This window comes from Capsicum annuum, chromosome 8, assembly GCF_002878395.1.
Source record: "Capsicum annuum cultivar UCD-10X-F1 chromosome 8, UCD10Xv1.1, whole genome shotgun sequence".
NCBI lineage: Eukaryota > Viridiplantae > Streptophyta > Magnoliopsida > Solanales > Solanaceae > Capsicum > Capsicum annuum.
In genome coordinates this window covers 23,126,920-23,187,867 of record NC_061118.1, presented here as the reverse complement: position 1 = coordinate 23,187,867, position 60,948 = coordinate 23,126,920, and the positions used below count along the sequence as shown (strand labels likewise).

General features: G+C 36.8%; 1 long non-coding RNA gene across 1 annotated transcript; it reads left to right on the top strand.

The window, feature by feature from the left end:
• Positions 1-1,649: 1,649 nt before the first annotated feature.
• On the top strand, positions 1,650-4,742 carry LOC107879667. Its single transcript, XR_001677054.2, has 3 exons — positions 1,650-2,158; positions 2,590-2,656; positions 4,441-4,742. It is a non-coding gene; the product is annotated as an uncharacterized LOC107879667 (long non-coding RNA).
• The last annotated feature ends 56,206 nt before the right edge of the window (positions 4,743-60,948 follow it).

Here is a 60,948-nt window from a genome sequence, read left to right as displayed (position 1 = left end):
ACACCTTTTCTGCACCTTAGGAATAGCAGTAAGAATAATTGATATTCCTGCAGTACGTATTTTTAAGATATTATTCGTTTCTATACCTAAAATCATGATGTGGTCTCTTCTAGAGATGAACTTTTTTATTTTTCTTTTTTCTAATTTAGGGAAACAAAGTAATGGCAGAATTAGGATTTTGCTGTACAAGTTCCTCCTAATTGTGTAAGGATTTAGCAATCATAGAAAATATTAATTTTTGTGTTAAGTTTTAGGTTATGATGATGACTGCCTGTTGATAGTAATATGTCTCCCATCTTTTTCTTAATAAGTAAATAGTATTTGAAATCATCTAAAGTACATGATTTCTTAGAGAGTTTTATTGGTTATGGAATGCTTTTGTAAGTTTTCAAGATTTCCAGTTTGCTTATGTTGTTTTAATATATTATGTTTATTGTTATAATTTTTACATCTTGGATGGTAATACCAGGTGGCTTGCCATTGATGTATGATTTCATGATCTGTTCATGAACCTTTCAGCTACTTTCTTGTTTGCAAGAAATGTTTATTATGGTCTAAATACTACTTCTAAGGTATTGATCATGACTTATATGCTTAAGTTTCAAATCAAGTACAAAGTTTCATATTATCTTCTTTATAAGTTTTTTCCTTTTTGGACTGTGCCTTTCAATTTTTCTTTCCAGGTTCATAAAAAAATTTTATTCTCAAAAACAGATCAAGGAGACTTGAACAACTTATTTTTGTTTATGGCGAAGGCATCCCTATCGACTTCTACTCATTATGAATTACACTTAGATGCCTTAAAATTTTATCAAATTCTTCTAGAGCTAATTGTCTTATCAATTATAGGTTCTAAAATTCAGATTTTACGCAATTAGGTTTCTCTTACATCCTTACCGTAACAAGTTCAAAAATGTCATTCTACAACTTTGTTCAAAATATACATAATATGGAGTATGTTATGTTAGTAATTTCTTTAATCATATTTTTTTTTATTTTGATCTCATTAGTACAACAATCTTTGAAAAATGCCTGTGTTAGGTCATCTAGTAAGATAATATAATATCAAAAACTCGGGTCATAGTAGTGAAAAGGAACAATGAGAAGATAATAGAAGAATCTAACTGCTAAATTTTTTTTTGGAGAACTGCAACCTCCAATTTTTAAAATTATTTTTCTAAATTTAAATTCTTTTTCATGTGAAGAAAGAATTTGGGTACATGAATATGTCGTAAAGCACTGCATGAAATAAATTTTCATAGACAATTTCTTTATGAAATAAGACTTAAGTTTTTTCTCTCCCATATGATACTAGTAGTGAATAAATCCTCTCAAATATATATTATTCTTAGTAGGAATTTTTTTAGTTTATAATGACTCATAGTACAATATATATATATATATATATATATATATTTTTGTGGTACAACCAATGGCATAACTGTAAATTAAATAAACAATAAATTCATAGTTAATTGACATGTAGCAAATTCAATTTACATGTGGTATGATACAGTGAAAGGACAATACCAATTGTTCTAATATTGGATATACTCCTTTCAGAATGTTACTTTACCAAACAAGAAAAGGTACTAAATTTTTTTCATCCATTATTGATTAAATGTTCTTCTTATTCTTTTATCTTTGTCTCGGGTGGAATTTATTTATTTTTCCTCTTCTTTTTGTTGAAGGATTTCACTAATTGTTTTTGGGCTTTATCGCTAAAAATAGATATGTAAATCGATATTTTTTATTTCATTTTATCTATATGTGTTCAGAGTAAAATTTAGGAGTTTCATCTTCTAATATTTTTGAATGTTCTATCTAGCATATGGTTGCTAATTGGCTAAGGCTTGAGCTTTGACATAAATGGCGAAATTAATTTACCACATTTGAAACTTGCTAATTGAGGCTTTGTTTCTCCTATTTCAAAATAAAATTTAAGAAATCTTCAGCTTTTTTAGCAATTGTATGTTGGACTTTCCAAGGTTACTGTTGCTGCCTGATTGTTCTTTTTTCTCACATTGTTGTCCTTCTTTATTTATCTCTACCTTGCTGAATTTTTTCTTAAAAATTTCTTCTAACAGATGTTCAAATAGTGCGCTATCGAAAAGCTGAATCTGATTGAGAAACGATGCTTGAACAATTACAGTTGAAGGTAAGTTCTTGTTTTAATGTTTTCGTTGTGTTGGCTATATGCATGTGTTAAATCTCAACATATGGCATCGAAGCTAGACTTTAGCCAATTATTCAGTATTTAGAATAACTCATACTTGTAATAATAGTTAGTCAATCACTTTAGAACCAATACCAAAGACGTATCTTTTGCAGTCATGTTTATTCCTCCCAACCATTCCTTTCGAGAGGATCCTATTAGAAAAGCTTAAGGCATGCATCTATTTTATCCTTCCTAATGTTGTAGAGGGAACAAGTATTATCAGTTCTATAAGTCATGAACTCCAATTTTAATTAAAATTTATCCGATCTCTCAATATATTATTTATACTTTAGGAGAGTTTCGGTAACACTTGTATCAAATTTGTGAGTGAAATTCTAATTTGAACATTTATGTTGTTTAATATCCTTTAGAACAAAATGGAGCATGAAGACAGCTACAGGCGAGTTTCGAAGCCAAAATACGAGTGTCTTCTCTTTGGTAAGGCTATATGTCTGTTATTAGTTCTCCTTATAAAGAAAGATTGCGTTGTGTATTTATTTCTAAAAATATTTCTACCTCAATTTGCATATGTTGATGATACACTTTATCCTCAGAGCTCTGATATTTCATCACAATGCACGTAGAATATCATTAGTAATATAGTAGTTCTCTTTAATTTGATATTTTATTGTATAATTGATTCCTAGATAAATATTTGCTGGATCGAATAATCAGTAATCTTCCCATTTAAATGTTTGTTTAGATTATATGATGATTGAAAAACTTGGCATTGATGAGACTAAAGTTCCATAAATATGCATAATTTTATATAAGAAGTACGAAACAACCATGGATGGTCTCAGGATAAGATTGCAAGTACGAGTTTCGCAAAGAGGACAGTATCCTCCGCAGACATATTAAAAGCCTTCCAGGTCAGAGGCAAGTTCAACTTCAACTTAATGCATTACTATAACTATGTACACATTTTAAAAAAAACTGAACATGCACTATCAATAAATTTACCTACATTCTGAACCTACTTAGCACTGACTTTAGGCCCTTAATTCTCATTTTTTTAGATGTATGTTATAGCATGCCCATTTAGAAAGATATCAAACATATTTACTAGCAATCCAATTGGGATGCTGATAAGATAAACAACAAGTATACACATAATTGATTTTGGTATTTCGTATGGTTTTCAATGGCCATATTTCATTTAGGAAATTTCCTTTTGTCCATCAGGACCTCCACAACTTCAAATTACAGAAATAGATTTTCCAAAACCTGGATTTAGACCAGTAGAGAGAGTTGAGGAGATAAGGCATCGACTAGAAAAGTATTGCAAAAGATGTAATGTCCCTTTTCAGTATAATGCTATAGGTAAGAAATGGAATTCTGTCCAGCTGGATGATCACAAGATAAATAAAGGTGAGATACTTATTAGTAATTGCTTATACAGGCTCGTGAATGTTCCATATGAAATAGCACATGAAAATAGTCCAAGGGTTGATGTTTTAAGATTAATTAAGCAAATAAACCTTGATGTTTTCCTTTATGGAATCATTAACGGAGCATATAACTCAAGTTTATTTGAAATTTGATTTAAAGAGGCACTGTTCCACTACTGTTCCACTACTCTTCTTTGTTTGACATGATGGAGGCAACTGGTTACTCCATAAAAAAGGTAATTTTCTACTCATTTTGCTTGACGCGTAGGTGTGCTAATTTTGACGAGAGAGAGACAGAGAGATTGTATTTTGCCTTTTCTTTGATATCATGGTTTATAACTCAATGGTCTGGTAAAAAAAATTTCTATATTCACATCATACGAAGCAGGTACTAGGCTTGATGAGTTTGGTCGGACAATAATTTTATCATATGGCTTGATGTATTTGGCTTTGGAATATTTTAGGAAACAACCTGCAGGTTTTCAAATATTTGTGTTAGTTATATTTTGTAAATTTGTCTACTAGATGATGTTATCTGGAATCAATAGTTTGAATAGTAATTAATCTGCGTTGGTATTAAAATATCATGAAACAATGAAACAGCCCAACAACTACTATGACCAGATATCAGAAGATTAAATTAAACTTCTACATGTTTTCTATTTTTTTTTGCCTTCAAGTGGAGTTCCAATAAAGTGGAGCTTCTGCAGTCTCTACAAAAAATATTTAACGCCAAAAGGAGAATGTGGCTTTAGCTCTTTTCTTAGTTAATTGATTCTTCCTATGTATATTATTGAATATTTATTTTTAATTTATTTTTATTATCCGTAGATATAATGAAGAACCCTGTCTATGAAGTGATGGAAAGGAGATTCTGTAGAGGCGGGTATTGTGTGTGGCTGAGATAACTTGTGGTTTTAGAAGTGACTTTTATTGCATTGGTTGTGCCCAATTTGTTGATTTCTTGTCACTTGTGGGGAGCAGTGTGTGCATTATTTTGGGGTTTGTGTTGCCTGCTTTATTTTTCACTTCTTCCTTCAAGGTTTTACCCAGTGTTATCCAGATCAAGTGTGTTATACTGAAACTGTTATTCAATTGTAGCACCGTCTTTTCTATTAGTTTCTCTCTTTGTAGCAAGCTAAAAGATGTAACTATGTAACTTTGTTGCTCAAATGAATATATATAATATGTAGTATATTATAAAGAAACAATGGAATTACCTTTATTAGTGTTAGATCTCTTTTTCATGATAGTGTTACAGACATGCCCGTGCATAGCACGGGCACGGGCTATCTAGTATATATATAAATTACTCATCAAATATTCATTCTATAGATATAATTAAAATTTTTAGAGTTGTATTAACTTTTCTATAGCAATTAATTTGCTATAACCAATAAATATTACTAAAATTTACATAAATATACATCTTAAGATATAGTTATTACATAATATCTCATTTAACATAAATAATTACAAATATACCAAAATAATTATAAATACCCCATCCTTTATACTTTCTCTCTCTAAAATTCTCATACAGATCAAAATATCCTATATAGATCGACTAATGCTCCTTATTGTATGCCTAAAATCAAGCAACAATTATCTGACAATTTTAAGATTATAAAATTCAAACTTAAACTGATCAAATTGCTCAACTTTATCGTCTTTCTCCATTTACTTTTGAGGTTTGTCAAATTTTTTAAATCCTTTCAATATTATCAAATTAAAATTTAACGGTTTCCATTGTTGCTAGTTCTCAAAATCTCAGCATTGTAATGACATTTTGGTCTAAGATTTATTTAATTTCTTAACTTTTTCAACTTTAACAAATCATAGATTTTTGGGATGCTTTATTACATGTTTCTCATTCTCAAAATTCAAGCATTGAAATGGAGCGTGGTCTGAGCTTTATTTTGAGAATTAGTCAATTATATCTTGATGAACAAATATGAACCGTAGCCTAGTCGTGTCGGGTATCTCAAGTCCAACCAGAACTACAGACTACCCCTAATACCCAATTGTAACCGCCCTACTCTATCTGTCGGAAGAATTCTGAGCATATAACAAGATAAAACAATAGTAATTTTAAAGACATAAGATGAAGTCTTTAACCATAACCAAATAGTCACAGCCACGTGTCCAACCAATACCAATACCAATTCTAACACCAATACCAACCTGCCCATGCCTATAGTAGTCTGACAAAGCCTCTAACCAGAGTGAACGAATATCCGATCGGGACATGCCCTCGGCCATAGACAAAACCAAAACCAAATAAACGACAATAATGAAAAGAAGTCCATATCATGAAATGGAGTCTTCCATAGTATAGAAGTTCACCACTTTAATCTAAATCAAAGCTATCCCCAAATCCAAGTTATTGAGCAGAAGAATGGTAGTATGGCCGGTTCATGCATCGCGTGGGGGTACAATATTCGAAGATGGTTAGCGGAGTGAATGCTAGCATATAATTCAGGAATAAAGGTAGAATAATGCCATCATTCAAAACCAAATCAAGTAACCATATCCAATCACAAATATACATATATATCATGTCGGGATAGGGAACAAGGTTTAGCATGCATTTAAAATCTTAACCTAGGTTGTGTAGCTCTGTCGTCCTAAATATCTACCCATGGGCTATATAGGTTCAACTCCCCTACTGAAAGGGCCTCGGTACGTGTTAGCTGTATGAACCAGAGAAAAGAACCTTAGATGATGTGTACATCCCAAAATATAAAGTGTGACATCATGCACAACCGTACAAACTAAAGAAAATAACCTGAGTTGACTAGTACATCCCAAAATATAAAGTGTGATATCATGCACACAGTCAACAAAACCACCCTCACATCGACAAACATTAGTTTTCGGTGGTGGTCCCCCCAGGACTCCCACCCTCAACAGCATTGCTACTCAACCTTCTTTAAGCCCATATTAAATTATTTACACATTTCTAACCATTTAACAAAGAGTCTTTTAATTAGGCATTAATCATTGGTATCATCATACCAATATTAGAGCTTGCAAGTCCATTACCTTATGCCATATAAACCATTAAACCAAATTATACTCCATCATATAAACCATTTATAATCAAACCATGGCCACCAAGGCCTTTTCAAAATCATATGAAACTAACCAAAATCAATTCATGTTCCTGATGAGTCATCAATTTGACGACTTGCTAGCACTTTTTAAGCCTAAATTATCATGCTTTTCCATTAATTTGATGGTACTTTCTTACGTAATACCCATTTATATAGGTAAAAGTAAAAAGAGAAGATTGGGCAAGTCATTCAAGTCATCAAGAGGCCAAATGTGAAGGAAATGAGTCATTCACTTTGTATTCATTTTGCATCCGCTTCATATCTGCTTTTGAGCTGCTAGCTATTTGCTCTCTATCTGCTCCCAATCTGCTTTAGATCCGCTCAAGCAGATCAAGAATAAGGTGTCTGTTTTATAATTTCCATCAAATGTAGAGTGGAGTTTAAAAGGAGGGTTTTAGCTCATTTTTTAAGACCTAGTTTTCATCTTTTGAAGATAGCCTCTTTTTTAGATTTTTAGCTTCTTTCTTCTCTTTTAGCATCTACCTTCTCATCTTTTGTGAATTTTGTACTAAGCTTGAATGAAAAATATATGTTAGTGATTTTCCATTGAAGAATTATTAAAACTCCAAGTGTGGAACTACATTGCATCTATTTCTCATGGATGAAGTTAATGATAACTTTGGTATATTCTCATCCATTTTATCTATTAGTAGCTAATTTCCAATCTTGGGGTTATGCTTGCTTAGGTAGTGGTAGTGCATGGGTTTTAGCTAATTTTTTTCTTATTAGTTAGTTATGATGGGTGTTGTATTTATTTCATAAATTAATTGAGAGTTGAGGGTTGCAAACTCTAACTACCCTAGAACTCATGTCATTCTTGAAAAAGAGGGCATACGTAAGGAATAAATACAACCAATAACTTGATTTATTTTATTTAATGATATCTCTTAGACATAAGGATGTCAATTAAGGCAATAGTTATGGGAAATTATCATACTTGTGAGGTGTTCGAAAGAAACCATTTGTGAAATTTTGTGTTGTAATTTAAAGATTAACACCAATATATTGACATCTAGCCTACCCATGACTTTTAGCTAAAAGTTGAATAAATGGCCAAATACCCATGCATGATCCCATACCTATAATTGCATAACCCCAAGGCTTATTCTCAATTGAAATTCACTCTTAACATTCTTCAATGTCAAGGTAGTGCACTAAAATGGAAGTAGTTGTCATTTATAAACACATTCAAACTAAATCTCCTAGTTTACATTTATGCTTGATTTATTCACACTATGGGTCATCTTAGTAGACTATCAATACTCTTAGTTTTGAATTCTATGCTTTCACTTCTTGTGGATTCGACCCCAACCTATGTTGGGTTATTATATTGACAACAATATCTTACACCCATTCAAGAGTTTAATTTTAGCGTTATCAAAAATAGCACCATTGCTGGGGATTGAAACAAAGTTTTCACTCTTGTAGTGTTTTTAGTTACTTTGGGTTAGCTGTAGTATTTTATTTTACATTGTTTGGTGTTTTTGTTCTTTATCAGGTGTGCATAATAGTATACACGATAATATGAGTCAACATGGTAGTCATACCGGGTTGATTGATGGGTATCATGAGGATAAGGATCACCTGGGTGATGCGGGTCAAGCTAGTGCTATTCGTATTCCACCGACGGAAGGAATTGGAGTATTTAATGTTACTAGCATGATGATTCACTTTCTTTAAGTGAAAGGGTTATTTGGAGGCCAAGCACATAAGGATGCTAATCTACACTTGACAAATTTTATTGAGGTGTGTTCTCCATTTGACATGCCCTTCATATCTTAAGAGTCGATCCAATTGTGTCTTTTCCCATTCTCTTTAAAAGAGAGAAGCGGTCTTATGGTTGCGGTCTTTTCCCGTGGGGTCTATCACTTTATGGGTTGGGCTCATGGAGGCATTCTTAGAAAAATACTCTCCCCCTTCTCGGATGTTGCAACTAAGGGATACAATCATTAACTTTTGCCAACTTAATAGTGAACCATTATATGAGGCTTGGAAATAATTAAATAATAAGTTAATACAATGTCCAAATCATGAGGTTTCGGATAAAATGCTCCTTCAAATTTTCTATAGGGCATTGGATCAATTGAACAAGACGGTAGTCGACAATGTGGCTGGGGGTTCCTTTGTTAGATTATCATATAGTATTACATCAACTTTATTAGATCAATTAGCCTAGAAAAGTAGAGGGTGGCACACAAGAGATATCGAGGTGGCCATGGGGGCTCTATCCACATCTTTTATGAGTCAAGAGCAAATGAAAAAAGATGAAGAAAGAGAGGTAAATATGGCTAAAGTGATGACACAACTTGATCTTCTCACCAAGCACGTGATGGGAGCTCCTCCTAAGGCGGTTAATATCGTTGCTTCTAAGAGTGCTAAAGCTTATGATGATGAGGAAATAGAGTTCCTTGATGAAGAAATTCAATTCTTGTAGAACTAATCGGGGGGTTCCTGCCCTACCTATCAAAGGTAAGGTGCGAATCAAGGTTAGAATAAAAGAGATCATCATAGATATTGGCGTGATAGAGATCAGGACTGGAGAGATAAGGAGAGAAATTATGATCGGTGTGTACCTCCGCATAATCGGGCAAAGGGTAAAAAGTCAAGTTCCATTGACCTAGATAAGCTCAAGAATGAAGACACCTTTGCTCAAATTCTAATGAGTGTTGAAGGGACTGATAAGATGGTGAGAGAAATAAAAGGTGACTTCTCACAACTAAGTCAAATGGTGACATATCACTCAGACTCTATCAAGCAACTTAAAACTCAATTGGGCTAAATCTCGGCATAACTTAATGCAAGACAAAAGGGTGGATTACCTAGTGACACATTTGTCAATCCTAAAAATGATGCTCACATCATGGCTATTGTCACTAGGAGTGGTCGGACTCTTGGTAAAAATGTTGTTGATCTTAGTGAAGACACCAAGGAAAAAGCAAATAAAGAACAAGCTAATGCATAGATAAAGCGGCTAGAAGAATCAATTGATAATGATTTAAAGTCTAATGAGACAAGTGTTGAACGACCAATGGTAGTTGAAGAAAATGTTGAAAGTGAGAAAACTCCGAAGGTGATTGATAATGATATTCCAAAAGTGGATGAAACTCCAATTGTTCCATTGCCACAAATCAAATTCCTCTCCTATTCTCACAAAGACTTATGAAGAAGGATTATGATACCAAGTTCAAGAAGTTTCTTACAAAGTTTAGCAATTTATTGGTGAATATACCTTTGCTAGAAGCCTTACAAGAAATGCTCGGTTATGCTAAATTTATGAAGGACTTGGTTAAAAAGAAGTGAGTCATGGATTTTGAAACCATTGAGGTAACCCACAATTGTAGTGGTATAATGTCTAGCACAATGATGGTGAAGGAAGAAGAACCGGGCACATTCACTATTCCTTGCACTATCGGGGTTTATAAATTTTGAAAATGTTGTATGATCTTGGGGAAAGTATTAATTTGATGCCCTATGCCATGTTTTGAAAGTTAGGCTTGGGTGCTCCTAAGCCTACTACTATGAAGTTTCTTATGGCCGATCGTTCAGTTAAAAAACCCGTTGGTATGTTGTATGATCTTTTGGTGAAAGTTGACCGATTTATCTTTCTGGATGACTTCATGATTCTCGATCGTGAGGTTGATCATAAGGTCCCAATCATTCTTGGTAGGCCATTCTTGGCTACCAGAAGGGCCTTAGTCAATGTGGAATGTGGGGAGATGAAATTTTGGGTGAACAATGAGGAAGTATCCTTCAATGTGTGTAATTCCATGAAGCAACCTATGTACTTGCATATTATTTCGGTGATTAATGTGGTTGATGATGAGGTAGCTAACACTGTTGAAATGGATCTTGTGAATGACCCCTTGGTGGGTATATTGTGGAACTTTGGAAGTGAGGTGGTTGAAGAATATGATGAGGTGGTAGCTTTATTAATAGGTCATGGATTTTACACCAAGAACCTATTCAAATTAAATCTTGATTTGAAAAATCACGAGAGTCTACCCGCCAAGCCGTTATTATTGAACCACCTCAAGTCAAACTTAAGCCGTTACCATCCCATCTCTAATATGTTTTCATAGGTAAGGATAAAACATTTCCAATCATTGTAGTGGGTGATCGTGAACCTTATCAAGTGGATGCCTTGAAATCAATTGTGAAAAAGTTCATTCATTCTATTGGATGGACTATCGCCGAAATTATAGGCATTTCTCTCAAAATTTGTTCTAATAAAATAAAGCTAAATGTTGATTATGTTCCAAGTGTGGAATACCAAAGGAATCTAAATCAACCAATGCAAGAGGTAGTCAAGAAGGAAATCAGTAAGTGGCTTGATACGGGAGTTGTCTACCTAATTTTAAATAGCACGTGGGTGAGTTCGATCCAATGTGTTCCTAATAAGGGCGGCATGATGGTGGTCCCAAATGAGAATAATGATTTTGTACCAATGCGCCCAGTCATGGGGTGGAGAGTGTGTATGGATTATCGCAAATTGAACTCGTGGACTGAGAAAGACCACTTTTCCATGCTATTTATGTATCAAATATAGGATAGACTAGCCGGTCGAGGTTGGTATTGCTTCCTTGATGGTTACTCAGGGTACAATAAAATTTGTATCGCCTCGAAAAACCATGAGAAAACCACTTTCACTTGTCCCTATGGTACATTTGCTTTCAAGCGCATGCCTTTTGGGTTATGCAATGTGTCAGCCATGTTCAAACGATGCATGTTGTCCATTTTGCCGATGTGGTAGAGGATACAATGGAGGTTTTCATGGATGACTTCTCCGTGGTTGGGGATTCATTTAAATCTTTCCTTGCTCACTTAAGTAAAGTCCTTGAACGATGTGTGGAGACTAATCTTATTTGAGTTTGAAAAAATGTCACTTCATGGTCAAGGAAGGCATTGTTCTAGGCCACAGAATTTTGGCAAAGGGCATCTAAGTGGACCAAGCAAAAATTTAGGTGATTACTAAGTTACCTCCATCGATCTCCGTGAAGGGTGTTGAAGTTTTCTTTTTCATTCTGGGTTCTATCGGCGCTTCATTAAAGATTTTTCAAAGATTGCTCACCCTTTGTGCAAACTCCTTGATGTAGAGTCAAAATTTAAGTTTGATGGTGATTGTGTAAAAGCTTTCAATTGTCTTAGGGAAATCCTTGTGTCGGCTCCTATTATAGTAGCCCCGGATTAATCATCGCCCTTTGAATTAATATGTGATGCAAATGGTGTTTCTCTAGTGCGGTTTTGATTTAACGAAAAGAGAAGTTGTTTCACCCAATTTTCTATGCAAGCAAGACGTTGAATGACAGTCAACGTAACTATATGGTTACGGAACAAGAGTTGTTAGCGGTGGTGTATGCTTTCTAAAAGTTTTGGGACTATTTTTTGGGCATGAAAGTAGTTGCGCACATGGACCACGCTGCTCTTCGATATCTCATTACAAAGAAAGAGGCAAAACCTCGATTGATTAGGTGGATATTTCTCTTGCAAGAGTTTGATTTTAAAGTGAAAGATCAAAAGGGGTGTGAGAATCAAGTATCCAACCACCTTTTATACCTTTAATCCAATCATGAGAAGTTGGGTGAGATTGATATTAATGAAACCTTCCCCGATGAGCTAGTCATGTAACTTTCAGGGAGCATTACACCTTGGTATGCAGATTAGGCTAACTATATTGTGAGTAGTATGCTTCCCGATGAGTTAAATCATTATCAAAAGAAGCGGTTCCTATTTGATGTGAAAAAGTATTTTTGGGATGAACCATCTTATTTAGGGTGTGTGTGGATAGTGTGATCCGTAGGTTTGTCATAGAGGTGGAAATAATAGATATTCTTGAGGCGTGTCACTCCTTCCGTTTGGTGGTCATCATGGTGGGATCCAAATGGCCGCTAAGTTTTTTCAAAGTGGATACTATTGGCATACCCTCTATAGAGATGCTTATGAGTTAGTGAAAACATGTACTCAATGTCAAATGTAAGGTGGTGCTTTGAGAAAGAATGGGATGCCTCTTAAGCCCAATCTCGAGGTTGAACTATTTGATGTGTGGGGGATCGACTTCATGGGTACCTTTGTGATCTCATTTGGTAATAAATATATCTTAGTAGCCATCGATTAAGTCTCAAAGTGGGTGGAATCCATTGCTTTACCAAACAACAAAGGCAAAAGTGTCACTTTTTTCTTAAAGAAGTACATCTTTACAAGGTTCAGGACTCCAAGGGCAATTATTAGTGATGACGGCTCTCATTTTTATAATCGGATCTTCGGTGCTTTACTTGATAAGTATAGAGTGAAGCATAAGGTTGCTACTCCTTATCAACCCCAAACTAGTGGCTAAGTTGAAGTTTTGAATTGTGAAATCAAGTCCATCCTTGAGAAAACTATGAATGTTGGCCGTATGAATTGGGAGAGATAACTCGATGATGCTTTTTGGGAATATAAAACGACCTATAAAACTCCTATCGGTATGTACCCCCTACCAATTGGTGTTTGGGAAGGCTTGTAACTTACCCATTAAGTTAAAACATAAGGCTTTATGGGCTTTGAAGAAGTTGAATATGGATTGGGAGGGCGCTTAAAATTGAGGGAGAATCAACTTCATGAGTTGGATGAGTTTCGACTTAAAGCATATGAAAGTTACCTGTTGTACAAAGTGAAGATGAAGAGGTGGCATGATGCCAAAATCCTAAAGAGAGAGTTTCATGTGCGTGATGATGTCTTCTTCTTAAATTCAAGATTGAAACTTTTCGTGGGAAAGCTTAGATAGAAGTGGTCGGGCTAGTTCGTAATCTCAAATGTTTACCCAATTAAGGATATTGAGTTAGAAGATCACGAGAAGAAGAAATTTGTGGTGAATGGCCAACAATTGAAGCACTATTATGTGGGTGGAATCGAAGGGACTAAGGTTGAGTCATTTCACTTCAAAGATCCAAAATGATGAGTAAATGATGTCTTGCCGCGACTATAACTATGGTGCTTTTTGGGAGGCAACCCAAGTTTTTTTTTGATGTTTTTAATATTAATTTTATCTTAGTTTTGATTGATGCAGGTAATATCATGGAATTGGGGTACGAGAAGGTAGATTTAGAGGCTCGAAAGTGAGAATCAACTTCATGAGTTGGATGAGTTTCGACTCAAAGCATATGAAAGTTACATGTTGTACAAAGTGAAGATGAAGAGGTGGCATGATGCCAAAATCCTAAAGCAAGAGTTTCATATGCGTGATGATGTCTTCTTCTTCAATTCAAGATTGAAACTTTTCATGGGAAAGCTTAGATAGAAGTGGTCGGGCCAGTTCGTAATCTCGAATGTTTACCCAATTAGAGATATTGAGTTGGAAGATCACGAGAAGAAGAAATTTGTGGTGAATGGCCAACAATTGAAGCACTATTATGTGGGTGGAATCGAAGCGACTAAGGTTGAGTCATTTCACTTCAAATATCCAAAATGATAAGTAAATGATGTCTTGCCGCGACTATAACTATGGTGCTTCTTGGGAGGCAACCTAAGTTTTTTTTGATGTTTTGAATATTAATTTTATCTTAGTTTCGATTGATGTAGGTAATATCATGGAATTGGGGTACGAGAAGGTAGATTTAGTGGCTCGAAAGTGAGCTCTGAACCAAGAATGTTATTCAAAAATTTGTGGGCTAAGATGGAACAACCTGTGCTGCACCTGCTTGAGTAGGTCAGCCACAGGTTAATGGCATGTTGGTCATAGATGGGGCTAAGTTTTAGGCCAACGAGAAGCAGCTACACTACCATGACTATCGCTAGACTTGCTCAAGTAGTCCTGGCGCAAGTTAGCCGCCAATGGGATTCAACAACAACATTTCTTAAGCATGGAATCTATTTCGACCTATGCTGGAACTGCTTAAGCAGTATAGCCGTAGGTCCATCGTATCTTGGATGTACTTAAACGCAAGCACAACTGAAGGTTACTGCCTGGTCCTGCGCTATACCTGCTACAACAGTTTAGTCGTAGGCCAGGTGCATATTGGTCACAAGTGAGCTGGTACATACTGTCCAAGTATGTGATGGAATTGATTAGCATGTGATGGAACTGCTTAGCAGTCCAATCGTAGATTCACAACAGTTGGGACACAGGTCTTTTAAATATTCATTGATGTTTCAAAACAAGTCAGATTTTGTTGGGCTGACCCAACTCGGTCATTTAAAAATCACTTTAAACGCTAAACAAGCGCTAAAACAGTCCACACTTCAGCTTTTTTTACATTGCAACTCTATTCTAACATTTTTTTTCTCTCACACTCAACATACTCTCCTTCTTTACCAATAATTGAATTAACAAGAATCAAGATAATTCTTTTGAACTAGTGGTTCATTTTTCTCTCTTAAAGCAAGTTAAAGGTATGCTCCCTCATAGTTTCACTTTTCAAATCTTTTGAAAATGGACATAGTGCTTCATAGTTTATGATGATTTATCACTTTAATTAAGTTTTTGTGAGCTTATTAGGGTGATTAAAACTTGTTGGAATAATTATGTTGGCATGGGTGCCTTGTTTCACTTGCTTAATTAATGGTGCACTTTTAAATGAAGTTAGTGCACCATGTGTTTGACAAAACTTTCATTAAGCCTTTCTTGCTTATTTTGTTTGGTGGGTGGCTCAAGTACGATAGTATGAATACCTTGAATATGTTTGGAGATGATTTGGTGAGATGAGCTTGCTCTCTTGTGCTCTTATTATCTTTCTCCAAGTTCTTGGTTGGCATGCTCACTATGTGTTTGTTGGAATGACAATAAGAGAGGAATGTGTTGTATGCTTGTAATGGCCAATGTGAATTTCCTTAGGGCATGGTGTGGTTATTTTTTTGATGCATCATTTTGAGTCCAATTGAACCTAATAATGAAATAGTTGGTAGTCATTGGTTGAGGGAGTTTTCTGAGAAATATCACATCCATGGTTCTTGTTGGTCACTTTGCCTAATCGGGAAACATGAACTCTTACCTTGCCCTATGATAGATTGGATGACATCATTCTTAAGGGTATTGGTCATTCTTGTTTCCGTTAGAGGTTATGGATGTCTTATGAGCTAGTTTTGAGAAATGTGAAGAATGTGAGATAATGTAGGGCCTAAATGATGAAGTGTTGTAATAAATGAAACCCATTGAATCTAGTGATGGAGTTACCTTGCATCTTTCAACAATTTTCTTTTCTTATCTTTATTTTCTTTCTTAACATACAAACTTTCAAAAATATGTTTTACCTTTTGTCTTTTGTTTCAATTTTGTTTTGTTTCTTTCTCATAGGTATGTCTCCAAGGAAAAACTTACCACGAGAAGCTAGAAAGCGTAATACCCCGGAGAAAGGCAAGGCAAAACCTACATTCAGAAGGGGTAAAACACCGGTCTCCAAAGATATTCTGAAAGTCCCGAATATCAAAACTATGATTGATCGTACACGGGAGGTAGTAAAGGAAGCGAGTAAAATTCAGTTTGGTGTAGAAGGTATGAAGGATTTATATGATGAGTGGGTTACTGCTCGGGGGTTCAATCCTAAGAAGATCTTTAGCATGAAGGGAGTTGACACCCATTTCCCCAAAATTATTGTCAAAATTAAAGAATGGGTTTGGGAACCCTTCACAGATATGACACCCTCTTATCACCCATTATGCTATTTCCTGGTGATAGTTCGGGAGTTCTATACTTCCCATGTTGTTAGGCACAATAAACAAACTACAAAATGCCAATTACCGTACAACCTTGCCTCAATAGTGTATTGGTTCGAGGAGTGGAAGTCCCTTGCATGGCCTTGGAGATCAATAAAATCTATTTTACTTATGACTTAGACTCCGTAGTGCAGTGCAAGAGGTTGATATTTGGTGGACGTCAGAGTTATCCATGGATTTATAGGGTGATTTCTAAGGGTCTTCCTCCATGGGCTAATGGTGTAGGTCAAATTAAGAGGAGAGATCTTTCAGTTCAAGCCAAACATTAGCTTGGATTTATGGGTAACCGACTACTTCCCTCAAGAAATGACCAAGATATTGTGGTTGATAAGGCCATTATTGTCGGATGCATCTTGGATAAAATTGCTATCAATCTGGGAGAGTTGATAACGGAGATGATTAAGTTGAGGTCAAAGCAACCAGGTACTTTATTGCCCTTTTCGGCACTCATATCCATGCTTTACCTTAAGTTCAAAGTCCCTCTACTCTCTAAGATTGATCATCGGGTTATATACACCGGCGTCATTAACATCACACAGTGTAAGGATGAGGATAACCCTACGGGCTTAAAAAGAAAAGCTTTGGTTTTGGTAGACTCGGGTGCAGAAGGATTGCCTAGCTCAGAGGGGGTGAAGATTCCTCCGGTTTCTACACTTGATGATGAGACCCATCAGGATTCTGTTAATACTCCTGTATCATCTATCACTGCACCACCACCTCGGTCAACACAATTGGCATGGTCTTCTACGGTGACATTTTCCAAGGTTGCTTCCATGACTTTGGCAAACAATGCTACTCTTATCGAATTGGTGGCGGACATTCCCTAGTTTATTTAGGCTGCTATAACACCTCTTCATGCCCGTGTATAAAAGTTAGAGAAGAGGGTTACCACGCTTGAGGCAAGGAGAGATTGTAACGGGGTGGATCTGTGAGGGTAGACCTTGATAGTTTACGAGCAGAGATTCACTCCGGACAACCTTTCTTTGATCTTGATGAGGCAGAGATTGCTTTTTCATCGGAGACTTCAGGCCTAGTGCTTTCATTTGATGATTTGTTCAGAGAGGGTCATGAGGACATTGATGATAAGTCCAAGGTTGATCTTATAGAGGGGCTACCTAAGGCTTGATAGGTTGAGCCCCTATGCAGTTATCAAGGTATGAAGAGTATACACGAATGGTTGGGGCTAGTTCTAGCACTCGACATAATGATGAGTCACCCTTTATAGAAGTCTTGATGAGAGGATCCCAGTCTGACGAGGCTCCTATTGAGATAGTGGGATCATTCACTGATAGGGATCCGAGCGCCTAGTGTACCACAGGGAGTCTCTACCCTCCTCTACTTTTTTTTTTTTAATTTTGCATTGTGGACAATGCAATATCTTTAGTGGGGGGTGGGACAGTTTTATGATTTGTTTGATGATTGGTACCCACTGTTTTCACTTTATAGCATTTTGTGGAAAAATTGTAGTGACATACTCTGTGTTATTACTTTAACATTTATCGCATTTTTTTATGTTATTACGTTCATGATTGACATTGCTTTGGATGAGTCCTTGTCGAGCATTTTGATAATGATGTCAAATATTGTCATTTGATTTTTGAATTTATGTCATCCGTTTAATTTAAATGTGGTATCCGATTGTGCGCATTACTCTTGTCACCTTCTGTATATACGTGTCTAATAAACTCCAAGAGTTTTCTTTTAAACTCAATTCTTTCCTAAGGATCAAATTGTTATTTTTTCTCTCTTTTGATCTTTATTTTTATTTTAGTTTAGTTTCTTTGTCGAACTGAGTGATAATTCACCCATGAGGGATGATGAGGCGACATCCTTAGGTGAAGTATCTAGTTATTTTGGTTAAACTAGGAATAAACAAAAATTCAAAAATACTTCCAAAATGTCATTGGCAAAGAATAAAATGTTTTTGAGAAAAAACCAAAAATATAGTTGTAAGATCAAAGATGTCTTGAGTTTTGTTTTGAGTGAGACCATTAAACTCAAATTTTGGCTCTCTATTTACAAGGATAAGTCGTTGACTCGGAGTAACTTATGAAGCTCAAAGTGCTCAAATTGGTTGGGAGACTAACTTTTTTCTCTATGAGTACAATGACATGAGTGGTGAGATTTTTCAAAAATTCTTGTGCATTTGTGTAGTCTAGAACTTTCCCCGAGTGTATTCAAAGCAAAATTCTAGACAATCTTGGTTTGGAGGAAGACCCGAGGCCCTTTTTGACCCATCACATAGCCAAATTCTCACCTTAACATTGTTCCCTAGTTAACCCATTTAAACCTTTTTGCCCTTCGTTCTTTCTTATTGTAATGATAACCATGCTAAAATACCTAAACCCTTTTGAAAACCTCTCTTTTGGCACTTAACCTCTTTTGATGCGTTGCATGATTCTAGATAATGGATTATAGGCAAAAGCCTAAGTTTGGGGGCTTGTGTATTTTGGAGAAGATGATCAAAGAAAAGATAAGAAAGGTGTATGTAAGGTTGTAAATACATGTGCTTAAAAGAAAATAGATGTGCTTGATGATAAAATTGAATAGCCTAGCCCATAAAACTTAAAAAAAATTGAATGAGTGAGGGGCTAAGAAAGGCTTATCGGTAGAAAATCTCTTGAAAAAGTCAAAGGAGTGAAATAAAGAAAATGGTGGTTTGAATGGTTTGGTAAATGCTAAACAAATAGTTAGGAAAATATGGGAAATAATTTGAAAAAGAATAAGGTGGGTGGTTTAAAAATTTTGGGGGTAGAAAGGATTGAGCGATTGCATTGAGGGAGGTCCTTTAGTCACTTGACCCATATGTATTCCTTCCCGCACCTTAAACCTTTATCTTAATCTGCAAGACCTTGGTGATTCCAAACTAAGTAAGTCTACATTAGTGGCTAAAAACACAAAGGGCAAGCCTATGGTTCTATTCAATGTACTTGAATTTCTTTGTTAGAGTGAGTGTGGATTTTTTATTTATTTGAGCTCCCTTAAGAATTGGAATATCTTTGGTGTGTGGAGCTAACTCTTGCATGTGAGCGGTATCGGTACTTTTGGGTAGAGGGTGATATTTTACTATCGGTTTGGGTAAATAAGTGAAGTAAGTTACCTTGTGATGATTGAGACAATCTTTGATGATTTTGCGTCTTATCTTAAGATGTTTAGTGATTTGGAAAATTCATTTGATACAAACTTGCATCCTTGCTTCATAAATATATGCTTATTGAAAAGTTTTGGTTTACTTAATGCTATGACATGTGTGGAAAGTGTTTGTAGAGTTTTATTAGCCTATTCCTTTAGTATAGCTTTATCTAGGTGGATTTGATTTAAATACACTATCTCATTGAATTATTCTTGGTTGCTTGAGGACAAGCAATAGTTTAAGTTTGGGGGGTTGATAAGTCGTCAATTTGACGACTTGCTAGCACCTTTTAAGCCTAAATTATCATGCTTTTCCATTGATTTGATGGTACTCTCTTACGTAATGCCCATTTATGTAGGGAAAAGTAAAAAAGAGAAGATTGGGAAAGTCATTCAAGTCATCAAGAGTCCAAATGTGAAGGAAATGAGTCATCCGCTTTGCATCCGCTTCACATCTGCTTTGGAGCTGCTAGACATATTCTCTCTGTGTGCTCTTCATCCTCTTTGAATCCGCTCAAGAAGATCAAGAATAAGGTGGTAGTTTTGTAATTTCTATCAAATGTAGAGTGGAGTTTAAAAGGAGGGTTTTAGCTCCTTTTTCAAAACCTAGTTTTCATCTTTTGAAGATAGCCTCGTTTTTAGCTTCTTAGCTTCTATCTTCTCTTTTGGCATCTATATTCTCATCTTTTGAGAATTTTGTACTAAGTTTGAATGGAAAATATATGTTAGTGATTTTCCATTAAAGAATTATTGAAACTCCGAGTGTGGAACTACATTGTCTCTATTTCTCATGGATGAAGTTAATGATAACTTTGGTATATTCTCATCCTTTTTATCTATGAGTAGCTAATTTTCAATCTTGGGGTTATGCTTGCTTAGGTAGTGGTAGTGCATGGGTTTTAGCTAATTATTTTTCTTATTAGTTAGTTGTGATGGGTGTTGCATTTATTTCAAAAATTAATTGAGAGTTGGGGGTTGCAAACTCCAACCACCCTAGAACCCATGTCATTATTTATAGAGAAGACATGGGTGAGGAATAAATGCAACCAATAACTTGATTCATTTCATTTATTGATATCTCTTAGCCTACCCATGACTTTTAGCTAAAAGGTTAATAAATGGCCAAATACTGATGCATGATCCCCCACCTATAATTGCATAACCCCAAGTCTTATTCTCAATTGAATTCATTCTTAGCATTCCTTAACGTCAAACTAGTGTACTAAAGTTGAAGTAGTTGTCATTTATAAACACATTCAAACTAAATCCCCCATTTTACATTTATGCTTGCTTTATTCACACTATGGGTCATCTTTTAGTACACCATCAATACTCTTGAGTTTTGAATTCCATGCTTTCACTCCTTGTGGATTTGACCCCAACCTAAGTTGGGTTATTATATGGACAACGATCGCTTACACCCATTCAAGAGTGTAATTTGAGTGTTATCAGTTCCATTTACCATTTATGCAATGCAAGATCCCAAGAATAATCAAACTATGTGACAAAAATTATTCTTATTGACAATTTGGCAAACATGTTGAGCACATGCCATTATTAAAGCCAAAATCACCAAAATTGGGGCTTAACCATGACACCTCAATTAAGTCACCATTCCCAAGCACCCACATGTACAAAACCATAATTAAAACACGCATAGTTACAATTTAAAACATAGGAAACAATATTCAATGATATATATTCAAAACCCCCAATCTTTATTTCAAAACCATAACAATACCATGAAAACCATACATTAAAAAACATGTTTTTTGTAAAATAACAATGATGGAAGAGTCACATGCCTTAATTACAAAGATTCATGGAGAGAAATTAGTCCTTAAGCCCTTAGATAACCACTTTGGAGAAAACCTAGCCAATTTTTCTTGAGATGACTTTGAGAGAGTAAAGAGGATGTTTAATCTTTTAAAGTATGGAATGAATGACCAAAAAGTGTTTTAGGGATCCGGTGTCTTAGGGGTTTTGAGTGAGAAAAGTCTAAAGTACCCCCAGCTAAAAACTGTAAAAAGGACCGCATGTGGTTACGAATTGAACCCTTAACTTGACCAAAACATTAGACTCATACCATTGATTCATCACCAAGACAATGAGTTGGACATCCCTACACTGTCCACCATACGACTCCCTGACTCTACTCGAACCTGACCATACAACTCGTATGGTCTAGTCGTATCCATGACAGAACCGAAGGGATTAGATACTAGACAATATACGACTCAACCCTACCACTCGTAACCTATCCTCACGGTTCTTAGTGAGACACTCGTACTCAGAGCCAAGTCAAGTCACTAAGTTTCTGATTTGATTAAGGATCGACCAAATGACCCATCATCGCCCCTAATGAATCATACCACTAAGTCGTTACCAAGACTATAAACCCAACCACCATCCACTGGTCACCCAACAACTAGGGTCACCTAAACCGTACCTATACCATACGACTCATTTGATGAGTTATTACTAGGACAGTGAGCTCAAAGCTCTAGAATTTTCCAAGGGCCAAAATGTCGGGTGTTTTAATTCTCCCCCACTTGGATCATTCATCCTCGAATGATGGGACAAGGCATGACTAGCACGATTAAACCCCCAAACATCTCCACTCTTACCTTTAAGACAGAAAACAGATTACCAAGGAATTCATAGTCTATCTTTAACAAAGATAGAAAACAAAGATGTTAAGAACATCACATACCTCCATCACGATTTTTCGAAATGGGATATAGGAATGGATACTTGGACTTCATGTCCTCTTCTGCTTCCCACGTAGCCTTTTCCACCTTGTGATTCCTCCATAGAACCTTTACCAAAGCTACTTCCTTGGTCCACAATCGATGAAACTACCGATCCAAGATTTCAATGGGGACCTCCTCATAAGATAGGTAATCTGAAATACCAATATCCTTGATAGGCATAATTTGCGATGGATCACCCTCTCACTTTCTCAACATAGAAACATATAACACTGGGTCAGTGAAGCTCAAACTAAAAGGCAACTCCAACTAATACACAACATTGCCAACCCTTTTTAAAACCAAATCGAACCAACATACCAGGGACTAAGCTTTCCCTTTCTCCCAAACCAGATCACTCTCTTCATAGAAGACACCTTCAAGAAGAGCCTATCCCCTATCTCAAACTCTAACTTCCTACGCTTTACATCTGTGTAGGACTTCTGTGACTTTGGGCAACTTTAAGCCTATCCCGAATTACCTTCACCTTTTCCATGGCTTGGTGAACTAAAAATGGACCAAACATCTCTTCCTCACCAACTCAAACCACCCAATAAGAGACCTACACCTTTTACCATACAAGCCTCAAATGGATCCATCCTAATGCTAAAATGGTAGCTATTATTATATGCAAATTCTATAAGAGGCAAATGCTTAATCCAACTACCACCATAGTCAATCACACAAGCACAAAACATATCTTCTAATTTTTGAATTGTCCTTTATGCTTTTCCATCCGACTGCGGGTGGAAAGCAGTACTAAGACTCACCTTATTCCCCAAACATTTCTGAAGCAACAGCCAAAAGTGCAATGAAAACTATGTACCATGATTTGAGATGATAAAAATAGGTAACCCATGCAACTTCACAATCTCTTGGAGATACAACCTTGTATAATCCTCATCCAAAAAATTAGTCCTCACTGGCAAAAAGTGAGAAGGTTTTGTCATCCTATCCACGATGACTCCAATTGAATGGAACTGATTCCAATACCTAGGAAGACCGATAATGAAATCCATATTGATCACTTCCCACTTCCACATAGGAAACTTTATTTCTTGATACAAGCCTCTAGGCTTCATGCGCTTTACTTTTACATGTTGGCACACCATGCACTCAGCCACAAAACTAGCTATATCTTGGTTCATATTGTTCCACCAATATATTTCCTTATGGTCATAATATTTTTGATAAGCCTGGAATAGCATAGCGCGACTCGTGAGCCTCAACCAAAATCCTCTCTCGTAATTCATCCAAATCTGGAATGCAAAATCTTCCTTGGCACCACAAGGTACCATTACTATTGACCGCAAAAGCCATTACTTTCTGCCCACCTGCAAAAACCTTAATCCTAATCAAGATAGGATCCAACACTTGCTTCTCCTTTACCTCAGCATCCAGGAATGACTTCGTTACCTCCTGAATAAACACATCACTATCCTGAAAGTACAAGAGGCAAAATCCAAGGTTAGCCAAACGGTGAACATCTTTCACCAATTCTCATCTCCCCTAATTCACATAAGCTAGACTCCCCTTTGATAACCTACTAAGAGCATCAGAAACCACGTTAGATTTACTTGGATGGTAGTGAAGACTCATGCCATAATCCTGGAGTAGCACAAGCCATCTCCTTTTCCTGAGTTTCAACTCTTTCTAAGTAAACACATATTGCAGACTCTTATAATCTAAAAAGCTATCCATATGCACTCCATATAGATAGTGAAGCTAGATTTTCTATGCGAATACCATTACCAGTAACTCCAAGTCATGCGTCAGATAAACCTTCTCATGCACCTTCAACTGTCTAGAGGCATAAGCTATCCATTTGCCATGCTGTATCAAGACGCAACCAATCCCCACACGGGATGTATCATAATAGTGCACAAACCCATCCATTCCTTCAGGCAAAGTTAAGACCAGTGTCGAAGTCAAATTATCCTACAGCTTCTTAAAACTACCCTCACAAGCATCAAACTACAAGAACTTTACTTTCTTCAAAGTCAACTTAGTCAACTATGGAAGAGAAAATTTCCAAAAACCTCCTATAATAATCAGCTAAACCTCAGAAACTCTAAATATCGATTAGAGTCATAGGTCTTGGCCACTTCTTAACTACTGCAACTTTTTACGGATCCATCATGTTTCCTTCAATAGAAGTGGCATGGACCAAAAAAGTGACAGCGTTCAACTAGAATTCATATTTCAAAAATTTGGCATACAACTCCTGCTCCTTCAGGGTCGGCAATACAATGCAGAGATGATTGGAACGATCTATGTTGCTCTTAGACCAAAAAAGTGACAGCGTTCAACTAGAATTCATAGTCTATGTTGCTCTTAGACTAGTCACTGAGCAAGTGGAGTGGTAGTATGTCCAGTTTCTGCATCGCATGGGGATACAACATTTGAAGATGGTTAGCGAGTGAATGCTAGCCTAAAACTCAGGGATAAAGGTAGAATAATGCCATTATTCAAAACCAAATCAAATAACCATATGCAATCACTAATATACATATATGTATATCGTGTCAGGATAAGGAATAAGGTTTAGCATGCATTTAAATTCTTAACCTGGGTTATGTAGCTCAGCCGTCCTAAACATCCACCCATGGGCTATATGGGTTTAGCTGCCCCTGCAAAAAGGGCCTCAGTGCGTGTTAGCTGCACAAACCGGAGAAAAGAACATGAGATGACTAGTACATCCAAAAATATAAATTGTCACATCATGCACATAGTCACTAAGACCACCCTCATATCTGTAAATGTGAGTTTCCAGTGTCGGCCCCCCAAGACCCCACCTTTCATGACTTTGCTACTCATCCCCCTTTAAGCACATATTAAATTATTTACACATTCCCAACCATTTACTAAGGAGTCTTTTAATTAGGCATTAACCATTGGTATCGTCATACCAAATTTAGAGCTTGCAAGTCCGTTACCTTATGCCATATAAATGATTAAACCAAATATCATTTCAAATTAACCAAAATTATTTATAATTAAACCCCAGACACCAAGGCCTTTTGAAAATTATATGAAACTAACCAAAACCAATTCATGTTCCAATGACCATTTATGCAATGCAAAATTCCAAGAATAATCAAACTATGTGACAAAAATCATTCTCATTGACAATTTCACAAACAGGTTGAGGACATGCCATTATCAATGTTAAAATAACAAAAATTGGGGTTCAACCATGACCCCTCAATTAAGTCACCATTCCCATGCACCCATATTTGCAAAAGCATAATTAAAATATGCATAGTTACAATTTAAAACATAAGAAATAATATTCAATGATATACATTCAAAACCCCCAACCTTTATTTCAAAACCATAACAATACCATGAAAACCATACATTAAAACACATGAATTTTGTAAAATAACAATGAGGGAAGAGTCACATGCCTAAATTACAAATATTCACAAAGTGAAATTGGTCCTTAAGCCCTTAGATGATCACTTTGGAGAAACCCTAGCCAATTTTGCTTTAGAGGATTTTGAGAGAGTAAAGAGGATGTTTAATCTTGTAAAGTATGGAATGAATGACCACAAAGTGTTATAGGGACGTAGGGTCTTAAGGGTTTTGAGTGAGAAATGTCTCAAGTACCCCAGCTAAAAACTGTAAAAAGGATCGCAGGTGGTTACAAATCTACCTCTTGACTCATACCACAATATATGACTCCTGCCATTGAGTCATCACCAAGACAGTGAGTTGGACACCCCTACAGTGTCCACCATACGACTCTATGACCCCACTCGTGATGTGACTATACAACTCGTATGGTCTAGTCGTATCCAATACAGAACCCAAGGGATTATACACTGGACAATATATGACTCAACCCTACCACTCATAACCAATCCTCATGGCTCTTATTGAGCCACTCATACTTAGAGCCAAGTCAAGTCACTAATTTTCTAATTCGATTAAGGATCGACCAAATGACCCGTCACCACCCCTAATGACTCGTACCACCAAGTCATTACCAAGACCAAAAATCCAATCACCATCCACTAGTCACCCAATGACTAGGGTCACTTGGCCTGTACCCATACCATATGACTCGTATGATGAGTCGCTACTAGGACAGTAAGGACAAATCTTAAGAATTTTCCAAGGGCCAAAATCCAAAATGTTTCATGAACAAACAAATCCCGTAGTTGGATTTATTCTTAGTACTTTTAATTATAAAGATCTTGATTTCATAGTAAATTGATCGAAACATCAAAGCAATCCAGTCAAGATGAAGAAATTAAGGGAAGTTGCTCATATAAGTTCAAAAAATCATGTTTCAAAATCATTAAGTATGAAGAAATAGAAGAATCAGAACAACGCACCTTCTAAAGGTATAGTGATTTACTATTTAATATTTTATTTAAAGCAACATTATACATTGTTATTCATAGCTATGGAATGTATAGGGTTAATAGGGGATATTATTTCATAGTTCTGTTGTTATTTTCAATTATCTATACATAGCTATGAAATGTAAAGGGTTAATGGGGGTTTCTATAGCTATGGAATGTAAAGGGTTAATGGGGGTTTCTATGTCATGTTTTTGTTGTAATTTTGAATTCCTCCATACATAGATATGGACTGTATAGGGTTAATGGTCATTTTTATGTCATAGTTCTACTATTATTTTAATTTCCCATACAATCTATGCAATGTACATAGTTTACATTATTATGTATAAGGATATAATTACCTGCTATTTTTGTTTACCTAATGCATATCATATTATGTATAAGCTTATGGTATACATAGCTATGGAATGTATAGGGTTAATGGTGGTTCTTATGTCATAGTTCGGTTATTATTTCAATTCCCCATAAATTTCTATTCTATATATATGCTTTACATTATTATGTATAAGGATATGGTTACCTGATATTTTTGTTTACGTAATACATATCATATTATGTATAAGGTTATGGTTACCTGCGACTTCTGTTACCATCAACTTATACATAACCATATTAGGTATAAGGCTATGATTACCTGAAGTTATGTTTACCTTATAAATATTCTATTATATCTATTATAATATGATACATGCATAACTATGATAATGTTTAACTTATAAATAACATGGTTATCTTATACAAAAAATAGGTACATTATGAATAAGGTTATTTATTACGACCCAAACTAGGGCCTGTCCGTGACTGGTATTTCAAGTCCCACATGGATCGGAGACCACCCCTGTGCACCTAATCAAATTGCACAATATTTCCAATATCGAATGAATTTCAAATATATAAATAGATAAGTTCAAAGTATGGCTATAACTGATAACCATCGACTTACCAAAGCAATCGACCAACATCACCCAAGTCCATAGTAATCTAATAAAGCCTTCTAACACAAGAACCAAAAACCAATCTTGGTGGTGACATGTCCCCGACTTTGACAGATGACAATGAGAATGAAAATGATAATGAAACTCTCAGTTCTAGTCTATAATAAGAACTGATGAAATATCTAAGTCTTTCAACTATGGAAACTCACCACATTACCAAAACAAATCAAACAACGGAGTTGATCCACCTAACTCTGTGCAGGAAAAGTACACTTGCCTTCAGACCCTACATCACGTGGGGATGCAACATCTGGAGATGGTTAGTGACACGACCCGAACTAGGGCCTAGTTGTGTCGGGTATCTCAAGTATAATCGATATCAGAGACCACCCCCAACACCCCACTATAACCGCATTGTACCCTATGTCGGATGAATTTCAAACATATAACAAGACATAACAAAATTTATCGGAAGACATTTAAAGAAGTTCATAACTATAACTAACCAAATATCTAACCAAACATCCAACCGGTGTCAACCCCAATACCAATACCAATGCGAAGGTTGACAATAATGCCGACACCGCCCATGCCCAAGTAATCACACAAAGCCTCTAACTGAAAGCCAAGAACATCCAATCGGGATATGCCCCCGACCATAGCTAAAACCAAAGTCCAAAAAATAATATAAAGTATAAAAAGAAGTCTATAGCTTGAAAAGGAGTGTTTAGGAGTATGGAAGCTCACCACTTAAGTCTGACACGAATGTTGTCCTCGAATCCAAGTCACTGAGTAGAAGGAGTAGTATGGCTGGTTCCTATATTGTATGGGGCTACAATGTTCAAAGATGGTTAGTGGGTGAACGCGAGCATGTACTTAGGACAAGGATAAAATAATATAATTGCTTAAAACCAAAGCAAATAACCATATATAATCACACACATACATATATATTGTTCTGGGAAAGGGAATGGGGTTTAGTATGCATTTAAAACCTTCACCTGGGTTTGTGTAGCTTTACCATCATAATCCACCCACGGGCTATATGGGTCTTGTGTTACCCTATGAACGGGCCCCAGTGAGTGTAGCCATACGAAAGGATTCTCATGTACCCTTCACCTTTCATGATATATATATATATACAAGTATAAGCTTTGAGGATTCCCGCGAACCCCACAAGCATATGGTCACCAAGAAGAACCCTCATGTCGGCAAACATGAGTTTGCAGTGTTCGTTCGTTGGACTCACACCTTTATGGTTAGATATCACAACCCACCATTATTGTCCAATTAAAACATTTATCACATAACCAAACTGCCAGTTCAAGGAGTCTATTATCAAGGCATCATGAAGTGGTCTCATCATACCGACTATAACTTGTAAGCAATGTCATTAGACAAGTCTTAGGGGATTCCTATTTACCCCACAAGGTTTCCAATTAAACTAAAGCCATGGTCACCAAAGCCTTCCCAATCCATTTAAAACCAACCAAACCAATTTAAGTTCCATTGCCATATTATGCAATGGAAATGTTTCAAGAATAGTCAAACTATGTGACAAAATCATTCTCTTTGGCATTTTAACAAACATGTTGAGGGCATATAGTTTCTAAAACCAAAACCTAGTATCAATTGACCATTTCCATGTTTAAACAATTATTATAAGATGAAAAACCATAAGAAAAACATACATTATCCAACCAAAGCCCCAACATATATTTCAAAACCCAAACATTACCATAATAATACTATGAAAACCATCCATTAAACCATGTTTTTAGATGAACTAACAAGTCAGGAGGAGTAATATGCCTTAGACAACAAGGAAGATAGAGAGGAACCACCCTTATGAGCTTTAATTGATTGTTGTGAAGAAACCCTAGCCTCCTCTTAAACCCTAAGCTTGAGAAAGATTTTAAGAGTGTTTGATTAAGGATAAAAGGTTAATGAAGTTCCAAAAAGTGTTTTATGTCATAAGGTCAAAAGAAGTTAAGAGAGGAAATGTCCAGAATAACCCTAACTTAAACTGTAAAAATTCCCACAGGTGGGTACGAGTTGACCTTCAACTTGTCACCATAACAAATGACTAGTACTATCCAGTCGTACCTAGAATTGAAAGTTGGACATCCACACAATGTCCAACATACGACTCCATGGACCCAACTCATGAACAAAATATGCGACTAGTGTGGTCCAGTCGTACCCAAGTCAGAATCCAAAGGGATTGATACTGGACAACATACGACTATACCTCACCACTCGTACCGTATCCTCATGGCTCTTAGTAAGCCACTAGTACTTAGAGCTAAGTCAACTTACTAAGTTTCAGATTAAGTGAAGGACCAACCTAGCGAATCGTCACCAATCCATATGACCCGTGCCCACTAAGTTGTAACCACGACAGAAACCCAACCACCACATACTGGACAACTTATGAGTTGGGTCACCTGACTGGTACCCACAACATACGACATGCAAGGTAAGTTGTATGATGATCCAAAAGCTCAATACTCGAGAAATTTGCAAGGAGCAGTACCCAAGTTGTTTCAATTCTCCTCCACTTGGATCATTCATCCCCGAATGATGGAACAAGAGAGTACAAGTATGATTAAACCCCCAAATGTCTTTACTCTTACCTTTACCAAAATAGAAAATAAAGATAATAGGAAAAACATATACCTTGAGCACAAAGTTTTGGAATGGGGAATAGGAATGGATACTTGAACTTCATGTTATCTTTAGCTTCCTATGTAGCCTCTTCCACCTTGTGGTTCCTCTATAGAACCTTTAACGAGGCTACATCTTTGGCCTACAATCAACGAACTTGACGATCCAAGATTTCAATCGGGATTTCCTTATAAGATAGGGAATCCAAAATACTAATATCCTTGATAGGCATAATTTTTGATAGATCACTAATACATTTCCTTAATATAGAAACATGGAACACCGGATGAATAGAGCTCAAACTAGAAGGCAACCCCAACTGATACATAACATTGCCAACCCTTCTCAAAATTATGTACGAACTAATATATTGGAGACTGAGCTTTCCTTCTTCCCAAACCTCATCACTCCCTTCATGAGAGATACCTTCAAGAACACCCTATCCCAAACCTCAAACTCCAACTTCCTATACCTCACATCTACATAGGACTTTTTTCAACTTTAGGCAGCCTTAAGCCTATCTTGAATCACCTTCACCTTTTCCATAGCTTGGTGAACCAATTCTGGGAAAAATATGTCCACCTCACCAACCTCGAACCACCCAATACGAAACCTACACCTCCTACCATACAATAACTCAAATAGAGCCATCCCAATACTAGAGTGGTAGCTATTATTATACACAAACTCTATAAGAGAAAAGTGCTAAACCCAACTACCACTATAGTCAATCACGCAAGCACAAAAAATATCCTCTAATGTCTGAATAGTTCTTTCTACTTGCCCATCCGACTGCGGGTGAAAAGTAGTACTAAAACTCACTTTAGTCTCCAAACCTTTCTGCAATTACCACCAATAATGAGATGAAAACTTTGTACCACCATTAGAGATGATAGAAATAGGTACCCCATGCAATTTCACAATCACTTGGAGGTACAACCTTGTATAATCCTCAGCCGAGAAGTTAGTTCTCACAGGGAAAAAGTAAGCCGACTTTGTCATCCTATCCGCGATGACCCAAATCAAATCAAATTGGTTCAGAGAATGAGGAAGAACATTAATAAAGTCCATGTTGATCACTTACCATTTCTATTTAGGCAACTTTATTTCTTGATATAATTCATCGGGCTTTATATGCTGAACTTTCACTTATTAACACACCATACACTTGGCCACAAAATTCACCACATCCCTTTTATATTATTCCACCAATAGATCTTCTTAAGGTTATGATATATTTTTGTTGAACCAGGATGAACAATATAGCGTGAATCATGCGCCTCAACCAAGCTTCTTTCTCTCAAACCATCAACATATAGAACACATAATCTCCCTTGGTACCACAAGGTATGATCACCACCAATCTTATAGGACATCACCTTCTTCTCACCTCTATCTCCCTTGATCCTCATCAAGAGAGGGCCTAACATCTTCTTCTCCTTGATTTCAAAACCAAGAGATTACCATGCCACTTTCTGCACAAACACACCACTATTCTCAGAGTCCAAAAGGAAAACTCCAAGATTAGGTAAATGGTGAATATCCTTCACCAACTTCCACTTCTCTTTCTCCACATGATCTAGACTCCCCATGGATAACCTACTAAGAGCATTAGCAACCACGTTAGCTTTACCTGGGTGGTAGTAAAGACTCATATCATAATCCTTGAGAAGCTTAAGCCATCTTCTTTGTCTAAGGTTAAGCTTTTTCTGAGTAAACACATACTGCAGACTCTTATGATCAGAAAAGATATCCATATGGAATCTATATAAATATTGAAGCCAGATTTTCAACGTAAGAACCACACCCAAAAGCTCTAAGTCATGAGTCAAAGAATTTTTCTCATGCACCTTTAACTGTCTAGAGGCATAAGCTATCACCATGCCATGCTGTATCAGGACACAACCAAGTCCCATACGGGATGAATCATAGAAGGCCACAAACTCTTTAGTGCCTTCAGGAAAAGTGAAGACCGGAGCCACAATTAGCTTCTCCTTTAGCTTCTTGAAACTACCCTCAAAAGCATTAGACCACAAGAACCTTACCTTTTTCAAAGTCAATTTAGTTAATGGGGCAGCTATAGTTGAGAAACTCTCTACAAACCTCTTGTAGTAGCCAGATAAACCCAAGAATCTTTGCATATCAGTTGGAGTCATGGGTCTAGGCCAATTCTTCACCACTGCAACTTTTTACGGATCTACCATGGTCCCTTATCTAGAAATGACATAACCCAAAAAAATGACAGCGTTCAACTAAAACTCACATTTCAAAAATTTGGCATATAGTTGCTGCTCTTTCAAGGTTTGCAATATAATACGGAGGTGATTTTCATAACCCACCTCACTCTTAGAGTACACTAGCATATCGTCTATGAAAATATTAATGAATAAATCCAAAAACTGGTAGAAGACCCTATTCATCAAATCCATGAATGTCATCGGGGCATTGGTCAACCCAAAATACATAACCAGAAACTTGAAATTTCCATACTGGGTATAGAAGGCAGTCTTAGTGATATCTACCTCTTTAATCGTTAAGTGGTGATACTCAGATTAAAGATCAATTTTAAAGAAAAACTTAGTACCCTGCAACTGATAAAAAAATCATCTATCCATGGAAGAGGGTACTTATTCTATACCGTCACTTTATTCAACTGTCGGTAATCAATACACATCCAAAGGGAACCATCCCTTTTATGCATGAATAACACTGGTGTGCCCCACAGGGAAACACTAGGATGGATAAAACCTTTGTCTAATAGATACTTGAGTTTCTCCTTAAGCTCTTTTAACTTAGTCAAAGCTATTCTATATTAGGGAATAGAAATTGGACCAGTGTTCGAAGCAAGATCAATGCCAAAATTAATCTCCCCATCAAGAGGAACACCAAGAAGGTCATCAGGCAAGACCTTAGGAAATTCATTCACCACAGGAATAGAATACAAGGAAAGACCCTCCGAGTTAGAATTTTTAACCTGGACCAGATGTAGAGACACCCCTTGGAGATCAATATCCAACCTCTAAGATATGATATAAAATTTCTCCTAGGATCTAAGGAACCACCGTCTCACTTAATAACCAGTTTATTAGGGAATTTAAAGACGACCTTATGGGTTCGATAGTCTAGAGAAGCATAGCATGAGTGCAACTAATCCATCCCCAATATGGCATTAAAATCAATCATGTCCAATTTAAATAGATCCATCAAAGTCTCTCAACCACCCACAGATACCACATAACCCCTATAGACTCATCTAGCCACCATAGTCACCCATAGGGTTAGAGACAGAAAAAGGGTCTAAAATACACTTGGTACCAAAACCAAAATACACAGTTACAAATAAGGTCACATAAGAGAGAGTCAACCCCAAATCAAGTAAAAAATACACATTACGGGAAAAGAGTTTTAACATACCAGTGAAGACATCAGGTGATACCCCAAACTCCTTTTGAGTAGTGAGAGCATAGAGACGGTTCGAACCAGTACCGGAGCCAGATAATGCACCCTTTAGTATCTAGGCTAAAGAAGAGACAACAGGAACCTTGTTTGCCCCAGAAGGAACCTTATCAATAGGACATTTTCTAAGATATGCCCTGTCAAACCACAGTTGAAGCACCTGCCCCTTTCCTCATTACAAAAACCCCGATGCAATCTACATAAAACTTGCAGAGAGGATATGATGGAGAAGACTGGGCCCCACTAGCCTGAGATTGGGCACCCTGTGCCCTAAAGTTGTCACCACCTTAGAAATGCGTATCACCTGACGGATTTGGGTTGGGAGAACTAGCCATCGAGAAAGACCCAAAATTACCCCACTTCTTCTTGGGCCACTTCCTGCCATCCCTGCCACTCTGTTGTTGGCCACCGCCCTGCTTAGAGAACTTAAACTTCTTTCCTGCCTCTTCCCTATCTCAGCCTGCTGCTTATTTTCTTCTTCTACTTATTGCATATACACAACCAACCTCAAAATATCTATATACTTGTTAAATGAGGCAACTTTACTCTCCAAAATCAAGTCTTGAGACAACCCAGAAGCAAACTTATTCATCCTAGAAACTAATTCTGAAGCATACCAAGATAGCTAGTGGAACCTCAAGAAATATTCCTTGAGTAACATCTTGCCTTGCTTCCCTCAACTCCTTAGGAAAGAAGCAGTACAGAAAAGTATTAGAGAAATCTTCCCATAGAGCAGACACATAATCGTCACCCCTGGACTGATCCTATTCTTCATATCACTAGTACACTACAACTTTTAGCTAGTAGGTGAAAAATTCCATGCCTTCCACATTAGTGGCATGCATAACATGGAAGATCTTTTCCATCTCATCTAAGAAACCTTAAGGATCCTCCTCCACCTTAATACCAGTAAAGGTTGGAGGGTTAAACCTTATGATATTTCCAACCCTTATGGCCTCAGAAGATGGAGTAACAAATGTACCACACTAAGCTTGAGGAGCTAGAGGAGGACTGAAGGGAACCAGTGAAACTTCAGGAGGGTAATCAGGAATTAGACCCCTAGACCAGGTCTGAACCCTATAAGTAGAATGGGTTATATCAATATTGTCCTCAGATAGGATAGAAAAGTTTATGTGAGCTTTAGATTGTCGAAGAGGCATGATCTAAAAAGCGAGTAAATAAGAATTAGAGGAGAATTCAGGACATTAGGCTCTATAGCTTGAAAACAGAACATAAGGAAGAGAAATATTCCTAAATGCCTCATAGCCTCTCTCTTATGAGTGTGGCACGCTACACACCCTTAAAGGAGACTCTACTTGACATGGCTTTGTGGACTCCCATATGACTATGAACCTAGGGCTTTGATACTAATCTAACATGACTTGAACTAGGGCGTAGTTGTGTCGGGTATCTCAAGTCTAACCGGGATCATAGACCACCTCAATAACCCACCATAACTGCCTTGTACCCTATGTTGTATGACTTTCAAACATATAACAAGATATAACAAAATTAATTAGAAGACATTTAAAGAAATTCATAACTATAACCAACCAAATATCCAACCAAACATCCAACCGGTGTCAACTCCAATAATAATACCAATGCCAAGGTTGACACCAATATCAACATCGCTCTTGCCCATAGTGGTCACATAAAGCCTCTAACAAAAATCCAAGAACATTAGGTTGGGACATGCCCCTGGAGAAAGACAAAACAAAAGTTCAGGGAAAAATAAAAAGTATAAAAAGAAGTCCATAGCATGAAATGGAGTCCTCTAGAGTATGGAAGCTCATCATTTTAGTCTGAAATGAATATTGTCCTTGAATCTAAGTCACTGAGTAGGAGGAGTAGTATGGCAAATTCCTACATCACGTGGGGATGCAATATTCGAAGATGATTAGCAGGTGAATATTAACATGTACTCGAGATAGGGATAAAATAATGTCATTATTTAATACCAAAGCAAATAACCATGTGTAATTACATACATACATATATATCATGCCAGGAAAAGAAACCAGGTTTAGCATGAATTTGAAACCTTAACTTGGGTTTGTGTAGCTTTATTGTCATAATCCACCCACGGGCTCTATAGGTCCAGTGTTAATCCCTGAACGGGCCCCAATGCGTGTAAATGCACGAACCAAAGATATCATTTGGGCTGGGGATTCCCATGTACCCTTTGCCCCCCATGATATATATATACAAGCATAATCTTTGGGGATTCCCATGTACCCCATAAGCATATTGTCACCAAGACCAACCCTCATGTCAGTAAACATGAGTTTCTAGTGTCAATCCATCAGATTTACACCTTTACGGTTAGCTATCAAGACCTATCATTATTGCCCAATTAAAATAATTAGCACATAATCAAACCGCCAATTCATGGATTCTATTATCAAGGCATCATGAAGTAGTATCGTCATACCGGTTATAACTTACAAGCAATGTCATTAGCCAAGTCTTAGGGGATTTATATTTACCCTACAAGGTTTCTAGTTAAACCAAAGCCATGGCCACTAAGGCCTTCTCAATACATTTAAAACCAACCAAACCAATTTAAGTTCCATTACCATATTATGCAATGCAAATATGTGACAAAATCATTCTCATTGGTATTTTAACAATCATGTTGAGGGCATATAGTTTTCAAAACCAAAATCAAGCATCAATTGACCATTCCCATGTAACCACATGTTCAAACCGTTATTAGAACATGAAAAACCATAAGAAAAACATGGAAAAACATTATCCAAACAAGAACAACCGAAACCCCAACATATATTTCAAAACCCAAACATTACCAAAAAAAACCATGAAAACCATTCATAAAACATGCTTTTAACAATTAGGGAGGAGTAACATGCCTTAGACAACAAGAAAGATGGAGAGAAACTAACCTTAAGATCCTTAATTTATTGCCTTAAAGAAATCTTAGCCTCTTCTTGAACCCTAAGCTTGAGAGAGATTTTACGTATATTTTATTAAGAATGGAAGGTTAATGAAGTCCCAAAAGGTCTTTTATGTCTTGGGGTCAAAAGGAGTTATAAGGGGAAATATCCAACATACCCCCAACTTAAATTATAAAATTTTTTGCAGGTGAGTACGAGTTGACCCTCAACTGGTCACCATAATATACAACTGGTACCATCCAATCGTACCCAGAACAAAAAGTTAGAAATCCACAGGCTGTCTACCATACGACTCTATGGCCTTAATTTTTGACCAGACCATACAACTAGTATGGTTCAGTCGTAGCCAAAACCAAATCCAAAGGGATTGAAATTTGACAACATACAACTACACCTTACCACTCGTACCCTATCCTTATGTCTCTTAGTGAGCCACTCGTACTCAAAGCAAATTCAAGTTTCTAAGATTCAGATTAACTGAAGGACCAACCCAACAAACCATCACCAAACCATAAGACCTGCACCTACCAACTCGTAACCACAATAGAAACCCAACCACCATGCACTGGAAAACTTACGAGTTGGGTCACCTGACCTGTACCCAGACAATACAACATGTATGGTAAGTCAGATGATGTTCCTAAAGCTCAAGACTTGAGAAACTTAAAAGGACCAAAATCCAGGGTGTTTACACTAGCATGAAAGTCAGGGATACGGATAATATAATGCCGCCATCAACAGTTCAAAATCATTCAACAGTAATGCACATAAGTAAATGCATATACATATATAGATCATATGTCGGGATAGAGAACGAGGCTTAACATGTACTTTGAAACTTTAGCATGGGTTTTGTAGCTTAACCATCATAGTAAAATAGTACCCACAAACTATATGGGCCTCAGTTCTCACCCCCTGGTCGGGCCCAGTGTATATAGACACACGAACCAAAGAAAGATCATATATATGCATGGGGAACTCAAACCTCCCAATCACATACTAAGATGACTTATGCACCCAATCATGTAATGTAGTATAGGGGACTCTAACCTCCTAATCATGTAATAGGGATAGTAATGAGGACTCTAACCACCTGACAATAAGCAAAAGGGGACTCTAATCCCAAGCTATTTGACTCCCCCATTGGCTATCGTGGTTTGCAATGTTAGTCCCTTAGGACCACCACTTTCACGACTATCTACATATCTCTCATTTATGCCCAAATAAATATTTAACACACATTACCATTTATTTAACCATATTTCACATTAAAGCATACATTTTTGGTTCGTCATACCAACTTAACTTGCAAGGTAACAACAATGCACAAAAATGATTACATCACTTGGGGGAATTCACAACCCTCTTGGTTCAAATACACCATAGCGTATGAAAACACAAAACTCACAAGGTTCAATTCAAAACCATTAGGAACTAATTCAAGGATAATTCAATTCCCATATTTCTCATAATAAAAACCAATTTCACAATATGGGGTTGGGGTCATAACCACTTCAAAAGTCAAAAGTTTGGGGAAATCACAATTCCCTACTTCATTCACCATACCCATGCACCCACAAGTTCAAAATCATGTTTAAAGCATGATAAATCATATGAAAATCATGAGGAAACATTGTTATACAACAAGCATTCAAAAACCTCAATTCTTATTTCAAAACTGAAATCCATATCTCATGAACAATACTTTAAAATATATGCTTTTAAAAAATTAACAATGAGGAAAGAGTAACATGCCTGAAATACCAAGTTTTCTGGAATGAATTCAACCCTTAAGCCCTTGGATGGCCTATTTCTTGGAAACCCTAATACTTGAGGGAATTTGAGAAAGAAGAGAGTATAATTATGCTGAGTTATGGTTAAGAATAGGGTCCCAAATAATATTATAAGTCATGGGTTATTAGTGGGATAAGGGGAAATGTCAAGTTACCCTCATTAAAAGTTGGAAAAATAACCAGTCAATTGCTATGGGTGACCTTATGACACGTAAGGTCATCCTATAACTTAGACTATCTAGTCATAGCCAAACCAGAACCCCCTTAGGCTTTTCACTATGGACCCTACGATTGGCACCCTATGTCTTGTAATGAGATACAATGACTTGTATGGTCAAGTCATAATCTCGACAGTTTTAATAAGGGCACTGTACTGGGCATATTATGAAATACCATTCTAACGACTCGTTAGAAGTTGATACAACTCGTTAAGTCTAATTATTTTGAAGGTAGTGACTTCGGTAAATCTTTTTAGGCTTATTATGATTGGGTCGCATGACCCATCAAGACATATTATGACTCATCAAGTGAGTCATTGCCAGGGCAGAAAGCTCAGAACTCAGAAAATTTTCAAGGACCAAAAACCTGGGGCATTACATACTCCCCCCTTAGGATCATGTATCCTTGAATGATAGGACTAGGCATTTATTGGCGCAATTTGACTCCAAATATAACCACACTTACCTTTAACAAAGACAAAAAATAAGAATGCTAAGAAATATTCATACCTCATGCACGATTATCCAGAACGTAGAACAATAATAAATTCTTGGACTTCATGTCCTCCTCGGCTTCCCAAGTAGCTTCCTCAACCTTTTTGGTTCCTCTAAATAACCTTTACCAAGCCACATTCTTATTCTGCAACCGACAAACTTGTCGATCCAAAATATCAACCAGGACTTTCTTATAAGACAGGGAATCCAAAATATCCACATACTCTAAAGAAATAACCATTGAAGGAACACCAATGCACTTTATCTATATCGAACATGAAACACTAGATAAATGGATCTCAAACTAGAAGGCAACTCCAATATATATACAACATTAATAGCTCTATTAAAAACCAAGTACGGACCGCCATAACGGGCAGTGATCTTTCCTTTTTACCAAACCACATCACTCCCTTCATTGGAGATACCTTTAAAAACACCTAATCACTAATACTGACCTCCAACTCCCTTCGCCTTACATCTGTGTATGACTTTTGGCGACTTTGGGAGGCCTTATGTCTATCTCAAATCTTCTTAACCTTCCCCATGGCTTGGTGAACTAAATTTAGGCTAAACATCTTATTTTCACCTACCTCAAACCACCCAATAGGAGATCTATACCTCCTACCATATAAGGCTTCAAATGGTGTCATACTAATGCTAGAGTGATAAATGTTGTTGTAAGAAAATTTTATGAGAGGCAAGTGGTCAACTCAACTGCCACCATAATCAAACATGCAAGCTCAAAGCATATCTTCTAAGTTCTAAATTATCCTTTATGCTTTACCATCCTTCTGTAGGTGGAAAGCGGTACTAAGGTCTACCTTAGTCCCCAAGCATCGCTGGAATAACCTCCAATAATAAGATGAAAATTGGGTACCCCGATTAGATATGATGGAGATTGGAGTACCATATAACTTAACGATCTCCTCGATGAACATCTGTGCATAAATATTAAAAGAGAAATTAGTCCTTACTGGAAAGAAGTGAGCAGACTTAGTCATCCTATCCATGATGACCCAAATCAAATCAAACTACTGGTGAAACCACAAAAGACCTACAACAAAATCCATATTAATTATCTCCTATTTCCACACTGGTAGATTAATATCTTGAGTCAACCCACTGGGTTTCAAGTGCTCCAAATTCACTTGCTGACATACTATGTACTTAGCTACAAAATTAGCCACATCCCGTTTCACATTATTGCATGTTGATCGAATAGATCTTCAATCCTCAGAAGTGGGTACTTATTCTTCATGGTCACCTTATTGAATTGGCGATAATCAATACACATTCAAAGAAAACCATCCTTCTTATGCACGAAAGGAATAGGATCACCCCATGGATACATACTAGGGTGGATAAAACCCTTTTCAAAAATATCTTTTAACTATTCTTTGAGTTCTTTTAACTCGATCAGAGCCATTTTGTAAGGAGTGATAGAAATAGGACTAGAGTTTGGAAGAAAATCAATCCCAGAATCAATTTCCTTATCGGGGAGGGATACTAAGGAGATCATAAGGAAATACCTTAGAAAATTCACAGAGCACGGGGATAGTCTGCAAGAAAGGACCTTTAGATTTAGAATCCTTAACATGCACTAAGTGATAGAGGCACCCTTTAGAAACTAATTTCGGTCTCTAAGATACGAAATGAACCTTTCCTTAGGTACTAGGGAACTACCTTTCTATTCAATCTTCGGCTCATTTGGGAAAATGAAAATTGACCCTTAGGGTTCGACATCAAGAGATGTATAGCACAAATGGAACCAATCTATCCCCAAAATCACATCAAATTCTAACATGCCCAACTTTATCAGATCTACGAAGGTCTGCATACCATAGACCAACATCATATAACCCTTATAGACTCTTCTAGCCACAATAGTGTCACCCATCGGGGTGGATACAAAGCAGGGGGCTGAAATACATTTAGGGTCGAAGCAAAAGTGGATAGCCATCTAAGGGGTCATATAATAGAGAGTAGACTCGAGATAAAGTAGAAAATATATATCATGAGATAAAAGTTTAAGTATACTAGTAACAACATAGGGGGATGCTTTAGAATCTTGGTGAGTGGAAAAAGCAAACAGACGGTTTCGTCCAGCGCCGGAACCAGAAGCATAAGTAGCACCCTTTAGCCGAGATAGGGAACAAGGCTTAACATGCACTTTGAAACTTTATTCTACACTGTGTAGCTTAATCATTATGGTATAATAATACCCATGGGCTATATGGGCCTTAGCTTTCACCCCTTAGTCGGGCCTCAGTATATATAGTCGTATGAACTAAAGAAAGATCATATATATGTGCAGGGGATCTAACCTCCCAATCACACACTAAGGTGACTTAAGAACCCGATCAAGTAATGTAGTATAGGGGACTCTAACCTCCCAATAAATAATAGTGATAGTAAGATGGACTCTAACCACCTGGCCATAAGCAAAAAGAGACTCTAACTCCAGGCCATTTCAGCCATTATATTGGCTAGTGTGGTTTCCAGTGTTAGTCCCTTAAGACCTCCACTTTCATGACCAGCTACACAATACTCTTTTAAGATCAATTAACTATTTAACATACATTCCCATTCATTGAACCATATTTCACATTAAGGCATACATTATTGGTATCTTCATACCAACTACACTTGCAAGGGAACAACAATATGCCAAAATAATTACATCACTTGGGGGAATTCACATCCCCATTGGTTCAAATATGCCATAGCTTGTGAAAACATAAAATCCACAAGGTTTAATTCAAATCCATTATGCATTAGTGTAAGGATAATTCAATTCCCATATTTCTCATAATTAAAACCAATTTCAAAGTATGGGGTTGGGTTCATACTACTTCAAAAGTCACAAGTTTGGAGAAAATCACAATTCCCTAGTTCATTCACCATACTCATGCACCCACAATTTAAAAACCTTGTTTAAAGCATGAATAGTCATATAAAAACCATGGGAAAATATTGTTCAACAAAAAACATTTAAAACCCTCAACCCTTGTTTCTAAACCAACATTAATATCTCATGAACAATACTTTAAAACATATGCTTTTAATAAATTAACAATGAGGGAAGAATAAAATTCCGAAAATACCAAGTTTTATTGAAGGAATTCAACTTTTGATCCCTTGAATGGCCTACTTCTTAGTAACCTAAGTATGACTGCTTGAGAGAATTTTAGAGAGAAGAAAGTGTGATTATATTGTGTTGTGGTTGATATAGGGCCCCAAATAAGATTATAAGTCATGGTTTGTTAGTGGAATAGGAGGGAAATTTCTAAAATACCCTCATTAAAAGTTGAAAAAATTACTCGTCAGTCACTATGGGTGACCTTACAACTCGTAGGGTTATCCTATGACGCAGGCCATCCAATCGTAGATAAACTAAAAACCCCTTAGGCTCTTCACTGTGGACCCTATGACTGGTACCTATATCTTGTAATGATACACTATGACTCGTAGGGTCAATTAATAGTCTCGACAATTTCAATAGGGGCATTACACAGGGCATATTATAAAATACCCTTCTTATCACTCATTTGGAGTCTATACGACTCATTTTGTCTAGTCGTTATCAAGGTAGTGACTAAATAATTATAGGCTCATTACGATTGGGTTCAATGACCCATAAAGACACATTATGACTTGTTAGTTGAGTCATTGCCAGGGCAAAAAGTTCAGAACTCAAAAAAATTTCAAGGACCAAAAACTAGAGGCATTACATAATTGGTTAACTGCAGGTATATTTAACTTATACATGCCAGGTTATGTATAATACAATCATATTTTCTTTTATATGCATATACTTTTTACTTTTTAAATGCAAGATAATTTTTTATGTTAGATTTTAATAAGGTTGCAATTCAATATTATTATTTTAGGGGATGAAATATCACATTAACAAAGTTCTAGCTCTCCTGTTGTATATTCTTAGTGCATGTAATTGGAATTTCGCAGAAGATGTAAAGCAATTTTTAGGTAAAGAAATACTTAGGTTATTTCAAACTACTCTCTTTAGTGTATTCCTCGACAAGCCTCAATGCAACTAGATAGGCCAAATATCCAAATGCATTTTGATGCTTGAGATACAACAGAAAAAAATATAATGAGATTAATGTTTATGTACGGGTTAATGTTTTGAAATTTACTCTAATTGTGTTTGCTATTATTATTAGTCTAATATGTACAGGTAATATCAATAATTTTCTGTATACTACCTCACCCTCATCTATATTGATGTCAAAGGAATTTTCTAATGAAAAATTTGGAATATCTACGTTTGCATTGGTTAAATGGGTCAAAATGGAAAACCTCGATAACTCTTAGGATGCATTGAACATGGCAATTTTGTATTTCATTCATACATTCATATTTTCTCAATATCTTGATTCACCGATTAGTATAGCTCACTTTCAAATGGTGGAGGATGGGCATTATGAATAATTTTCATAAGGTAAGATTTCATTCGAGAAGTTGATGACCACATGGAGACAAGAATTTTTTATCGAAAAATAGCTACACTCGTTGGGAGAAATATCACACGTATTAAATGTGGGAATGCTTGAGTGCTGCTCTAAAATTGATGCAAAAATTATTGTTGGTCAGAGCAATGTGATTCCAAGGATTTTCAACTGGTGTGTAATGGGTGTGAGACCTAAATGTGAGATGTTTATGGCTGGAATGCTTAGTAAGATAAATATCACATGTTATTTTTTCTCCTATACATATCTTTTTAATATTGTTATATGCCTTATGTTTTCACAGTTTGTTTATAATAACTTATGACCCTCTCTTGAAGAAGTTCAGAGGCTTGATTTGTCATTTACAGATGGTATTGATGACATGACCCAAAATAGGGCCTTATCATAATGGGTATCTCAAGTCCAACAAGGACTGGAGACCACCCTTTATACCCAAACCAACTAACCTATATATACCCTGAGTCAGATAAATTTTAAACATATAACAAAATGGAGTAATTCAAAATGTAATGACTTTGGGATAGGTCTATAAACGAGACCAACCCAACAAATTCAAATCAACCAATAGCAACCCAAAACCAACAATAAACAAAACCATATCCATTCCATACCCAAATCCACAGTTGTCCATACAAAGTCGCTAAACAATGACCAAGAATATCTAGTCGGGACATGCCCCCGACTATAGCCAAAAACAAATTTCAAGAGAATAGTAAAAGTATAAGGTAAACCATAACATAAAATGTGACTTCCAAAGAATGGAAGCTCACCACTTTAGTTTGACTCAAGCTATCCCTAAATCATAAGTCTCTGAGCAGGAGATGTGATAGTATCGCCGATTTCTACATTGCATGGGATACAATGCTCAAAGATTGGTTAGCGGGTGAAAGCTAGCATATAATTAGCAGTAAGGGAAAAATAATGCCATTATTCAAAATAAAAGTAAATAACCATATACAATCACATACATACATATATATATCATGCAGGGAAATGGACCAGTTTTAGCATGCGTTTGAAATATTAACTTGGGTCATGTAACTTTACCGTCATAATCCACCCATAGCTATATTGGTCCAGTGTTACCCCCTCAATGGGCCCTATTTTGTGTAGCCACATGAATTGGAGATACCATAGATGAACGGAGATTTCTTTGTACCTTTCGCCCTCTATGATACTGAAATGCCGTAGGTTTGGAGCCTTAGGAAATTTCTTGGATTTCTGGTTTTTGGTCAAGATATGACTAGGGGTATAGGTTGTATGCTATTGTATAGTTGGTAAGGCTTGGTCATACACTAACCAGTGTTGGTTGGTGGGTTGGATTGGGTTTTAGAATAGGTACCACATGGAGGGTACGAGTCGTATGATTGGATACAGGTTATATGGTTTGGATTTTTCCTTTACTTAACCTAAGACTTAGTAACTTAAGTTTGATATGAGTACGAGTATCTCACCATGAGCCATATGATAGGGTATAATTCATACCATTGACTCATAGGTAGACAATGTTAAAACTTTCTTTGGTTATATCCTGCCAGGGATATGGTTTAGGGGCACTAATCCACCATATGACTTACCCAAACCAAGTCGTACCCAAACCATACGATTAGTGCCCCTAAACCAAATGGGAGGCCTAGGGTACGAGTGGTACCCTATCAGAGGGTATGACTGGTATGGGTAGTCATACTATCTGATGGAAATTTAGGCAGTTTAAGTTGGGGGTAATCTGGACATTTCCCCACCTAACCACTTAAGGCCCCATGACTTATAACTCTATTGGGATATTATTTAATCTATTATTGTAATCTTAAACATGTAGAAACACTCTCTAATTCTCTCTAAGGCTCTTGGGTAAAGAAAGGCTAGGGTTTCATCTAGAGGAGCAATTTAGGGCTTGTTTGGGGGATTTCTCTCCATCATCTTCATACTCTAAGGTATAAACTCCCCCCTCATTATTAGTTCAAACTAATGGCATATTTTGTATAATATTTTTATGGCCTTATTATTGTATAGTTTTGGGGGTTTCAAATATATATTGGGGTTTTGGTATTACATGCTTGGTTACAATTTTTCCATGTTTTAATTATGTTTTTTACATGCTTTAATGGTGGTTTGGACAATTGGTTTCATGAGAATGGTTAATAGATAATTGGAATTGGTTTTATGAACACTATTCCCCCAACATGTTTGATAAAATACCTTTGATAATGCTTTTACTATATTATGAAACTTTTAATAGAACTAGTACATAGTATGGTTTGGTAATGGAACCCTAAATGGTATAAATGGTTTAAATGGTTGGATGGATAAATGTTAAGGTTTGGTGGTCATGGTTATGGTGTACAAGGGAATTCTCCAAGTAAACATGTTAATGAATAACTTGTGGGGTACATGGGATTCTCCCAAGCGAACTTAATAATGGAACACTTGGGGGGGTACATGGGACTCCCTTAAGTTAACTTGATAATGTAATCTATGGGTACATGGTAATACCATTACATAAATAGGTTGGCTATGGACATTACTTGAAAGCTATAGTCAGTATGACGATACCACTACTCATAGCCTTGGTTAATAATAATAATAATAATAGAATAAAAGTTTGGTTAGATGGTAATGGTTTAATTGCACAATAATGGCAGGGTGTGATAGTTAACCGTGAAGGTGCGAGTCCAATGGACGGACACTGGAAACTCATGTTTACCGATATGAGGTTTGGTTATAGCAACCATATTGATACTATAAGGTACATGGGAATCGTCTAAGTACACTGTACATATGTATCATGGAGAGTGAATAGTACTTTGGAATGCCCTACTCTTATGGTATCTCTGGTTCGTGCTGCTACATCTATCGGGGCCCATTCAGGGGGTTACACTGGACCCATATAGCCCGTGGGAGATTCTAGGATGATTAAGATACACATACCCATGTTAATGGTTTTAAATGCATGCTAAACTCGAATCTCTTTCCTAGTATGGTTATATATGTATGTATGATTACGTGTATATGGTTGGTTTACTTGGTTTTACTGGATGGCATTATATTATCCCTATCCTAAGTTTATGCTAGCGTTCACCTGCTAACTTATCTTCAAGAGGTTGTATCCCCAAGTGATGTAGGAACTGACCATTATATTCCTCTTACCTAGTGATTGGATTCGGGATCAACTTGATTGGATTAAAGTGGTGAGCTTTCATATTTCAGAAGGCTCTATTTCATATCATAGATGTATTTACTTACTATGGCTATTTTATGGATATTTCTTTTGGATATGATTGGGGGCATGTCCCAACTAGATATTATTTTTCTTTTGGTTAGAGGCTTGTGTGACTACAATGGGTTGGAATGGGCGAGATCTGTATTGGCGTCGGCCTTAGTATTGGCATTGGTATTGGGGATGATACCGTTGAACATATTTTATGATTGTTCAATCCTATTTTATTTTGGATTATATATTTATATTGGAATTTATTTGGTTCACGGGTTGGTTCAGTAATGGTTATTGGTTGGATAATGGACCGTTGGGCTTGTTTGGGTTGGCCATGGTTATAGCCCTATCCCAGAGTCTTAGGTTATGCTTACATGCAATCTTGTTATATGTTTGGAATTTATCCAATCACGGTATGCGTATTAGATGGTTGGGTTGGGTATCACGGGTGGTCTCCGATTCTAATAGGACTTGGGATGCCCATTAAAATAAGGCCCTAGGTTAGGTCGGGTAGGGTCAGATACATATATACGTGTATTTACTTGGGGGACTCCCTTGTACCCAAAAAGTACGTGGTCATTAAGACCAATCCTTATGTCGGCAAACATGAGTTTCCAGTGTCAACCTTTCCAACTTACACCTTCACGGATAGCGATCACAACCTACTATTATTGCCCAAATAAAACATTTAATATATAACCAAACCACTAATTCCATAAGTCAACTACTAAGGCATTATAAAGAGGTATCATCATACTGAGTATAGCTTGCAAGAAATGTCATTAGCCAACACCTTGGGGATTCCCATGTACCCCACACATTCCATTATAAAAATCATTTAGGAGATTCTCGTATACCCCACAAGGTTTTCGTTATAAGTTCACTTGGGGGATTCTCGTGTACCCCCACAAAGTTTTCAAAATCATCCTTAACCAATTAACCATTTATGACATGCATTAGTACTAAGAAACAAACCAAACCAAGTAGTAATGCATAAACCAAAAACAATTATGCAAGTGGGTTGAGTTTATTACAAATTTCCATTCCAAAACAATCATTTGGGTTCTATGGACACCAAGACTTTCCCAACCATTTAAAATCAACCAAACCAATTGGGTTCCATTACCATATTATGCAATGCAAGGTTCTCAATAAAAGTCAAACTATGTGACAAAACCATTCTCATAGGCATTTTAACAAACATATTGAGGGCATATTATTTCCAAAACTAAAACCAAGAAACAATTAACCATTCCCATGCAACCATATGTTCAAACAAACATTATAAAATGAAAAAAAATCATAAATAGAACATGGGAAAACATTATCCAACCATTAGTAACCAAAACCCTCAACATATATTTCAAAACCAACACAAACCCATAATTATGCCATGAAAACCATTAAGTAAAACATGATTTTAGTTTGAACTAACAATGAGGGAGGAGTAACATGCCTTATTTATGAAGATTCATGGAGTGAATTTGGTCTTTAAGCCTCAAGATAAACACTTGAAGAAAACCCTAGCCCAATCTTCTTGAGATAGTTTAGAGAGAGTTTTAGGAGTGTTTTGATCTTTCAAAATATGTTATGAGAGGCTACAATGTGATATAAGAGGTGGGGACTTAGGGGTTTTGGGATGGGAAATGTCCAAAATACCCTCAGCTTAAAAGTTAAAAAATGAGCGTAGGAGGGTACAACTAGACCTACCAAACCGTACCCACAACATACTCGTACCCTAGGCAACAAGTTGGACTCCAACACTGTCCAACATATGACCACAAGGGCCAACTCGTATCCATAACATACGATTGGTACCCTTATCGTACCCTAGGCAGCCTACCAAGGGCTTGACAGACTGAGAATCTTATGAGTCCATAACCTATCTCGTACCATCACAATACGATTAGTATGATTTTCACTCGTACCTTGGACAGAAAAGAGCCAAAACCACACTGATTAACATACGACCAAGACCCCTAAATCGTACCCACATCATACGACTAGTAAGCATGAGTCGTATGATGTCCAAAGACTTTAAGGTCAAGAAATTTTTAAGGGTCAAAACCCAAGGTGTTTCAGTCACCCCCACTAGGTTCATTCATCCTTGAATAATAGGTAAGGGTCACAAGCACGATTTCAACACAATATTACCCATCAAACTCCCCTTTAAAAATTTAGAAAAACAAAAACATTAAGGAATCACTGTTTTCTTTGACTGGTATAGGCAACAGAGATGTTAAGAACACATATACACTTTAAGCACAATTATCCAAAACGAAGAGCAAATGCGGATACTGGGACTTCAAGTCCTCTTCAGCTTCCCAAGTAGCCACTTCCTCCACAACCCATGCATCTAATCTAATATCCTTTAAAGAAGGCCACACCCTCCAGCAAGCTTTAAATATAAAGACAACATTTCTCCATTTCAACCTCCCAACTCCCCGCATAAATAGATAACTAGAGGGCTTGAGTATAACCATATATCCATCCCATGTTAAAGACTAATTGGGATTTAAAGGTGCAAGTGGAAGCCATAGGACCCTATACTTTACACCATTCCGATATTACCACCCTGTCTGTCACTATAATCAAGAAACCTCAGATCTTATAGCCGTATAACACAATGGTTGGGTACCGATCAATCACCATGCTCCATCCTATCTTTACTACACCCATTGCATGGATTTTCTCACCAAAACTAACACCCTTAATCACTATCACATAGGTTTTCACCATGCTCCCCCTCGGCAATTATTTCACATAACATATTTATCTCATTCTTCCATCTACACTCACAACCTTAGCTCTAGTAGTCACCTTAGAATTTCATAACAAAGGACATTTACTCTCTTATCCAAAACATTACTACGCTCCCAAGGTTACACCACCCTAACATAAGAAGGGTCACTGAGGATCTAAAGTATAAGCATCAAGAAGGAGGGGGTTACTTCCCTATTACGACTCCTATTTGTTGTACTACCCAAGGTGAGACCTGCAAAATGAGATACGATAATATAGGCATGAGGTAATCCAAAGCGACCACCCAGGTTATAAATGAAGGATTACTCTGACATAAACACACCATAATATGAGTCCTTAGGACTAGGTACCAGAAGAAGCACGACTACATATATCATAAGTAGTGTAACGTAAAACTGAGATTCATATCCAGAGAACAAAGCGAGGATTACTGCTTGAAACTACTATTTCTTAGAACCAGGCATGATGTAAGACATTAATATACAAATTATGAGTATCATGGCATGAGCTTGAACAGTTGGAATCTTGGATTTCTAAGGACCATTATTGCATTTGATTCAGGGACCAGAGTATAGACATATACAACAAATAGAATGCAAACCTTAGGCATAAGACTATTAGAATGCATGCAACACTAGTAGACTGCCCTTTTAATTGTAATAGGAGGGAATTGCAAGATTAGAAGTAAATTTACCCCTACTTTCTCTTAAAGTCCACCGCTAGAAGAAAATTTAAGATTAGCCCTTCGATCTCCATCATACTATATCTACAAGCACAACACTCCGCTCTAAGGGGTATTGGTATGGATATGTACTACGGATACTTGGCTCTTTTATACTTAAAACCTCATCTATCCAGATTCTACTAGGGATCTACTATATCCTTACAAACCCCATGCCCTAACTCATTCAATGACTTAGCCCCAATTCATCAACTCAGCCTGGACCTCTGGCCTTTATATCACAACTTTTCCACTCATATATCCTTTGATTCATTAACCTCATCTCTTCTATACACCCCACCAAACATACCAATCTACCCCCACAACTCTCACCTAGCTATCCTCGAACTAACATACTTCCTTAACCAAAATAAACATCTATGGTTCAAACTTAGTGTCTATCAACCATCATACACTACCAACTAAGTACCCCATATAGAATGTACATATATGGTCCACTCCATGAGGAGGTCACCCCAATTTCCTTATCCACCTGCCAGTAACCTATACATACTCGAAGGAAACCACCCCACTTATGCATAAAAGAATGAAATCACCTTATGAAGAAACACTAGGACAGATGAACACATTAATTTATAAGATCTTTTAATTGCTCCTTAATCTCTTTCAACCCAGTCATAGCCATTTTATATGAAGGAATAGAAATTGGACGAGTATCCATAACAAGATCAATCCCAAACTCAATCTCCCTATCAAGAGGAATACCAGGAAGGTCTTCAGGAAAGACCTTAGGAAATTCATTCACCACCGGAATGGAATGGAAAGAAGGATCATCTAAATTAAAATTTTTTACCCAAACTAGATGATAGAGACACCTATTGGAGATTAATCTTCGAGCTCTAAGATATGATATGAACTTCCCTTTAGGAGCTAGGGAACCACTCAATAATTGGCTCATTAGGGAATTCAAAAACAACCTTATGAGTCCAATATTCTAGAGATGCATAACACGAGTGCAACTAATCTATCCTTAATATGACATCAAAATCCACCATATCTAATTCAAATAGATCTACCACAATTTCTTTACTACCAACAGATACCACAAACCCCTTATAGACTCTCTTAGAAATCACAGAGTTACCTTTCGAGGTAGAAAAAGAAAAAGGGTCTATAATACACTATAGACCAAAGCAAAATACATAGCCACAAATGTGGTCATACAAGAGGGAGTGGACCCCAGATCAAGTAAATAGTACATATCATGGGAAACAAGTTTTCAATATACCCATAACGACATTAGGAAATGCCTCAAACTTTTATAGGGTAGAGAGATCATAAGGATGGTCCTGTCTAGTGCCTAAGCCAGAAGTAGTACCCCTTGGTGCAGAAGTTAGGGAAGTGGCAATCGAGATCTTATTTTCCTCTATGGCAACCCTTATGGGATACTCCAGTTGCATATGACCTAACTGACCATAACTAAAACACTGATTCCTCTCCTTATAGCAACAACCACAGTACAACAAGCCTTAAAACCAGCAGGGAGGATAGGGTAGGGTTGACTAGGCTCCACCAGGCCAAAAATGATAATCACTAGAATACTAAGGATAAGGGACACTGACAACCACTTGGGGACTTCTTAGATTCCCTTGCCCAAACCACTGTCCATCACCTCTACTATTATTTCTCTGACCCCTCCCTCAGTCTGAATAGTGAGACTTCTTGCTTTGCCTATTTCTTGACCTTGCCTTATTCTTTCTCACACTAATAGGACTGGACTATTATGACAAATATATCACTATCTGGGTCAACTGTTGAATTAAACATCAAATTTTAGCATTTGTAACATCTCTTTAGGGTGACTGAGCATGAATATCACCTTTCAGAGTTGGTCAAAGAAGACCAGTGGAACTCTATGGGGAAAGTCAGAAGTAACAACCCCTTACCGGGTCTGTACCCTATGAGTTGGACAAGATCCGTCCACATAATCCTTGAATGGGACAGGTGAGTTTCCATAAGCTTCAGATTGTTGGAAGGATATAATCTAAAAATCAAACAAAAGAAGATTTAGGGGAGAGTTCAATACCTTAGACTCAGTAGCTCAAAAATAAAACAACAAGAAAGTGAAACATTTCTAGATTCCTCGTAACCTCTCCCTTATAAGTGTGGCATGCTACACACACATAAAAGAGAATCTACTCGACAAGGATTTGTGGACACCCCATTACACTAAAACCTAGGCTCTGATACCAACTTGATACATCTTAAACCAGGGCCTTATCATAATGGGAATCTCAAGTCCAACAAGGACCAGAGACTACCCCCGATACCCAAACCAACCAACCAACATATACCCTGAGTCAGATGAATTTTAAATATCTACCCAGATAGGGTAATTCAAAATGTAATGACTTTAGGATAGGTCTATAACTGAGACCAACCCAACCAAGTAAAATCAACCAATAGCAACCCAAACCCAATAATAACCAAAACTATATATATTCTATACCCTAGTCCACAGTTGTCTATACAAAGCCTCTAAATAATAACCTAGAATATCTAGTCAGGACATGACCCTAACCATAACCAAAAACAAATGTCAAGAGAATAGTAAAAGCATAAGATAAACCACAACATGTAATGGTTTTTCTGGAGAATAGAAGCTTACCACTTCCATCTGACTTAAGATATCCCTGAATCATAAGCCACTGAGTAAGAGGTATAATAGTATGGCCAGTTTCTGCATCACATAGGGATACAGTGCCAGAAAATAGGTTAGCAAGTGAACGCTAGCATGTACTTAGGAGCACGAATAAAATAATGCCATTATTAAAAATCAAAGTAAATAACCATATCCAATCACATACATATATATATATATATATCATTTTGCGAAAGGGAACCAGGTTTAGTATGTATTTAAAATCTTAACTTGGGTTTTGTAACTTAACCATCATAATCCACCAATGGGATATATGGGTCCAGTGTTACCCTTGGACTAGACTTAGTGCGTGTATTCATACAAATTAGAGATACCATAGGTGATTGGGGATTCTCTTGTACCCTTTTCCCTCTATAGTACATACGTACGTGTATGTACTTGGGGGATTCCCTTGTATCTCACAAGTATGTAGTCATCAAGACCAATCCTTGTGTCAACAAACATGAGTTTCTAGAGTTAACCTTTCAAGATCACACCTTCACGACGGGCTATCAAAACCCACAATTATTGTCCAATTAAAATATTTAACACATAACTAACCACCAATTCCAGAAGTCAGTTATTAAGGCATTATAAAGTGGTATCATCATACTAACTATATCTTGCAAGCAATGTCATTATCCAACACCTAGGGGATTTCCATGTACCCCACAGACTCTTTTATAAAAATCATTTGGGGAATTCTCGTGTACCCCACAAGGTTTTCATTATAAGTTCACTTAAGGGATTTCTGTGTAGCCCACATGGTTTTTAAAATCATCCTTAAGAAATTAACCATTTATGTCATGCATTAGTCTCAAGAAACAAACCAAACCTAGTAGTAATGCATAAACCAAAAACAATTATGTAAGTAGGTTGAGTTTATTGCCAATTTCCATTTCAAAACAATCAATTTGGATTATATTGCTACCAAGGCCTTTCCCAAACATTTAAAACCAACCAAACCAATTTGGGTTCCATTATCATATTATACAATGCAAAGTTTTCAATAAAAGTCAAACTATGTGACAAAACGATTCTCATAGGCATTTTAACAAATATGTTAAGGGCATATAGTTTCCAAAACGCAAACAAAGAACCAATTAACCATTCCCGTGCAACCATACGTTAAATACAAAATTATAAAATAAAAAAATAAATAAATAGAACATGGGAAAAGATCATCCAACCATTAGTAACCAAAACCCCCGACATATATTTCAAAACCAACATAAACCCATAATTATGCAATAAAAACAATTAAGTAAAACATGATTTTAGTTTGAACTAACAAATAGGGAGGAGTAACATGCCTTATTTATGAAGATTCGCGAAGAGAATTTGGTCTTTAAGTCCAGATGAACACTTAAAAAAAGCCCTAGCCCAGTATTCCTGAGAGAGTTTTAGAATTATTTTGATTTTTCAAAGTGTGTTATGAGAGGCTACAATATGATATAAGACATGGGGACTTAAGGGTTTTGGGGTGGCAAATGTCCAAATACCCTCAACTTAAAATCCAAAAAATTGGAGTAGGAGGGTACGACTAAACCTACTAAACCATACCCACAACATACAAGTGGTACCATCAACTCGTACCCTAGGCAATAAGTTAGACATCAACACTATCCAACATACGACCATAAGGGCCAACTCGTATCCATAACATACAATTGGTACCCTTAAACCATACTCTAGGCAAGGGCTTGTGCAATGCCCCGCAAAATCGTCTTCCAGTCTGAGCCTTAAAGCGTATTTGGTTAAGCAAAAAATTCGAGTCTAAATGTTTCAAAAATATTTTCCCAAGTAAGAAATACTTTGAATCATGTGGGAATCTATTTGAGCATAAATTAAGATCATAGAGGTCCCCTAACTCAAGGACTAGTTGAAATCTTTCCTATCATTCAAGTTTTAGCAAGTGTCTAAACTTTGGTTAACTTAAATCGACCATAACTCTTTGTATATATGGAATTAGAGGACCTACTATAAATTAAATGAAATCTCTTCAAATTATGTTTCCAACGAAACCAATTTCTTTAAAAACTAATATTCGAGGAAAGAGTTATGTCTATTTTACTACAGTATATCAGGCTGAGAAACTGAGTGACGACATTAGTGATAAGCTGTCACGAGCGCGATGACCTATCACCAATGTCATCATCCCTGGGCAGATTTTTACCTCTGGTGACTATATTTTGTAACAAGCAATCACGCTCGCGATGGCCTATCACAAATGTCGTCAACCTTAACTAGAAACTCAAAATTTCACTTTTTTGTGACGACATTTCGTGACGACTTATCACCAACTTGACGGCTTGTCATGGATTTCGTCAGCTATTTTTCTCCAGCAATTTAAGGATATTTTTACAAGGATATTTTGGTATTTTCCCACCTTTTGGAGGTATCTATAAATATGAGAAACCCCATCCAAACCCTAATTCCTTCATCTACTCTTCCAATTCTCTTAAGAGAAAATATCTAGGGTTTCGATTCAAGAACCGTAATCTTCCAAAAATTTATCCATAAATCTTTAAAATTTCTTCAAGAATCAAGTACCTTATAGTGTGGGCTTTGAGAATCATTTATTACAAGTGCAGATAGAGTCTCAAGCATTAGAATTCATCTAATTTCAAAGATTAAGGTATGTAGATGTTGATTCTTAGATCCCTTTCATTCAAGAAGCTCAAGAACCCTTTTTAAAACTCAAAGATTTTTATGTTTATGAGTTGTTAATGATTTGTGTGAGTGAGATTGATTTTCAATGTGTTGTTGAGTTTTAATTTATGTTTTTCTACAAGATTTATGAGCTTTGACACTAGTATGTGGAACACATGTGATGTTTGTGATAGACCCTCTTAAAGTTGTTTTCTATGTGATATGTTCATGAATTTTAGGCATAGAAATGGTTGAATAAGCGAAGCCTGTACCCCATAGGTTTGATAAAGAGCTTAGGTGAAGCATAAGGGCCATTATAGTATGTTGAATAGGAAACCCCAAATTACGAGCTAGTCCATGCATGCCTAGTGTTTGGATATTCCCAAATAAGTGTGAACCCGTGTATGTCTAGTGTTTTGTTGAAGGACCTTAGTGAACAAGTGGGAATTTGATGATAGTAAATTCCCCAATTATGTGCTCTTTCATATATGCTTAATACATGTCAAGTGGTTAGTAAGTAAGTTGTGACATGATAGTATGAAGTTTCTTTAAATTATATGATATCCAAACACATGTCAAGACTGATATAAGAATGAAATAGTTGAGGTAAAATCTTGTTTAATAAAGTACAATATAGTAGCATGTTTCCCCTACATTATTATATGATTGTGATTCTGAGATGCCTAAAGTGACCCCTTGGCGACTGTGATGATGAATAGTCATTTGTGATCCTTAAATGCTTGAGGTGATGTCTTAATAATTGTGGGAATGAACATATGACATGATTCTTAATTGCTTATGAAGATGGTTTAAGGCTTGTAATGATGAACGAATGCTTGTGATGATGAATGAATGATTGTGGTGATGACTAGTCAAGAATGATTATGCTTTACTTTTATGTTATTGAGTCCTGGGGGTATTTATACCTGACAATAGAGCTGTTGTCTAGAGCCCATGTTAGTTTCTCAATAATTCCAGTCGAGCCATGATTCTCAGAACTCAGTGAACAATAGAATTCTGTATCCTCAGACAAGTTCAGAACTTAAGAAAGCTCTGTAATCTCAGTTATCTCTGTAATCTCTATATCGCTAGTAATCTATCCTCAGCCTTGTAATCAACTTAGATATAATAGTATTCAAGTGATTCAATTCTAATCTCAAAAGCGATTCTATTAATCTATTCAAGTTCTGTATCGTCCGTCAGATACCACGATTCAATACCTTTTCCATCATATATAGAACTAAGTAATCTCAGTGTAATTCAGTCAGATCTTTTGAGAAACATGATCAATATCAGATTCAGTTCAGTTATGTTTAGTTAAGATTTTAGTTCAGAGTCTTTCAGTTGGGAGTAGAAACTAGCACCGAGCGAGGGAACGGATGGCGGCTCCCCATCAGAGAGAATGATTCAGTTGGAGCAATCCTTAAACTTCAAAACTGTATAGCTAGCACTGGATGTAGAAGTCCTTGTTAGTAGAGGTAGTCACCATCGGAGAGGTTCGACTATTATATTTCCTTAGGCCGACTTCCTGTGAGGGTCATCCCATCAAAGAGGCTTGACCCGAGAGGATTTTACCCATGGCTCGATATTGAGACCCTTCCAGCTTGGGTTATAGGTTGGACCCCACCTGTGGTAGGTTGAGGCATGTCGATTAAGTAACCACTTTCCACAGTTCCAGTTTTAGTATCAATCTTTAGAAATTAGGACTATGTGGTACAGTCGTCTATCTCAGTGAGGAACTCAGATAGTTTCATTGATTCATGGACCATCCTATCAGATAGGCTTGGTCTCATATACTGATTCTTATTATCATATCTAGAGATCTCCCGCTAGAGAGGCTTGATCTCAGTCTCAGACCATGTTGAGTATTTTTATTATCATATCTAGAGATCTCCCATCAGATAGGCTTGATCTCTATCTCAGATTCTGTTGAGTATTCTTGTTGTCAGATTTGGACATGATCATACTTCTTATCATTGATAATTGCTTTAGGAATTATCTATTAGAAAAGTTAATCTCTAATTCTGTCAATCGAAAGCAGTAAGCTTAGAATTTAATCCTTGATGTAAGTACATCCAGACTCTCAGTTATCAGTATCAGATGAGTCAGTGATTCAGTATTTTAGTGTCAGTAGTGAGTTCATTCTGCAGTAAAGTGGTATCCGAGTTTCAGTATCTAGAGTTGTGGTGATTGTGTTCATGGTCTATGCATTCATGTATGTGTTCTCATGTGGCATCTTCATGATTATTTAGTTTAGATATTGTGCATGCATGAGCCCTTGCATTAGCCTACCTCATCCACATACTTGGTACATTCCCGTACTGACGTATTTGTGCTATGATTTTTTATTTGACACCATAGGTTCAGAGGCACAAGATCCAGAGTATCCTCAGCAGTTCAGTCCCAGTCAATAGCAGTAGCAGTGAGTTCTTTTCTTTCAAGGATGAATTTCAATTTACTATTATTGCTTCAGTCTTTGTTTATTTTCAGTTGATGGAGTTAGTTAGGGACCTATCCCATCAACTCCACAGTTTAGATAGTTTATAGTCTTTTCAGACAGATGTATTAGTGTTTAGTTTTCTGTATTATGAGTATTCATAGATGTGTTAAACCTTATGGCTAGTTTTCGTATTTATTTTAGATATTATGCAGTGTATAGGTACAAATATCAGTAAAGGTTTAGCTTGTGGTCCTTCAGGGTCATAAGCACCATGTGACATCTCGAGATAGGATATCGGAGCACTAAAAACTTAGTATCAGAGCCTAAGGTTCAAGAGTGTCCTAGGGAGTCTGTAAAGCTGCATCTAGTAGAGTCTTATGCATGGGTGTGTTGCATGCCGCATTTAAGTACAAAAGGCTATGGGATGTTCTTAGGAGCTGTTTCCCTTCTTTCGGTGATCATTTCGTATGAGTGAGAATGAGCTCAAGTTGGTTATTAGTCTAATCCACTTGTTTCTTCCAATTACAAAGTATGCCTCCTCACAGAGATTTTTCTCGTGGGGTTGATGATCAGCCCCCACAGCCAGTAGATCCTGAGAATGAGAGTGTGTCATATGCAGAGTTCCAGGCATCTTTTCAGGCGCTAGCCCAAGCTGTGACTAGTGTTCAGGGAAATCGTCAGGCTGCAACCCTACCTCCGCAAGATGGGGACTCAGTCATTATCAGAATCAGAAGTTTCATGAAACTAAACCCGCTTCAATTGTTTAGGTCAGTAGTAGGTGAGGACCCGCAGCTTTATCTAGATGAGGTAAAGAAGAACACCCAGATTATGCATATTTCTAAGAAGGAGAGTGTTGAGTTAGCATCTTATAGGTTGAAGGATATTGCTCATGATTGGGTAGTGATATGGGAAAAGAGTAGAGGGGAGAATGCAGCTCCTGTGACTTGGCTAGAGTTTCAGAGTGACTTTTAGATAGGTTTTTCCCGCTAGAAATGAGAGAGGCTAAGGTAGAAGAGTTCATAAACCTAAGGCAAGGTTCTATGACCATGAAAGAGTATTGTCTTAAGTTTAACTAATTAGCTATGCTCCTGACTTGATAGTTGACCTTAGAACAAGTATGAGTAAGTTTGCAACTGGTGTATTCAAGTAAGTGTTGAAAGAGTGTTGGACTGCTATGCTTTATAGGGATATAGACGTTGCTAGACTAATGATGCATGCACAATAGATTGAGGCAAATAAGATGAATGAGAGAGAGTGAGTGAGTAAGAGAGCCAAGACAGGTAGTCGTGGTTTCTCGCAGTCAGGGTCTCAAGGTGGTAGTGTTTCTCAGTATGGTCAAAGATTTTTAGTTCTAGCTCCATCTTTAGCTAGTGTACCCGCACCTGTGTTTGGAGGCATCAGATCTGAGGGAGCACCAAGCTCTAAAATCAATAGTAGTGCTAGTGGTGTTCGTACCCATCTGCATTGTGGAGAGTATGGCAGGCGCCACCAAGGTGTGTGTGGAGCTGGTAGTGATGTATGCTTTAGGTGTGGTAAGCCAGGCCATAGAATCCAAGAATGTAGGGTGCTGACTCAAAGGGGTAGACTCCACGCATTTCAGGCTCACCTTGATCGGGAAAGATCCCCTAAAATAGACCCGGGTTTGTTATGAGCCCTTCATATTTATGACGTGTATTGATAGATCCTTTTCTCCCATTTTGATCTTATATGTTATCATGATTCATGCATGATTTTTAGATCTTGATCGATCAATCATGACCCAGTCTGTAGGTGCCCCACGCACTACCCCAGTATTTCAGCGAAGTGTGTTTAAAAGGACATAGAGTCCCAAGGGGGAGATACACCATAGTATTATGATGTTGCATTCCATTAGATTTATCCCAATGCATGTTCATATTTTCTTTATTAAGTTAGTATTAGTCGTTATTGCATTGTCAAGTCGTGCTTTTGAAAGTCAGCTTAGCCAGACATTCATGCATTAGATATGCACATTTAGTAGAAATGAGTTCAGATTATCAGTGTGTGATCAGTAATGCATTCTTGATATTAGCCCAGTTATGAGTCCAAGCATCAAATATGCATGAGTGTTATGAGAATTCAGCTATGAATAGATTCAGTCGATTATTACATGCACCAGATATGAATCATGCCCAGTATGAGAACTCTATATGCCAGTGGTTCCAGTTGCGTAAGCATGCCATGAAATGTTTCCATTTCTTGAGTAGGTTCTATTGATCTGTATTTTCAGTCTATCAAGCAACATTCAAGGATGAATATTCTCAAGGGGGAGATAATGTAATTCTTCTCAAAATCCTCTTCCAGTTTGAGCCTTAGAGCGTATTTGGTAAAGCAAAAAATCTGAGTCTAAATATTCAGAAATATGTTCCAAATTATGAAATACTTTTAATAGTTTTGGAATCTATTTGATCATGAATTAAGATCATAGAGGTCCCCTAACTCAAGGATGAGTTGAAAGCTTTCCTTTCGTTCAAGTTTTAGTAAGCGTCAAAACTTTGGTAAACTTCAATCGACCATAACTCTTTGTATATATCAAATTAGAAGACCTACTATATATCAAATAAAATCTCTTTGAATTATCTTTCGAACGATACAAATTTTGTCAAAAACCGATATTGGAGCAAAGAGTTATGCCCATTTTACTCTAGTATATCATACTGAGAAACTGAGTGACGACATTCGTGATATGTTATCACGAGCGTAACGACCTATCACCGATGTCGTCATTCCTGGGAAGAATTCTACCTCTGGTGATGATATTTTGTGACAAGCCATCATTCCCGTGATGGCCTATCACCAATGTCGTCAACCTTAACTAGAAACTCAAAATTTCACCCTTTTG